The 65,421-nt window shown below is 45.3% G+C and overlaps 1 protein-coding gene across 1 annotated transcript; it reads left to right on the top strand.

Moving 5' to 3' along the window:
* Positions 1-15,164: 15,164 nt before the first annotated feature.
* On the top strand, positions 15,165-48,582 carry LOC149360175 (arylsulfatase B-like). Its single transcript, XM_089567793.1, has 11 exons — positions 15,165-15,221; positions 23,492-23,605; positions 30,732-30,891; positions 33,512-33,624; positions 34,401-34,514; positions 36,556-36,684; positions 38,831-38,957; positions 41,285-41,578; positions 43,362-43,621; positions 45,763-45,951; positions 48,293-48,582. The coding sequence occupies exons 1-11, from the start codon at positions 15,165-15,167 to the stop codon at positions 48,419-48,421; spliced, it is 1,686 nt and encodes a 561-aa protein (XP_089423919.1). The 3' UTR covers positions 48,422-48,582.
* The last annotated feature ends 16,839 nt before the right edge of the window (positions 48,583-65,421 follow it).

The following is a 65,421-nucleotide window of genomic DNA, read 5'->3' as shown; positions in this document are numbered from 1 at the left end:
GATGCAGTAGCTCTTAGCTTTCGGTTCGAGGCACAGTTTAAGAAGGAATTGCGATATTGCTGTGTTCTGGATCTATTATGCGCGGAAGAAAGTTGCGAAGGCGACGACATCCAAAGGACAAGAGGCTCGGAGCGAAACAAGCTGTATGTTCGGCGGCGGCGGTGACGTAGTTGTCGAGTGCTGAGGCCAGCGAAGCTGCTCCAGTACCGCCGCGGGATCGAAACCCAGTCGCGGCCAAGTGTTTTGCAATGAAGTGTTTGGCACAGTTGACCGCAAAGCCGGCTAGCAGGCTGCCCAAAAACCGTTAGGCAGGTTGCACCCTGCCAGACGCTTCAGACAAACAACGGCGAAATTTAAGATCGGTTGTTTTAGTGCTAGCGGACCACACTTGATTGTCGCAAAAGAATTTTCCAGGCATAATTGGGGCCCTCAGCCCAGAGCCGCAGTGCCCCGTGCCTTCTTGCAAGCCCTGTCGATCAATTTGAGCTGTTCATCCAGCCGCTAGAAGGAGAACGCAGCCTCTTACTGCGCCGGCAATGGTGCATTGTTTACTGGCGCTAGCTCTGTATGTGACAGGCCCATGTAACGTGGTGAAGCGTTAGGTGCTCCCAGTAGCGTGGATGTTTATGCTCATATGCCGTCAGAATCAGTTTGCTGAGTAGACCAATATTGGGGCATGCATTAGACTGCATATAACCGCACGGAATAGACTGCTCTCCATAAAGTCTTTGTAGAGAAGCGGGTAGGCCCTCCTTAGAAATATTTGGTGCTTGTTCTCAGTTGGCTCCATATCGTCTAGTGACTTTGCCCAGTTTCCCGTCGTAGTGTGCCTCCAAGTTAGCGCATGCCTGACCGTTGGTGTTGGCGCTTAGGTCCCTATTGACAGTCTCATGGCGTACTGTCCACGTCATGGAGCATCTCGAGAAGTTGATTTTTCTCGCCTTGAGTATGCTGGTGGCCGCAATGGAAATGCCTTCGCTGCTGTACCTGCCGCACGCTTCTCTCGAGTCTGTAATTACTTGGGTAGGGCCCCCTCGTCCTGGTGGGTGATGGCGAAGTCGACTGCCGCTTTCGCAGCCTCGATGATGTTGCATTTCAATAAGGTGCAGTTGGTTACCGAACAAAACCGAATAAAAAATCCGAACAACAAAAGCAACCGAACAAAAAATCTACTGGGGATACTTAAGCTCCGCCTTAGCAATATGACGCCGTCCCTCATAGCCTGAGTCGCTTAGAGATGTTAAAAAACCATAAATCAAAACATAAACTAATCATATTTGGTTCATTGTAAGAGTCGTTAGCAAAGTCCTTGCAGCTCAATGCATTCTTGGTCCTAGATGCGCGCAGAGAGCTCCGTCCGATACACCTCAGGTTTGGTGTTTTCAGCAATCTAACTATACGGCAATGTCAGATCTCGTGCACGAACATTCGGATCATACTCGCATAGCCGGACTCCGTTTCTTTTCTCGGTGATATATATGCTCCTTTTTACTTATCATCCAAAAGCAGTGTTCAGTGTTTCCTCCTAGTCAGGGCATTAATAGTTCCTTAGTAAAATTTAAATCGTAATTTTATATCTTATAGTAGCAATCTTCGCACAGAATGTATTTTATCCGAGTTATGGTTAGATTTCATTCTCTACCCACCATTACACACTCTGTGCCCAAGCTAATATAATTTTCCAGTGGTGTGCGAATATTAAAATTTGCGAACAATAATTCGAATACACTTCTTTTCGATTCGCTTGATCGAAACGCACCTAATTTGTTCTCGGGTTCTTCAATAGTTCCCGATTAATTGGCATAATATTGAGATAAGGCGTGGATTATTTATTATAGAAAACATTTTTTCAAAAAACAGGACCAACTCCGTCGCCCAAAGCACGCTGCCGTGATTGACCTTGGCGGGAAGGAGGGTTCGGCGCTGCGATTCTGTCTATTCTTGAAGAATCATTTCTGTTGCTCATACATACGTCCCTTATGAATGGGTGACGGGACCGGATTCGTCCAGGTTTAGCAAGCCCAGGTGCGGGAGGGGTGGGAGGCTGCACCGTCTAGAGCGGACGAAGGACGTCAACGTCAGCTTACCGAACTAACATGGATAGCAGCCTACGCCCACTGATTCCTAGACTGACATCGCCTACCTTTTCGCCCCCCTATAACTGTACCGCAATAAATATTTTCGTCATTATCAGCCTTCCTGCTCGATATCGTTGGCCATGGCTTAAAATCTTGCTGCTCTCGTCAAGTAAGACTCGGCGCTATTTTATCAGCTGCCGTCATCAGTAGCAAACGGTTTTTTTCTTGGACATAAGATAATACGGCGATTTAGTTAAAAAATTCACCTCGTGTTCTATGCCATCCATTAAAGACATGTGCTGCGTCTTTGGATGGCGTCATATTTCACTCCACATTTATAAGCGTAGCCGCTAGCGCTTGGCAGTTTCGCAAGAATACAATTTTCTAAATATATTCGCACGCGCAGCGACTAATTACACAAATATTCGATTATTCAAGAAAGATCTCTTGATCTGTTTGCACCTGGGTAAAATGTTATCAACAGTCATTCAAAATCTCAGTCTGTAGGGCACATGCTGTTTTTGAGTCACACACTTGATATGACTGGCGTGTCGCATTGCATTGATGATGACGGGTGGCTCATAAGTTGTGGCCTCGTAATTTTGGGCATGGAGTTGCGAATTCCTTGGCTGCATGCGCCTATAAAACAACGACATAGAAAAGTGATTTTCCTCTTATTGACAAAACCTCACGCCCACTAATCAGTAAGCATAACTGCTGGAAGATTTCAGTTGTGTTTGTAACAACAAAGGTCGAAGAGTGTACCACAGCTGTCATGACCACATTTGTGCGGTTCTCGCGGATTTAGTTTGTGAACGCGACTTTTTTTACATTTCCCGGCTAAAAAGCGACAGTATACATTGCATGCACTTGCGATGTTCTTCGAATGCCCGACGTCCCAGGATCTGCGTTTCTGCTGCCACATTACTAGCTTGTATGGCTATTGGGTGAGACCGATACTTTTCAGTAACCACTGCAGGGTGTCTGCTCAGATAGGAGGGTGCACTCTGCACCTTGTACCACCATCGTGGGAAATATGGAAGCTAAATAATTAACTCCTCTTTTTCAGTTGTGCGCATTTGTCGCGTGCACTACGAGACACCCTTAGAGCGTCTCGGGTAGCTGTCCCAGTGTCTAAGGAGATGTCTTCGACTAAGCGTGACAAGATCAGCCAGGAACAAGCTACCAGGTGACAAATGGGGGTGGTCGTTCGGTGCCCAGCTTTCGTCGGTCGTAAACCAGACACAGGGTTGGAGTCAGTGGTTCACAATGAAAAAAATCTTGATATAGCAATGAGGTGATATACAGGAATTTCTAATCGCTCTTAAGAACAAATACAAAGTGATTTACAAAAAACTGCAACACATGCCAAATAACAAGGGAGAGACCACAGTATAAGGAGATCTTCGAACTACACTGCACTGCACTGCACTAATAAAATGAGGCCTACAAACAGTAATGCCAGTTTACAAATGCCAAATACAAGCCTCTATACAATCAGGCAGCTATACCCGACTCATGACAGTTGCCAGAATGTACTTAAAAACACGCCGCAAGATGGCAACACAGTATCTGAACATTCCATACAGGGAGTACACAAAATACAAAGCACGCTTGCTACTATGCTTCATGATTCGGTCTACGCATTTGGCTAGGTACATACTTGCTCCGCTAGGGATTTCGGTAGTATTCATGGCTCGCTCTCTAACGCTACTCTCGTTTTTTTTTTTTTTTCCGGTCGCGAGTTCGACTCTTCTTCTACCTTCTCTTAGGCTTTTTCTCCGAAGGTGGTTCTCACTCCTTTTTCTGCCAGAGCACTGGCCTAGACTTTGCTTCCTTCTTCTCACATGGCTATTGTCTCTTGCAAACCGGACTAACACTACTGTACTTGTGAATTCTCCGATTATCTGGCCTTCTTTCCCCCCTCCCCGGTGAGCGCTGTTTTGTTTGCGTTTTCGCCTCCAGTCCTTCGGTATGCCCGAGATTATGGAAGCTGCTTGACTTGCAGGTGAGCTTACCTCAACTCCTGCAGCCGTATTTCCGAAAGTTGCAGTGATGTCGTAATGGCAATCCATTTCGGAACAAACATTCGCAGCATCCTCTGCTCGTTTTCTTGTTGCTTCTAGTTGGGTTTTATTTCTGGTTGGCTCAACTTCAGTTGCATTGGTAGGGCTAAATTTGCTTTTCTTTTTTTTTTCTACCTTCCCTATTCTTCTTCGGCGCAGTCCCGGTTCAATTTTTCTTGCATCATCTGAGTTGTGCTTTCGGAATCAGTGCAATAGTTCAGTCTCTTTTCCACTCTTCATGGGCTGAACTTCTTTCCGGTTCTTCCTTTCTGAACTTTACTCGTGCACAGTGCTCAGATCACGGCTCTAGAGTCATTCCAGACTCGTTTTCCTCACTTCATATGTCTGTTTTCTCTGCTCCCTTAGTTTTTTTTTTTAATTCGAGGAATTACCATATCGCATAATAATAGGCTGACGGTAAGCTAAAGTACCCCCTTCGACTCATTTACATTAATGCTGCTGTCAACAGTCTTCCTTTCCGAACGCTCTGGTTCTGGCACTGTGCTCTCGACCTAAGCGTCGGGAATTTTCTATTCTTGCGCGGAGGGACAGGCCTCCTCTCTGCCCGACGGTTCACTGGTGCCGGTTTCCTGTTTTTCACTTGCAGCCCTCACCTCGGGTACAGCTTCAGCTGTGCCTTCGCGATCTATGCTGCTTGACCGCTCTTTCTCGCGATCATCACTGCAACTGTCAGTAATCTCTAGAGTTTCGACTTGCACCTTCGTGTTCAGGCCATTTTTTGAAAGTAGTCTCCGACTGTACCATGACGTTGACATCCTCCCCAATGCCTAATATTACGGCACAAGCTACACTCTTACTTTACTGAGAAAGCGTAACTTAGGTCAGGTTTTCGCTCACTGTATATGCAGTTGCAGGAGAAGGTTCTTTCACAACTGAACTGAAGACCTGTAGAACTAGCTACAACCTCTTCTGTGGTTTCCAGTGATTCAGGCTCGTTACTCCTGCACATGCTCTCGCCTGAGACTAACAAATGAGACTGTGTGTAGGGCCACAGTGCCGATCTGTCACCCAAAACACCTTGTTCTGTACTGGGAGTGACAGCCTTCTCAGACCCATACTTCTGGGTCATTTCTCGATCTCGTGCCCTTAATGTTATCGAGTATGTGGTCGTACAGCCAGCGTTCCGTGCATAGCGCTGTCAGTTCTCGTGTGAAGTATGGAGTCTTCACATGTACTCTGGCCTCCTGCAACAGATGAATAGAACCATCTAGGAATCGCGCGGGGCTGATCTCTCCAGTAAGTTCTTCATCGCTAACCAATTCCCTTTTGATGAAAACATCTGTTTCTTGTGCTTCTCAGAAGAGGAGACGATTTTCCTCGAATGTCTCCTGTGAGAACGGGAATTCTATCAGGGACCATGGCTTAACGCACATGACTGCGCACAACACTGCAATTTTGTCCCGGCACATCCGCTCTTTGCGTTCGGCACCAACCTCTTCTGGCTGTTGTATGAACAGGCACAGCCATAGGAGACCTGCGGGACCGGCTATCCTAGACTAGGGCACGCCGTGCTTTGTGTCCCTTATCTCCGCACTGAAACGAACAACCTCTTTCTTGCTCACAAGGCTGCTACGGCGATTCGAGCCGCAGTGGCCTACCTTCTTGCAACCGTAGGATTTTTATGGGGGGGGGCCCTGACACCTTCCACTCTTGTGCCTTTTTTCTCTTGAGCTGCGAACTGACGCTCACTTTTCTAAATTCATCAAGTTTCATAAAAGAACTTCTTTCTCTCCTTTAAATTCTCTTTCTTGATTCATTTCAACCAGCACCGTTTCTCTTCGGCCGCTTATCTTCACCAAAGCACCATAACTGGCTCTCTTCCTTTCTGTCTTGGCTTCTTGATGAGCTTTCTTATTGCCTACTCAAGCTCTTTCTGCCTCCTCTATTTTTCAATGTCGGCGGCTTCTCTAGCCATGCCTCTTTGCCACTCGTTTTCTTTTCGATCTCAAGATCAATGTTTTTGGCGTCCCAATTTTTCATTTCTAAAGGATAGCTCGACTCGGGCAACCGTATCTAAGAGCCTCTGCGCGGCAACTGACGGTATCGGTCTCCTGATTAACACTAGTTTTCAAACACTTCGTCAACTTCTTGAGACTCTTTCTCAGCTCTCTGCGCTTACATGCACCAAACCTTTTGTCGCAGACGCCAGAACTGTCACCTGTCCACACTTGTTGCTGCACTCCCAGATACCTTTAGAGTGTGTGGGGGTAGGTGCTCCAGTCTCTAAGGAGATGCCTTTGACTCAGCATGACAAGCTCAGCCAGGAACCAGATACCAAGACACAATGGGGAATGATCGTTTGGTGCCCATCTCTTTCCAGTCGTGAGCCATAGAATTGGTCGGAGTAGACATACCAATCTAGGCGCTAGAGGGGCCACCTGAGTCACGTGAGATTAATGCGTCATCACAACCTGCCCTTCGGATAGTGAGCAAACTGCCCACCGCTGCAAGCCGCAGTTAAATTAATGATTGGTCGCTCGGAAGAGCAACCAGGGCGACACAGGACCCTTCGCTGGGAAGAGGTGCCATCGCAGAGCATTTGACCATCGCTTCACGTCTGCATTACCGCTTCAGGAGGGGCACATATAAATTCGAGAATGACTAATTAACGATATGTAGCCGTTAACCCACTGAACCTCTCGCGTCATACCCTTAAGAAGGCGCTGACGCGTCTCCTCTAATTTTTTACTAATGTTTGCGGCTCCTTGGGGGTAAGTGGGTCAGATTTTAGCCAGTTCAAAGGGTTTCCTCGACTTCAAAATAAGAAGCATGCACTCACTGCGGTGTAGTTACTTTAGTCAAGGTCAACTCAACCGTTTCCGCTCTATACAGGGTCTGACATCCCTTGGCCTGGATAAGTGGTTAGTTCGATGAAATGTTTTTGCCTTGATTAGCGCCCGCCTGCCTCCTCGAGAGTTTTCACTGTTGGTTATAACGAGGGCGTTATACCTCCCACTTTCGATACTGGTCACACGCTACTAATACCGAAAAGGAGAGGTGCAAATATTTTGAAAACTGTTTAAGGCTCTCGTCCGATGTCCTCATGCAACGAGGATTAAAATATCTTGAATAAACAGCGCGAACGAAGACGAGCACACAAGAAAAGAAAACGGACGACACAGCGCTGACTAACAAGTGAGGGTTTATTGCTGATCATACAAGTATAAATACATAGATGTCGGCAGAGAGGGAAAGGTATACAAAGTACAAAAAAAAAACAAAACAAAAAACAAAGCATAAATGTGACAACAGCAACAGAAGCGCGCTAGAAATCAGCGGAGATTATCAGCCCCCAGGAGTGACAGCTCTTTTTGCAGTAGTGTTAGTGAAGGAGTGGTTATACATGCATTTCCCTGCTTGAATATGTTGTAGGCCTCGATAATTTCCCTCGCAGTTTTTTCCCGATTTTTGGCAATGACCTTAGTTTCATGATATAGCGGTACGCACTGTTTTTTCTCTGTCTTTGCCCATGCACAATCCCGGCAATGAATGCCGAGGTGACCGGAAACTACTTTTGAGACTTTATAGCTGTGTTCGCTCAGCCTTTTATTGATACATCGTCCCGTCTGTCCTACGTACTGCCCTCCACAGGGCAAAGGGATGTTATAACGAACCCCCTTATCACAAGGGACGAAGCGTGACTGTTGCTTAGTTGTGGACTTAGCCACTTTTCTTTTGATCTCATTAACAGATCGGCGCAAACCAGCCAGACGATCAGGCGCTGAAAACACAGCATCGACACCTGCTTTTTTGCGCACTTTTTTCAGGGAGTGTGAAATTCCATGTAGATATGGAATCACAGCGACACGTTTGCGGTTGTTGTCCGATTCCTGGCCGTCTCGTGCAGCTGGTTCTGACTTGCTCTTCTTTAGGGCCGACTCAGCTACTGACGTGATAAGTTCAAGGGGGTACCCTGCCGAGAGCAGCCTTTTTACCTGGTGTGAAACGCTGGAGTGCAGTCTGTGGTAGCAGGATTTTGTTAAGAACCATAGGGAAGAAGGGGCTTGTTACCTCGAGGTTCGAAAGCCCAGCAAACGTGGCCTGGAGTGAAGTACAGACCAAGGTCTAGAAACTTGATGCGGTTGTGAACACGGGTTTCATAAGTTATCTCAAGAGGGGAGAGAGCGTCAGAAAAAAATGACAGACTTCAAGACACCTCGGCTTCAAACTCCTGTCCAGAGAACTTAACAAAAACAAGGTAGTCGTCGACAAATCTAAATGTTTTTACGACCTTAGTTTCCCAAGGCGTTCTTTGAGAGCACGGTCACATCTGGCGACATAAATGTCGCTGAGTATGGGGGCGATACAGGAGCCTATGCATATGCCGTTTTTTTGAATGAAGATGGACGAGTTCCACTCAGTGAAAGTTGATTGCAGGTACAAGGAAAGCAGGTGCAGAAATCTTGCTACAGAGATACCGGACGTGTTTTGAAAGGCAACCACGCCATGTCGGTCAATGCATTCACTGACACTGGTTAACAGTTCGTCATAGGGAATCGAATAGGATAAGTCTTTCACGTCAATAGAAAAAGCTAAAAGTTGATCAGCATTGTGCGTCGTCAGGAAGTCAGTTACTTGGTCCGAATTTTTTACCTGGAAAGGATCGTCAACAGAGATTACGGCGAGTTGCCTCTTAATGATTTCAGCGAGGCACTTCTGCCAAGTACCCCTCTCTGAGACAATCACACGGAGCGGGCAGTCAGGCTTGTGCGTTTTGGCAGAAAAGAACATATTAAGACTTAGTTTATTGCTATTCGCAATGTCCTGAACAAGCTTAGTGAGGTTGTAATCGTTGCAAAGTTTTTTTGCACGGCTCCTTGCCTTCTGTAAAGATGCTGTACTGCATTCCCTGAACACGGCACACACAGCTTCACCTGCTTTTGACAGGAAACATTCGTTGGGCAATACAACAAACCCCCCTTCCTTATCCGACTGTAACAGGGCTAGAGACTTCCCCTCAGAAAATCAACAGTCTCCCTTACGGGCAAGCGCCTAGGATCCTTCCTTGGTCTTGACAGGACGTCCACTCCATCCAGAGTGCATCTGTCGCGATCGGCTGGGCTGGCTCTTGAGGAAACCGCTCTGACCATGGAAAGCAGCTCAGGGATGTTCTTCCGTGGTTCTACGGCGAACTTGGGCAAAAGTGGGCAAAAAAGCAGGTGTCGATGTTGTGTTTTCAGCGCCTGATCATCTGGCTGGTTTGTGCCGATCTGTTAATGAGGTCAAAAGAAAAGTGGCTAAGTGCACAACTAAGCACCAGTCACGCTTCGTCCCTTGTGATAAGGGGGTTGTTTATAACATCGCTTTGCCCTGTGGAGGGCAGTACGTTGGACAGACGGGACGATGTATCAATAAAAGGCTGAGCGAACACAGCTATAAAGTCTCAAAAGTAGTTTCCGGTCACCTCGGCATTCATTTCCGGGATTGTCAATGGGCAAAGACAGAGAAAAAACAGTGCTTACCGCTATATCATGAAACTAAGGTCATTGCCAAAAATCGGGAAAAAACTGCGAGGGAAATTATCGAGGCCTACAACATATTCAAGCAGGGAAATGCATGTATAAGCACTCTTTCACTAACACTATACTGTAAAAAGAGCTGTCACTCCTGGGGGCTGATAATCTCCGCTGATTTCTAGCGCGCTTCTGTTGCTGTTGTCACATTTATGTTTTGTTTTTGGTTTTTTTTTTGCACTTTGTATACCTTTCCCTCTCTGCTGACATCTATGTGTTTATACTTGTATGATCAGCAATAAACCCTCACTTGTTAGTCAGCGCTGTGTCGTCCGTTTTCTGCTCGTCTTCGCGCTGTTTATTCAAGATGCTTGACCAACTAGCCCGCCAATACGTGTTAACGCAACTGATTAAAATATATTTGCGAATATTCTTCTCGTATGGCGACTTTGGGATTGCACTTTTTGGGCCCACATCAAGGACTTATAATCGAAATCCATGCCTATATCGCGTGGCCGGTGTTGGTGACAGTGTCAGATGAGGTCAGCCAGGTGGCTTTTACTCAGACTGATCTTGGAAAAGGGTTTTGATATGGTGCGTCCTGATTTTTGTTTGCAGCCATGGATATTGAAGATATTGGTAATCTCTTGTTAAAACTCATAGAGCTATGTTATAAAGCGTCCACTGCAAGACTGATCGTTGTTCGAAATCTTACCGAACCTATGGCCCTTATATCAACAGTACGATAGGGCAGCTCGCAATAGCTTTCTATATTTCTTTTATATATTGAGCCTTTTGACTTAGTACCATCAAAAACACCGCAATTCGAAGCCTGTACCTTCGCAATGTGAAACTAAATTTTTCTTATCCTCACGATATTGCTTTTCTCCTTCTATAAGAAAAGTATTCAAGAGTTCTGGTATATGGCTCCTAACCACGACAAAGCAAATAGACTTGGATAAGACGCGTGGGTATAAACTCAAGTCTTTTTGGAGGCACCAAGTGGCGCTTGTTCCCTTCTCTCCTGAGTTCCTGTTGCCAATGTCGAGGAAGCGGTTGTACAAAGACTTAATTTGTATGCTCTTTTTTCCGCTTATGCTCCGCTCTGTGTGGTTTGGCTTACTGAGACATGACGTACTGAATGCAGTGCGTAAAATACATCTCTGAATAAAACCCTTTAGAAAAAAAACCTTTAAACCATATAGGTAAAGCGCTCACTTCCCGTCACTGGAACCGAAGTTCAATCCCCAGTGCCGCAAAATTAAAAAAAAAATTCTTTTTCCATGCCATAGTTTTAATTTATTTCCTTGTGCCTCTCTTTGAACTCTTAGTGCGGCTTTAGAGCCCATAAACCACCATGTGACCTCCAACGTAAACGCCAATCATAAATCGTTACGGGATCGCTACGGGCGTTTTCACGTCAGTTTCTTTCGACCACTGAGGAATTATCGTCCCACATATACTGGGGTTCACGTAGAGCAGCAAGTCGAACTCACTTGGGAAGCTGAGCAGATGTGTTTGAAGCCGAGCGCGTAGCGAATGCAGTGCTCCAGATTTACTCCTTTAGTACACAGGTTGAAGTACGTGTCCCTGAATATTGCTTTGGGGATGTTTGCTGGCGAGTGCATCAACGTGTCTATTTTCGTGATTTCATGAAGATCGCACTAAAGCCTGAAATCATAGTCTCCCTTATTTGTAAACCGCCATTTGCGCCCTTTTATGTAGTAGAAGTGCGACACTTGTAGTTGCAGCTCAGAGTACGTTCAAACTTTTTCTATTTGCCCCCTTGTCCAGTCGCCTGTTCTCGCTGAGAACTGTCACCGCGCATGAAGTTGCTTTCGGTGTAGTGACAACAGTTCAGTGGATAATGAGCAGTCTGCCAAGTAGCCGCATTTAAACCCCTATGATGTAGCATTTAGTGATATGATATGACTGCACCCTGCTACCGTGACGCCACTTGCCTAACGAAGAGCTGTTCAGGGCCTTTCAAAGTAATGGTCCTTTTCAGGCTTAAATGTTCCGCTTTACTATGGGCCCATAAGGACTGCAAAAAATTCACCCATTTCTGGCACCAGTTTAAACCTAGACTATGGGCTGAAATTTCAGCAAGAGGGAAACGAGATTCAACTTATCAAAAATATTCTGCAATGCAAACCCAAATGTCCTCCAATCTTCGTCCTTCGTCGAGGCTGTAGCCACCTCGTCCCCGTGTTTCGCATCTGGCAGGTCTATTTTTAAAGCGACTGTGCTTCCACGTAGGAAAGTTCAATGCCATTTGCCGCCGCTATCCGTTCCCTATGAGGTATCCGTGTATGAGCACTGCAGCGCTCAGGGTTGTTTCTGCTTGTTAGGAAGCAAACGCAGACATGCCCTGGCGGGGTCGTGCGCGTGTTTGCCAATGAACCTGTCTGCGTGCGCAAGTATGGGTCTCTGAGTTGAATGCATCTAGTCACAACTCTATAAAAGTGTGACCCCTTTTTTGAACTTCTATACCTAATGCGTGACTAGGCACATGTGCGTTGCAGCTTTTTTGTAGGCAATAAAGCCTCCGTACAATCCTCATGAAGAGGACTGTGAACAGGTCGTCTGCCACTGCTGCCCAAGGTTAGGAAAACTTGACAGCGAAGAACAACAGCTGGTAAGTGGTCCACTAGATATCTGGTGTAATAATTCGCGTTACCAGCAGGTACTTTTCTCTAAGCCGCACTGTCGGCATTCTGTTGTTTCTACAGTCAGCACCTTTCGTTAAATCTCGAAAAACTGAAATATGACCCTCCAGAAGCGCAGGAAAGCTTTTGATGTACGGGTGACTAGGAACTTCTGGTGGCCGGCAGTAATCGGAAGCGTGGTATATTTGCAATCGGCTTCTATTTCGGTTGCAGTATGTATGTAGGCCGCCCGAAATTCTATAGGCTCGTGTATTGCGCGTTTTCAGCGCACGTTAACTAACCACAGGTGGTCGAAACTTTCGGATGCCTTACGATTTCCCTCATAGCCTGAGTCGCTTTCGGACGTTAAACCCCCCTAAACCATAAAACTGTACGCAAGGGAGACTTAAAAAAAAGAGACCCGTATAAATATTCAGCACGTGAACCACGAACATCATTAATTAACATATGGTAAACGCCGTTCCAGTTATATATAAAACATTCTGTTTAGAATGTTCAAATTACGTTTCTTTGAAAACATCTCTGCACTGTAGGTTTTCATTTGTAACCGCGTTCCAGGTTTAATGCTTGGATGGGCGCTGTCTTGGTAAATTACGTTTTGCTGCCTTGCGCGGTAAGTCTTCAGACATTACCACGTCCAAGAGTTTCGCGTCCTCATAATGCGTTTTTGCGTATTGAAGGGTAATCAGGCATTTTAGGGAACAGCTGAACTCGGCTACAGAAGGACCAAGTGTTGGACGGCGCCTTCAGACTTGGAACTATGGCATCGGCCTGGAAAAACTTCAGGATGAAATTTTCATAATTACTCTCAATTTAGTTACACACTATTTGCAATTACAATTACTTACAATTTACTGCAGTGCAGTTGTCGCAGTTGTCTCTGGAGTTATCTTATTAGAACCTGTTTTGCGGCTGTCGTCATTGAAACTGAGTAAATATTTAAATGCGAGTTACGTGGAGGACTTGTGTGCGCGTTTGTGCTCTTTTGAATGACATGGGGGTAAAATCTCGTGTCTGCTAGGGGCGGGGTAAGAGGACATCATGCCAGCAGTGGCGCCTCACAGGCATGTTTGCACGTCTGCCAGGCCCACCGGCGTCCGCTTTCGCTAAATTTCAACCAAGCTTTTATATAAGCTGCGCTGGTCTTTTTTAAATAGTCTAAGTTATCAACAGGCTTACTGAAGTCCACTCAAAGTAAATCTTTAATCAAGAAATATTTTATCAGTACTATGATAAAAATAGAGATAATAAATTGCCAATGTAACGCGTTTCGCAGGCTTTTCTTCGAAAGCTTAGTAAGCGCATATGTACACATGGTAGACTTATTCCAGTTGTATCTTCTGAATGGCCAGAAGTTCGATAAGCCGCAGTGGTACAAGTTTCGTATAGATAGCAGTAACTTTCAAGAATATCCAAGTAAGAAGTCCGCCACTCTTTGCAGGAACCCTTCCACACAGGCAGACTTCATTGTTTCATTGACAGGAGAAGCACCATCAGCTCTAGAACACTGAATGATCTAACACGAAAAATGCATAAAACAAAAATATCCCTACGTGGGTGAGTGGCGTGGGAAGGACAATATTTTTCGGTGAAATTCTCTTCAGTGGCGCGTGATGCTCATCTTTCGCACTGGCGACTAACAGCCTTCTCTGACTTCATGTTGATGCGAACAGCCAAAAAAATTATAGCTTCTCGCCTGCAAGTCAGGAAAAGAATGCGTATTTATCCTGAAATAATTGTTGGGGGTAGAATGACAAGGGTAAGTGGCAAGCATTATGAGAGCATAATGAGCATAATCAAGGTCCATACTTATGTTGCACACTATTTGGAACTCTTTAGTGAGGTCTCAAGGCAAGAGCACGAGGCATTAAAATTTCTTGGGGGTTACGAATTTTGGATCACAAAGTAAAGCTACAGGTATCGAGAACCTTGCACTCCTATGTTGTACACCTGGCGACGAGACAGGCACCATAAGCAATGCTCAAGATGTATAGGATACCGACGCGCTGAAGCGACGCTTGCGGTGCTCTTTTTTGTTTTCTTTCCAGATCTCTTGTGAAAGCCTGATCTATGTCTGTACCATGTCGCCGAGTCCTTTGCGCCACCGTGGTAAGTAAAATGCCAGCGCGGGCCACCCCTTGCACAGTTTCTTGGGGAATAACAGGGCGTTTTGTTTTCAATTCTCTCGTGGCATATTGAATGTTTTTGCAGCAAGTACCTTTACCTAGCACTGACAGCGGCTGACCAGCTAAGGAAACTATCAAAGAATGTTTGCTGCAATGAAAACTGTAGAAGGATGTCTCCTGCTGGTTCCAGCAGTCGCAGATGATCCTGAAAAACCTCTCACCCCAAAGCCCTGTGTTTCAATTTTTCTCCAAATTTTCCTTTAAAAGGCAGTGTTCTGTGAGTTTGTGAGTGCAGAGTTTTGCATCGCACAAAAGAAATCAGAGAAAACTTGTGGCTAAATCGCTGTACAGCACGCGCTCTAATTGAGCACAAAGTAGGTATTTAGTGACACATTGTTTTACACTTCGGTTGCATTGGGTATTGGCATGGATCGGTGGGAAATTTTCGAACGTCCCCATCGGACGCGGCGACACCGGACTGGAATAGACGGCTTCGCAACAAGTGTACGACCAGTGCCTGCACTTGTCCGAGGCAGAATGACAAAAGCAGACTACCGAAAACTAGGAAGCAGAGAGCGTTTACGAGGAAAACATCGAACTCTTCCGAGGCGAGAGGCGGTACTCTCAGCATTGGTGATGTGGAAGAGTCTTCTACGCGACAGCGTAAGGCCAAAGCCGACGTTTGCGTTTCTGTTTTTACCAAGAAATACGGATTCGTCGAAAAAGTGACTTTTACAAGAGGCTCCCATAGATGGTGCCAGACACACCAGCGACGCATCGGACCGTCAGCGATCGGAGCAACCACGAGGTACGCGCCAAGCGCAGAACCCGTCGGCCGCCATCTTCCTCCTTGCCCTCGTACAAACACACAGCATTCGACGACTTGCCTTAATACCGCCGCCTCTCAAGATGCTGTGCAGCAGGTCATAATGGTGTATCCCCTGGGCCTTGGCTTGCCTGTCAGACACGCTACCACTAGGCCACCCAGGCACGTTCGTACTTCTTGATTCAAGTACAGATTTTTACGCATGCCATGCAATCTTCTCCAGAATGACTGGGATTTTAAAAGAGAAAGCAGTGTCTGCATCTCCATGGTCAAGAGGAACCGCAGTCGCATCATATCTTTAAAGAAGGAGCTTAGGCGCCCACTCAATTTTTTGACTAGGCATTGCCGCATAGAAAATGCGGACTCGGTTAATTCTTACACATTCAAGTGCTCGAATTAAACCTAGGATAAAACAAAAATTACCACCTGTCTGCACAATTCCCACTTGAACAAGGAAGCGATTTAACCAGGATCACTTCTCTCCAAATTCTTCTGAGCGACGCAGCACTCAGTGGAAACACGTATTAATTAGTAGGTCATTTAACTCTTTCATGCTAGAAAGCATGGGTACAAACATCCGTCTAAAGGGATTTCATGCTGAGCATGTAAAAACGTTTATTCCTTAAAGCAGATGCCTCATACACACCCGTTAAATCTGGCTAGATTACCATCACCTGTTCCAAAAGAACATTGTTTTGAGTTTAGCAAACAATGCGGCGTCTTCAAGCAATGTTCATTTCGGCGGATACCGTACTTTGCATGCACAACAGCTAAGACATCAGAAGCATTGCGCATCATGCAAGTACAGCCCTTCATGCGGACGATTTCGCTCATGACTACCAAACGGCACCGAGTTCAGCTACTTATGCAAATAATTGCACTGAAATCAATTAGTTTGAACAGCAGTTCTCTCGCATCAAACACCAACTGCGCGGAATCTTTGCAACATCAGTCAACATCAGCAACGGTGTTGCGGGTCGATGCTCCAAGTGAAGAAATAGACCAAAATCAAAGCTACACTGTCTAACTGGGTTCTCATGGAAACCTCACTAGCGACCACTAGAATTTTACCACGACCGTGACGTCAGAGATTTGATTGGAAAAAGGGCGAGGAACAATGCTGTTATTAGAATTCTTCCTTTGTAGCATTTCAAAGCTCGCAGAAAACTTTTTAGCGTTCCAGTCAAACTTAGAGATGGTGGGTAGTCCTTGGACGTTAATTAGGACGGTTTGGTTTATAGACGAAGCCTCAGATAACTGTTATATTCAATTACATCAAGACTGTCACATTTACTGTTTTGGCTCTGATATTTAAAACTACAATTCAGGCCAAAAAAAAAGCCAACTGGAACACTTCACATCTCAACCCACCAGTTAGAGACCAGCTGTTGAGAAATCAAAACGCAGGAGCAGCAGTTCTCGTGGCAGTACGACTGGATATCATATGTCCCTTCCATACGCGAAGGCACGCTCAATGCCACGCACATGTAAAAGCGGCAGCATACGTACAAGTACGCAGAAGGCAGGAAGCATTCTACAGCTGCAGTGCTTAATATTTGCACACTGCACAAAACAACAAATCTGAAATAAAAAATAATCACAGAGTGTCTACAGATCGAGCGTCACAATACCGGCGCAAAGGGTGCTGTTAACGGTTCTTCTTTGATTACGAGGACATGCTTACACGATCAGCACGAACAAGCAGAGAATAAAGACGTTACTACAGACAACGCGTAGTACGTTCGAACAAGTACATGAGACATCGGAAAAGACAAAAACATTATGCTTCTCTTATTTGCACCCGCCGCTGTGGCATCTGTGGTTAAGGAGCCCGCCTCCTGAGCCGGAGTACTTGGGTTTCGAGCCCGGCAGGGGCAGCAGTCTTTCGATGGAGGTGAAACGTAAAAGGAGCCCGTGTGCTCTGCGATGTCAGTGCTCGTTAGAGATCCCTAGCCAGTCGAAGTTATTTCAAACCCCTCCACTAAGGCACCTCTTTCACTCTTCTTTGAATGCCCCCTTCCTACCTTTCTTCACGGCTTGGATCAGGTATCCGCCTATAAGCGAGGAAGTTACTGTCTCTTTCATTTCCACAAGCCAATTTGAGTTTTTTATTCCCTATTTTGTCGAGCTTTTTAAGGCGCGGTAAATCAGTGGCAACATTAAAGGGACAGCGAGCATGTGCATTAAATACGCTCCCGGCAAATCTTTAAATATGTACACGGCAACGGCATATTTAAATCGAGATGCGAAATAGTCTCCACCTGAATTAAGCTATAGACTTGGGACTTCTGAGGGCTGGAATAGATGCAGACAAAAGCACTCAACTGGAAAGGCTGCTCGAAGGATCCTCTTTGCTGCACAATTTTTGAAAGATGACTAGGAAACCGCGCTGTGTTTTCTGTAAATTTTATTAGTACTTATAATGCAGAACTAATGCGCTTTTGCTAACTAACCGTGAAAATACATGCGCGATTAAGTGTACCCAAAGAAGGACGAGGATATAGAAGCAATCACCCATTTGTGAGATCAAAGCCGTGAAGCGCGCTCCATAAAACGCGAAATTTCATCCGAAAAGCTTGCAGTGATTTTCGTGGTTCTATCTGAAGTGTCAGGCATTTGATCCACTGAAACTGATGCAATGTCGAAGCGCTTCACGCCAGTGATCAACACCACCCTTTCCCAAGGGGCATGTTGTCTTACTGGGACCCACAGGTCGTTAAAGATGTGACAGTAAGAGCCACCCGGAGTGTGCCCGACGGATCACATGGATGTACCACCGCTTGAAAGCCGTCCCGAACTCTTTCAGTGGCGGCTGCCGCAGGCGTTCGTATCCAGCGTGACTGCATTCACCATTGTACAGTGTTTGCAACTGAAATTAATTGAGGGTTTGGTGAAAAGCTACAAAGAAACAAAAAATTTTCGGCATGTACGCTTCGGTGTGATGCACTTAGCTCAGCTTAAAGTTTGAGGAGGTGCCAGAGCACAGGATCGAGGGAAGAAGAGAAGAATGACTGGGGGGAATTTTCGGTCAGGACATGGCAAGAGCTGTCTACAAACGGGCTTATGAAACGACTGAAGTTTTAAGCCCATCTTGATAATGATGATCCTACGGTACTGAGGTCGATGTTAAGACGCTGTGGTATTTGTCTCATTCCCACTCTGAGAGAACTGCGCCCGTAAATGGAGACCATGCATGAACAATAATGAAATACCGCAGAGTAAAGCTCCGAATCTCATCCTGGGTTTCCTATATGGAAAAATACTTCGGAATTATGTCAGAATGAGGAGGTAGGAGTAGATTCCTAGAATTCTGATGACACCATAGGCATTCCACTTCCCATATATCTGCTCCAAGAAAACTCTGCCGTAAGCACTTTGAGATTGTCCCAGTTCTCCCGGATGGTATCTACAATGTTGTATGGTTGCATATCTAAGTATATTAACACTGTCCGCATATTAATTTCCGCCGTAACCATCCCTATTTCACGATCTACGAAAATAGAAATGCTGAATACACTCCGCATCGAAACCCACGAATTCGCAGAAAACATATGAAGTAGCAGAGTAATAAGTAGATACTTTCACTTCCGCGTTCCTTGGCCGTTTGTGGGTGCGTGCGAACTTTAACAAAAACACACACGCTAGCTCGTGCGTTACAGAAAAGAGAGACAAAAAGATTCAACAAAAGTCACATATCTGAGTAGGCGTATTCGCGACAAGGTTCACCTCGCTGTAGTGGTTGCCAAACTGAAAGCCTAAGGGCTACATCATGAGCAGCTGTAGCGCTAGGCACAATGTGCCAGCTCGAGTAGCTAACTATGGCAGTGAGGTAGTACATTGTTGGGTAAAAGCTTGTGAGGAAACCAGCGCACAGCTTCTGAGCAATGTGACTTCGATTTGGCGGCACTAGGAATGCTTCATGCTGTAGAAGTTATGAAACGACCTCCTCAACAGCTTTGAGTGCGGCATAATGTAGCTATTTTTCCTAGTAACATGTGCAGACATAGCATCAAGAGATCGACTGGAGGGAAATGTTTGAGTCTGCCAAGCGCGACGTTGCTGAAAAGCACAAAATTGCTCAACGGGAGAACGGAACATGACCTATAGTTCATGCATACAGCACGAACTTCTTTTGCGTAAACTCCCCTATTACGGCATCCGAGGTGTAGCACTTGCTCTAATAAAGAGCTATTTAACTTCCAGATCGCAATTCACAATAATAAATAAAGTCGAATCGGAGATGGAAACTATTCAATATGGAGTATCCCAGGGGTCTATTATTGGACCTGTATTATTTCTACTATACATCAATGATATTGTTAATATTCAAGGGCACAAAAAAATGGTTCTGTACACAGATGACACAAACGTCTTTTTCTCAGGAAATAACATACATGAAATATGCGCGGAAGCTAATATTTGGTTTAGAAATTTAAATACATGGTTAAACTCAAATAGGATGCAACTGAATATGACAAAAACAAAATATTTATTGTTTAGGTCAAAAGGACCGACAAATTTTCCACCCTTACCAATAGAATTTCAGGGAGTATCCATTCAACGCACATCAACGATCCGATTCCTAGGAATCGTGTTCCATGAAAATCTGTCATGGTCACCTCATGTCGACGCCTTAAGAGCAGATATAGCTAGAGCAGTTGGCTTACTGAATAAAATAAGATCATTTCTCCCGTCTGGGGTTAAACGTGAAATATACTATGCACTTGTCCACTCGCGTCTCGTTTATTGTTCTCTGGTGTGGTCAACGACAATCGAGACAAATATGAAATACCTATTATCATTACAAAAACGAGCTATGCGGGCCATTGGAAATGTTCCCTACACGGAAAGCACTGCCCCATATTTTACCAGATATAGCATTCTTCATGTAAAACAACTGTTTAAACAAAAACTATCTCTGGAAGCGCTACGCCAATACCGTGCTGATATACCGAAATTTCAAGAAAACTATCAAGCTAAACAGCCCCCTATGAACTAAGACAGAGCGAAATAGTTAGGGCCAGATCACGTACAAACTATGGCTTACGGAGGTTATCGTCGCAAATGCCACAACCCTTCAACAAATACCCTGATATATTAAACTTAATAAGTTCTGATGTGTCTCCTGTTCAATTGAAAAAGCAAGTTAAAGCAATATTTTTATCGGAGCAGGAGGTGCATGGGATAAACTTCTGAGCCAACTCTTGGTGCTATTAATCTGTATTATGTTGTACTACCATCGTGGACTATAGATCATATTCTATTAATTATGTACACTGGATTGCATTTCACATTATCAATTTTTGTTTGGTGAAACATTTTTGTTTACTGATAAACTTGATGCCGTACGTAAGAAATTGTTTTTGTATTACTACAGTTCAACTAAGTTACTTTCATTTTCGTTCTACAGAGAGATTAGAGTGTAACCTAAGACGGTGTATATCTTTCTGTATTCTGTAATGATGTGTTGTACTTCGGTGTGCTTATGATGTATAATCATATGTACACTTGTGCTGCCTGTGCTGTCAGGGGGGCATAGCGTAGTCAGGCCCCATCCGGGCCTTTTGCTATTGCCTCCTGAGCCAATTTGTAGCAAATTGTCTCAAATAAAGAAAGAAAGAAAGAATTTGCTCCGCTCCCCTGTTATTTATTCTACAAGGCCTTCAAATGTTGACCAGTACGCGTGGCACTCACATCTTATTAGTAATTTAACAATCGTTTCAACCCTCTGACGGTTACGGCGATGCAGACATCGATAGTGAGCGGAAATACGGCCCTGGTTATGTAAAATTAATATAAACCTCGAAGAGTCAGACACCAAATCAGAGTCAAGAAGCACGTTATTAAACTAAGGACAAGGCATGTCCCGTGGGACTGGTGACAGATCATCAGTAATTAGTTTGTAAACAACCACCTTGGCTCACTGGTTATGGCGCTTAGCTCATGACCCGAAAGGTGCGGGTTCGATCCCGGCAGCGACGGTCGCATTTCGGTGGAGGCCAGGTACTAGACGCCCGTGCGGTGTGCGATGTCAGTGCATGTTATTCAGCCCCAGGAGGTCGAAATTATCTGGAGCTCTCCACTACGCCATCCCTGATAGCCGGAGTCGCTTCGGAACGTTAAACTCGAGAAAGCAAAAGCCAGAAACTTTGGTTTGTACGGGCATGAGCAAAAGTGAGACATCATAACTCCGACGGCAGGAGCGGCTGCGAGGGCGCAACGTGGTGCCGCTATCTCGCGCTGCGTGACGGTTAGCAAAAACCGATCGGAAGATTCCTGGCTAAAAAGCAGAGAGGTGACATGAGGTTGCCAGTGTAGGAATCAAAACGTATTTAACGAAAATGGCGAATTTTAAGAGTGATTTACAACTGAGTTCAACAGACATAAAGAAAAAAAAAAACGAGTAAAGTGGCAACTGCCACCACCCCGTTTAAAAGGGGACGCTCCTTCCTTCCTTCCTTCCTTCCTTCCTTCCTTCCTTCCTTCCTTCCTTCCTTCCTTCCTTCCTTCCTTCATTCCTTCCTTCCTTCCTTCCTTCCTTCCTTCCTTCCATCCATCCATCCATCCATCCATCCATCCATCCATCCATCCATCCATCCATCCATCCATCCATCCATCCATCCATCCATCCATCCATCCATCCATCCATCCATCCATCCATCCATCCATCCATCCATCCATCCATCCATCCATCCATCCATCCATCCATCCATCCATCCATCCATCCATCCATCCATCCATCCATCCATCCATCCATCCATCCATCCATCCATCCATCCATCCATCCATCCATCCATCCATCCATCCATCCATCCATCCATCCATCCATCCATCCATCCATCCATCCATCCATCCATCCATCCATCCATCCATCCATCCATCCATCCATCCATCCATCCATCCATCCATCCATCCATCCATCCATCCATCCATCCATCCATCCATCCATCCATCCATCCATCCATCCATCCATCCATCCATCCATCCATCCATCCATCCATCCATCCATCCATCCATCCATCCATCCATCCATCCATCCATCCATCCATCCATCCATCCATCCATCCATCCATCCATCCATCCATCCATCCATCCATCCATCCATCCATCCATCCATCCATCCATCCATCCATCCATCCATCCATCCATCCATCCATCCATCCATCCATCCATCCATCCATCCATCCATCCATCCATCCATCCATCCATCCATCCATCCATCCATCCATCCATCCATCCATCCATCCATCCATCCATCCATCCATCCATCCATCCATCCATCCATCCATCCATCCATCCATCCATCCATCCATCCATCCATCCATCCATCCATCCATCCATCCATCCATCCATCCATCCATCCATCCATCCATCCATCCATCCATCCATCCATCCATCCATCCATCCATCCATCCATCCATCCATCCATCCATCCATCCATCCATCCATCCATCCATCCATCCATCCATCCATCCATCCATCCATCCATCCATCCATCCATCCATCCATCCATCCATCCATCCATCCATCCATCCATCCATCCATCCATCCATCCATCCATCCATCCATCCATCCATCCATCCATCCATCCATCCATCCATCCATCCATCCATCCATCCATCCATCCATCCATCCATCCATCCATCCATCCATCCATCCATCCATCCATCCATCCATCCATCCATCCATCCATCCATCCATCCATCCATCCATCCATCCATCCATCCATCCATCCATCCATCCATCCATCCATCCATCCATCCATCCATCCATCCATCCATCCATCCATCCATCCATCCATCCATCCATCCATCCATCCATCGGAGCTAGCCCGCGGAGCCAGATATTAGCGCCGCGATGCGGCCCCGCCGATGCTCCTGCCGGCAGAGCCGTCGCGTCTCTCCACGTTTGCTCACGCCTGTACAGTCAGGCCAGAAGGAAACGCGAAGAGTGCGTGTCATCAAATGAAAATACCTTGTGTGCTTTCAGCTTTTGGGCACCACTCGTATGATTCATGTTTAAGTGGAAAATGTCTACCAAAGTATTTATTCGTAAACGACTTGTAGAGGAATATCTCGCTGCAAAGCGGAAAAGTACGGCATATACGTGTTCGCGTTTCATTCTGGCCTGACTGTAAATCTTCGTCTTATGTACAGCTTGTGTGCAGAAATTTGCGACGAGTGTGTTCGTCTGAAAAAATTTAGTATAGCGATGGAATGATCAAACAGAAACTGTGGACACTCTCTTTCCAGGTGGCCAGCGGCGCCTTGGTCACCATTATCGCGGCCGGCATTTTCCTCTTTGCGTTGAGCTCCGGTGAAAACCACAGACAGCCGCACATTGTCTTCATAATGGCCGATGACCTTGTGAGTGAAGCATTTGCGTCCCATTATTGGTCAGCACGCAATAGTAAGTCCTCAAAATAAAAAAACAATCTAACAAGTGTTCGCCTCTTGTGCGTCATGCCTCAAACGTACACTGTAGGCAGACCTTCTCCCTTTAAAAAATGCTTTGGCCTGAATGTTTGGACAGATATAAAGTATAAACCGGCCAAAAAAAAAATGCACGCACGCATTTTTGGTCTCATTTCTTCTGCAGCAACGTACGCATGACAGCGCAGAGGGTACATGCAGAATAGAAAATTGGAGGTGACTTAAGCTTCATCCTAAATATATGGCGATATAGCGTACATAGTAAATTCCCATATATGCAGAAGGTCATTCTATACATTACGTTCATAGATCACTAGGAGTCCTCATATGAATCCTGGCGCAGTGGTGCAGCGGTTAAGCGATGCGCCAGTGCCCGCCCTACGTTGTTAGGTGCTCCCAGTGGTGGGCCTTGTGTGGCACAGGTTGGCCTTATCGAGCAACCAATCAATAATTTAACTGCCAATTGCCACGGTGGGCAATTTGGTTACTATCCAGTGGGCAGTTTGTGATGACGCTGCGAGGTCACGTGGGCACTACCTGCTGGATTCATGCTCGTGATTTTTCACTCACAACGCTGACGCTGGATTTTGTGGACAACGAGGCCTTCAGCGCTATCACGTTAAAAGAATAGTAACTGTCTAGCAGCGCACGTAGCTGTAAATGATATCCTGTAGTACTGTTGTGACTGGGTCTAAAAAAACGTAACCTAAGAAAGCAGGCAGAATCTAACACCAGCTCGAACAAAAATTAGTCACAATAGGTTTAAAATGTTTTTGAACGTCAAAACAGTTTTTTTACTCAATCAGCGTTGCAAAAAGAACGGGAACAGCCATAGCGAAGCTGTGCGAACGGAAAAAAATTTAAAAAGAGTTATATTTCTCTGAGTAGACGTGCAAAAGCATGTCTTTAGCCTCGTTGGCTCATGGTTTTGTTTTTCTGGGTCGTTGGCACGTCTGGTGACCATACTAGTTCAATAGTATTATTAATTGAGGAAGACGACGACGTCCAGTGCACAGCGCAAGAGTGCGTTGAAGGTTAAAAGGAGGCGTAATCGGCTGCGGCGGTAGCATGTCCTTTCTGATTGAACTACACAGTCTCTGGAAAACGCGCATGATTGACCGACATTGTGAATCTGTTGTTTCCACAAAAGACCACTTTAGCAGAATGATTGTCGATCTAAATAAATTGTATCACGATACAGAATTCGAGCCAGAATGGCAATTGAATCATCACCTGTTTGAAACATAACCGATACTGCGAAATCATTATTTTTCCTGGTGCGTGCTTTTCCGCTTGACTCTATTCGTATATTAGGTGTTCCTGACATCGTACATGTAATAACAGTACATGATGACCCTTTGCCATTAAGCTTATCTGCCTTACCAGCACGCAGTGCAAGAGCTGCTACGAACAACTTCGGTAATCTACCGGTTGGCAGGAATGATTACGGTCGAAGGCTAATAAAGTTTCAGGGAGCTCTCATATGGATTTCTATACCCACAGATGTGAAAACATTACGCAATTTTTCAGAAGCCATGAAGCGCTTCTTATTCAGTAGCTGAGGAATATATATTCTGTAATTGTCATCTGTGACACTGTTACCCTTGTACAATCAGTACATGGATGTTCCGATGGCTACGCTTAGTTTTCGTTTACTTTTATTGCGAAAGCAATACTAGTTGCACTTTCAGCCCGTCGCGTAGCGAGGCCGGTAGCTACCAATGACCTTTAGCATGATCCCCTGCTCTGACGTTATGCCATCTGCCCCAAAAACCAGGGGCCCAACTCGCGCCGTCGCGTAGCGAGGCCGCAGCTACCAAGCGTGGCCTAACTCCCGCTCCTGCCGCGCACGGCGCGCTGTAGTGCCGGCGCCCACATTTCGCTGGCTGGCCTGTATGGAAGCCAGCGCTGCGCGCCCGCCGGCGCTCGAAGCAGGCCCAGACTCTCTCGGACAAGTCGCGACGTGCAGCGTGACTCATCTCGCCACGCCGGCGCCGACACGGACCCTTCCTCCTCCCCTCCTCTCCGTCGGTGCGAACTCCTCCGACGCTCACCGGCCGTCGCCTCTCGACCATTGGTCTAATTTGAACGGTGGCCAGTGCCGTGACCTGATTGGAGGATTTTGAACTGCTGGCTGCCGCAACCGACACCAGCGGCTTTAAAAGCGGAGCCGCGCTGAACCCGAGCAGCAGACGGGCAGCAGAAGAGCCATCACGACGGAGCTCCGCTCGCCGCCGGGGCCACCCTTCTTCTTTGTGCTAGCCCGTGGTGCTCTTGGCCCTTGTATTATGTAAAACCTTTGTACATACTGTACATAAAAGTCATCTGACTCACCGTTGCCTCGACCGTTTCCTGGCTCGGACTCCCAGTCCCAACAGCGCTTAGCGGTCTGACGTCATGCCATCTGCCGCAAAAGCGCGCCGCGCGCCGGTGGCCACACGTTTAAACCCTTGCGTTCAAAGGCACGGCATCGCGCTGAACGGGTGGTGGCTAGAGATGTGAAGGCCTGAAAAAAACACTGCAATTTTGGAAAAAAACTGTTTTTTTTTCGTTTTTTTCAGACGAGGAAAAATGGAAAGAAACATCGATTATTTCACAATGCAATTTGAAGGTTTCATGATTGCTTGCTTTTAGTTTAGGTTTTTGTTTTTGCTTTGAAAACCATTACAGCGTGCCTCGTTGAACGATTGGAGAGCAGTCGTCATCGCTATTGCAAGGTAGTGCTTTTAAATTGTTCGTGCTGCGAGTACGCGGGTTGAAGGCCTGGCCACATATAAGATCAGGCTTGACTGAAAAACATACTAATACTTGAACTCACGGCTAAAGTAGAATAAAATGGCTGCAAATTCTACAGCGCTACACACAAGACATAAATAACATAGGCTGCTGTGCATGTAAGCGGTTTTAGCCAAATCCAAGCCTAGCTTCTTTATTTCCAACGCAGCATAGTACAGGACATCTGCAGGAATTTGGTCCAGGATAGTGGTCTTCAGCGAAGCACGTGGCCCCATCTAGCTGGTGGCAAGACCTTTGCACCAACCAGCCGCTAACTTGCCCGGCTTGCCGACTGCTGCAGATATCACCATCATCCGCCAGCTGCGAACGAAACTGGTCCCGTTTCGGAAACGTCCATACAAGGATTCGCAACAGGCTTTCAGGGGAACGCGTTCAAGAGCTTGTGTATGTGCAGTCGAACCTAGCTGTGGACGCAGCTTCAATCAATGCTGCTGCGCGTAGTGCCGCATCCAGCTGAAGTGGCTCTGAGTCCGATATGGAGTGACTTATAGATCAGTTTTCATGTTCCCTTTCTTTTGTGCAATAGAACAAGAAGTTCATTCTACAAATATGATATTTATATCTCAATATTCGCCTGAAGTGGAAATCATTATTTATCTTCTCGGCGCAATAGAACAAGAAGTTCGTTTCACAATATGACATCTATAACTGCATATTCGACTGAACTTCAGAGAATTATTATTGATCGTTGTGCTGTTGCTAATAAATCTGTTCTTGTCAAGTTTTGCAAAATTTCCAATTTTTCATGAAAAAAACCCTGAAAAAAACGGTTTTTTTCATGCCATTCAAAATTTCTTGAAATTTTACATCTCTAGGTGGCGTTCCTCCCTTCCTGTCCGGTGTGGTTAGGGCGTCCACCGAGATGACAGAGAATTACTGCGTAATTTCCTTTCCTCAAAAAGCGTCGCGTTCAAAGGGCAAGGCAGCGCGCCGAACGGGTGGTGGCGTTCCGTGGACGGCCTGGCAGCGCTACAACACGCTGTCGCGTTCCACTCCTAAAGGCGAAGCTTAAGCGTCATTAACTATTTTTGATAACATAACCCTTACTAAGAGCACCACCAAGACACACCACCAGCCAACCTAGGCGCAGTCAAGGGAAATTGCTTTCGCAATTACTGGGCTTAACCAAGCTAAGCCTGAGCCAATTTTTTCACTCTATTACCGCATGCCACATTATTTTGGTACCCCTCTCAATTGGTCCAAGCCGTCGCGGCGGCTCAGTGGTTATGGTGCTCGGCTGCAGAGCCTGAAAGACGCGAGTTTGATCCTGGCCGCGGCGGTCATATTTCGATGGAGGCGATCTTATAGAGGCCCGTGTACTGTGCGATGTCGGCGCACGTTAAAGAACCCCAGTTGGGCGAAATTTCCGGAGCCCTTCCCTTCGGCGTCCCTCATAACCTGAGTCGCATTTAGACTCTGAACCCCCGTAAACTAAACGAATCACTTGATCCCACTAATAGCCAGTCCAGATATGGGACGAAACAAGTTGCGTCAAGTTGTATAACATGTGGGTAAAGTTGTAAAAAACCCCTCCTAGTGCTGTGCTTTCCATTTCCCTTTTTCTAGGGAATCGTTTCTTAGGTGTGTCCTATTTTCTTGTAGAATTGACATGACCTCTGTTGCGTCTTTTATCGTGTTTGTTTAGGTGGGCCTTATTATGCATTGTGTTGATTTCCGATTGTTTTATTGATGCTTTGAAAATAGTTCATGCACTTAAAATATTGCTTCACTGTAACAAATACCATGTTTCTAGAAAAAGGCGACAGCATAGTGCCCTCATGCACTGGCCATCAAAGCTGATCTGTTCACGGCGCCGTGGATTCGAAACCGAGTGGCAGCAATATTTATTTGATTAATTTTTTATTCAAGGTCAGCCTACCGCGACGGAACGGCTTTTGCAGCTTCGGCCGTTAAGTCGAGCACATTCGCTCTAACATTTACGCCAAATTCATTGCTCTCACACGACACATTCAGCGACAGCTTGTGCTCGACTACAATATAGTCAGGCCGGCAGTAGAAAACCGCTATTTAAGGTTAGACGGGCAAGCCGACGGTAAAGCCTTGAGGCGTTTGCAGAACCTGAGATAATCACACGCACAGACCTGCTTTAATGAGGCGGGTGGGGCCAGAATTCATTACCAAATGCCCTCGCGACTCCCTTGGCTTATCGCTTGCTGCCGGAACCATCTCGCTTTGGCTTGTGCGGCAAGAACTATTGGGGTTTGAGGGTTTATGCGCCTTGGTTTTCTTCGGCCCGCACTGTGGAGTCCTAATGCCGTCGCCATTTCTGCGCCGCAAGAAGTGCGGGTTATGAACGGCTTGACCACGGCGTTACTGTACGCGGCAAAAGGTTCTATTATCGCTGCTTTTTGTATCGCATATCAGAGAGAAAAAGCTACACAGCTGTTCAGCCGGCCTGTTAGCACACGCTGGCGGCAGAATGCACGTGCTTCGCAATGAAATGCGTATGTGCGCAAACTATTCATATGCACGCGCCCGGCGCTGCAGAGTCGTTTGGTTTTTAGAGATAAAGCTGTCATGCGAAGTTAAACCGGATGGCGCATCACGTTGCCCGTGGACACAACGAGAGGCACAGCAGTTGTTTGCCAGGGCAGCCACCTGCTGTACTTCTCGACATGCACAAGTTACGCAGCTGCGAACACTAAGACCAAATTCACAATGTAAAACCCGGAGCTTCTCTTATGCCAATAAAGCGTGGTCAACGGTGCAAACAGCGCTCTCATCGTTTTGTGAATAATGTGTATGCTGAATGATGCGGGAGCGGTTTAAGAGCAGCTTGAGATTAAAGTAATCAATGCAGCAAGAAAGTCCCCTTGAGGCCGGAGCCTTGTTTTCTAGCATATAGAATTTTTGTTATTCAATGCCAATCTCTTGAGGCACGCTTCTATCTTAGTAGTGATATCAAATAATAAACAAATGGCAGTCAAAAATCTACCTCACTGCGATATACATTCACATTTCTAAGCATACAAAAGATTCCTAAAAGTAAACTGAGTAGCAAGAGGTAAACAAGTGAGGTGCATTAGAGCATACATTCCACCTCTATGCTTCCCAATTCAAGTGATGGGCCTGACGAAACCTTGTTCATTCGGATGTGGGATTCATGTAAGAAAGAAACCTTGCGACAAACCCGAAGGTCGGTATTAAATGCACTTTGGCTGCAAGAAACAAGGCTTCGAAACAAGGCCTGAACAGGAAGTAATGAGAGCTTAAGCTCGGAAACTGAAACTTCTTAACATGTTTTGTCAGCGTCTTGTTTCTTCCTCACATGACTCACGCCAAGCGCTGCGATATGCTAGTGACCTCAGAAACGTAAGAAGAAAGTTCAAGAACGTCACAGCTGCTCCATGCTGCAAGCTTGTATTAGCTGCGTAGATTTTTGTGGTCGTGCTTTATGCTTCTTTATACTTCTGTTAACTTAGTAATTTCGGCTACGGTCTTTATTATTTTGCGAGGGGTAAGGATGCTTCCACATTCATTCCTTGAAAAAATCTTCCTGTGAGTCAAAAAGACAGCGCCTATGAGGAAACGGTTGAGAAAAAAACGGTGGCACCGATTAGCTTAGCGTTGCCCTGTGAATCGTAGTTCGTGACTGCTAGAGGCGAGTAAGTGCAAACCTCTCAAACATTCCCCTCATCCATGCCGCCGCTATGAAAATGCTGTTTCATCCGAACTGTACAACCCTTGGCGGACGTAAGTGAATTATTCCATTGCTTTCAGTGTGCAGCTGAAGTCGCATGTCAGCGTGATGTAGAAAATGAACCTCCTCATTATTTGTATTCCCACATAAATGGGTCTTAGCTATAAAAGAGCACTTGACTTAATGCGCATATTTCATTCGTAATGTGCACATTGTGCATTTTGTGCTTTGGAAGTTAAACAGAACGGCTACCCCGTCCTTGAAGTGTGTTCGATGGGTGCTCCGAGCATCAACACGCGCGTACTGGTTGTAGAAAAAGCTCAGTGGATGCACAGGGTCTTTGGATGTGTATTAATTAAGCACCTGGATGGTACCCACTGCATCTCTGTGACACATTACACTATAGCAATAGCAGCGCAGCATGCATGATATAGCAACGTAACGTTGCGTTGCGGCTAGGCGGCTGTGACCACTTCATCCCCATGATATTAGTACGAACTGATTGTTAAAAAGCTCCATTGTATTGCCACACAAAGCCTATAGATGGAGCCGTTCCGAAATCTCGGTGGATCCTGGCCATTCACACCTTTGCCCTAATTGCAGGGATGGGCTGATGTCAGCTTCCACGGGTCGAAGCAGATCCCGACGCCTAATCTGGACACGTTAGCAGCTGATGGTGTGGTGCTCAACAACTACTACGTGCACCCGATGTGCACGGCTTCGCGGGCTGCCCTCATGACTGGACTCTACTCTTTTAGATACGGTACGAGTAATTCGCACCCATCAACGTCAAAACGCCGCCTCTTTACGAGCTGCAGGTTAAAGAAACATGAACAGCCCTTTTAGCTGAAGACTCGGTGGCACGTACAACGGAAACAAGATGTTTAACCTAACCTAGGCGGGATAGGTACAAAGTAAGCACTATGACAGCGCGTGTTCAATGCTCTTCTCAGAGGCTGCTGAGAGCTGGAGCACCAGGATCAGCAAAAAAATCTGACGCGACACTTAAGACCCGCCTTAAGTGTGTCACAAGAAAAAGTTAATGAGTTAATCCCCTTGAAACAAGTGCTTTAGTGAATACATCAGGAATTTTCAAAAACAGGACTTTCGAGACAAAAATATGACTTTTGCGGCATGGTATTCCTAGAGTTTGTAGACACCAAAAAAAGTGGTGAATCATCAAAACTAGCAAGCCGGTTATTACCAATAACTAACTTTTTTTAACTGTTACAGTTAGGCGCCTGGTTGCAATCAGAGATCTCTAGCTGGTCGCTAGTAACCGCCATATTAGTTTTTAGAATTTCGAAAACACGATTACCCTCGGCGCTGTGGTCCAACGAATACCCAACACCCTGCGCTGGGAAATACCAAAAAGAATTGCATGTCCCTGCGGGAGTTTTTTGACCCGACGTATAGGTTGACTCAAGGAAGCTTTTCTACATTTGCGCAGTTCGGATACATGCAGGGGACGCTTTTTTAGTACGAAACCACTACATAACGTGGTACCAACAAAGAATCTTGACTTAAGCTCGAAGTAATTCGAATAAGCTCGGGTTACTTCAAATTACCGTCGTGCCTTGGATGAAGCTCGGAGTAACTCGAGTAAGCTCTGGTGAATTTGGAGGAGCGTCGTGCCAGCTGCAGCCAATGGAAGGAGGACATCGCGACACCTGCGCGAAATGGAGAGAGGGTGAAGATAAAGAGCGAGAAAGGTGGTTCCGTGAACATGCAGATGCCAGAAAGAAGATGCAGAGAATACACACATGCTTTCGCACATCTACTTGCCTTAAATAGGGTAAAATCCTACCAGTTATTCTGTATCTGCCCTACCTTGGCTCCTATGCCCGCGATGTCATCCGCAACAACGGCCTTCACTCTGAGTGCTTACCACGAAGCGTCAGCGGCAGCGCAATAATTTGCTGAAATACTCATCGTCTGGATGGTCTTATCCCTCAAGCAGCAAGTGCTTAATGGGTGCTATGATCTCGTCTCCTCCATTCGCAAATCCAGGGAGACTGTTCGATCGGCTATACCCACCCCATTTCGTTACTGCTTCAACTCTTGAATATGAATGCCGCCAGCCTTACTATATATAGCAAAGCGCTCCTCCGGCGCCGCATGCGGGCCCTAATCCTTCCTTGTGTGGTAACCCTCTCTCTACCAAATCCAACTCGCCAAGTTCATTTATTCATAATAACATCCCGTTGTTTCATTCCCATAACCATTTCAGTGCCGTTCCCTAGCACAATAATATTGCTATAAAAACTCTCAGGTGATTACTACAACGTAAAGCGAGATTCAGCGGCCACCGTGTATTTAATTTCAATTCACGAAGCTTTGACGTTCCGAATTCAACAGTGGTATGCCGATATATATAGTTATTGAGCCTTCGTTTTTACTTTCCCACGTACTTGTACTTAGTCGTGAGCTTGTGATACTGTGCAGTCCGTGGCTCCAGGCGCGCGGCGCCACCACCCACGAGCCTCTTCTCAGATGGCGCGATTTGTATGTAGCAGCTGACGCTCCCAGATCATACTATATTCCTTCACTCTCGCCATATTCTACCACCTTCCGCGGTAACCATTCTTAAAACAATTCCCATGCACCTCTAGTCATACCATCTCCCTTCCGCTCTGACAAACGTCGTGGTTACGTGGGCAGCCACCGTCCGGTTGCTCAACTCTCCTCCTTGTATGGTAATCACCCTCCCGTTACCATTCCTCCACTCTCCCCATGCATTTTTCTTCCACGGTAAACACCCTTCGAGTTGCTCCGGTGGCCGCCACCTTCTAATGATGCCAATGACTGCAACTACTACAACGACGCGAGACCTATAACACGAAACTTTAGCACCTGTCGGTGTACAAAAACAAAGTCACACCTACTCCAAAATGGGCATTCAAAATGGGAATTCTCATGCTAATGGGCGTTGTTGGGATACGGAGTCAAAGCGAAAGTTGCAGCCCCTATCTCCAATAAAGGAGAAAGATCTTAAAGTAATTTTTCTGGAGAAACTTAATCTTGTGAGTTCAAGTTCATCCTGTGCTAACTTTCTTACACGCATATATACACAAACGCAGACACACACACTTCCTCACACTAAAAAACTGATATTTGCATTCGTACGTGAGTGGTAACGATCTACATTCACCATTTTATTAACCTGCCAGGCATATGGCCAGATCTCGTCGTCGTCGCAATAAAGACAGTGTGTTCTCTTTTTTTGCACGGGCGTTCAGCGTCTTGCTGATATATTTATCACTCTTTTCAAACATTTAATCCTTTTCAATAAAGTAACTGCTCGCATTTGTCCATTTCTTTACTCCCTCGCACTAAAAGTGATTTTGTAAGGCACACTAATTATTCCTCTTCAAATGTCGCAGGTCTCCAACACCAGCCTATTCAGCCGGCTCAGCCGTACGGACTCAATCTTAACTACACACTCCTCCCGCAGCACCTGAAGAGACTCGGCTACGAGACGCATATCATCGGGAAGGTTCGTAGGCCTGACGAAAAGCCCAATTGTTGACTTCAGGACGGACATAGAACACTTTGAGAAAGAACAGGGCTTATTAAAAACCAGTGAAGCCTTTGGTGCCTCCTACCCTCCTAACAGAACCCTCGGCGTGAAGGAATGAAAACTCTATGTATGCTCCTTCCCGTCATGTTTGACAATGCGTACACAACTTTGCACTTTGTGACATATCGCTGAAGGGTCGAACCGTTCGCAAGGACCGTCGAACGATGAAACAATATTTCGCTGGATTCGCAGTAGCCCAGATGCCTTGTAGCGCTATTGTAACTACATTGGAGCATTCTGAAGGTTTAAAGTATCCATCGGCAGATCATGTGATAAAGCGCTGCGGAGAGAACGACAATGAGGTGCAAAGAGCTGGCGGAGGCTTCTTACCGTCGATGTACCACTCTCCATGTGTACCATCACCGGGCATTGTCATTACTTCCAGGACTTAACACTAGATATACGGGAAAATATTTGCTCGTCCTTATGTACGTATTCGACGCACAGGAAGCATTGCAGACTTCTTAACGCAACGAGAAGTAAGGAGCTTACTCCTCAGTTGCACATATCAGGGAGCCCACTGCAAACACGATTTGACAATGTGCACCGAACGGAAAGCCTTGGAGCAGATGGTGCTAAACTCATGCTGTCGTTGTAGTTTCATTAGCTTTGTAAATTTTCTTGTACTTACTCGGAGATTTTGCAATAGCTCGCAGTACCACAGTACAGTACGAACTACAACTTCTTCGCAGTGGCACTTGGGTGGTCACCGCTATGAGTACACTCCGACCTGGAGGGGCTTTGACACCTTCTACGGGCTGCACTATGGACACGGGGACTATTTCACTCACATGCTGGATTCCGTGGTACGTAAATCATTCCCCAACTCGTATAAATTGAGGTAATCCATTCATCGCTTCCTTCATTCATGTGATACTGATGCCCAGCTGAGTGGTTTCTTCAAATATCGAATAATATTAGGGAGTTTTTAGCTTAGTCGAGACGTACTAGTATTGACGTATACTTAATTGCTTAATGCCTATTGCGGCATGTAGAAGAACTAACCGGGACATGTAGAAGAACTAATTTATTGTTTACACCATTAATTCCACTTTTATCAGTGATTTTCCTTCCACTTTCTCTTGTTTATAATTTTCAATTTTTATTGTAATGACAAAACTTTTCTCATCTTTTGCAATCAATACTCTCTGTCTAGGCAGCTCACTGCCAGCTTATGGCCCTTTGTTTCCACCACTTTGTTATTACGTACCTTAGATACCTTCGGTGGTGTCTTCGTGATTGTCGCTCACGGGTCCTGCCCGAAGGAATGGAGTGGAATCGGTGCAGTGGCGGTCTCTGCGAAAAGGCGCATGTGTTAAGTGATGTCAGCACAGATGAAGAACACAGGGAGGTTCAAATTAATCTGGAGTCCTCCACTTCGGCGTCTTTCATTTGTCATGTGCAGGTTTTGAGTGTTAGATAACAGATACCATTCGTAACCACCTCATAGCATGCCTTATATGTGTTTTAACGGCATATCCCTTTGTGTTAACATGCACTAAATACGCGTGAACCCATGTCCACGTTTTCTTTTTGTCAAAACACCACCGGTTGTATTACTTTCCAAAGTGAGGGTTAGCAGTGGCATCGGATTTCGTCGTCTAGTCCTATTCTTTGCGTTCGCAAAACGCCATATTTCTGCAAGAAAAGAGTGATCACTTCTACATTCTTTATATGTTAACTCACCAGCAGGCCATGTAGTCACCCGAGCTGCAAGGATAACCTCTTCGCTCTATTTTTTCTTTGCTTCCATACAGCACCCCAATCAAAAAGAGTAAGGTCGACGACATAGTAAAGGGCAGTATTTAAATTGCTGAGCGTGCTGTAAAGGACAAAGGTAGCCTAAAAGCGGTCAGAAAGAAATTAGGCATAGTGAAATGTCAGCTGCACCCTAGAGGAGACAAAGAGGGCAATGTCATCCAATACGGATAATATAGCTAAGGTAGCTCATGAACTGTACACAGGTCTACACAGGAGATGAATTTACCATCACATGAATTGACGGGGTAAGTAGGTTCATATTCTTAATGGTGTCAAACAATGCAGAACTGGACGATATAGAAAACAAAGAGTATGACAACACAGGTAATATGGTGTCTTTAGCGCGTCAGGTGTCTTCCTCCTTCTTTTGTATCTTGTCTAGTTTTGCTTCCTTTTCAGCCATTATCAAGAATGAAAAACCTTACAAGCAATGCAAATGAGAAAAGATGCTTCTCAGTATGGCAGAACGGCGGATGTTGATGGGCTTTATCTGCCAGCGGTAGGAGCCAATGTGTCCCACTTGTATATCTGACAGTTACTGTATGATACTGTAAGAGACAGTTACTGTAAGATGCTGCGACGGTGGCTCAGTGGTCATGGCGCTCGGCGGCAGACCCGAAATATGGGAGTTCGATTCCGGCCATGGCGGTCGCATTTCGATGGAGGCGAAATGCTAAAGGCCTGTGTACTGCGCGATATCACTGCACGTTAAAAAACCCCAGGTGGAAGGAATTTCAGGAGCCCTTCACTACGGCGCACCTCACAGCCTCAGTCGCTTTGGGACGTTAAGCTCCCTACTATAATCTAAATTATAAACTCTAAGCACTTATCAAAAATGGTCGCAAGCGCTTCACCTTGCTATATTTTCAAGCTCGTATAAACTGTTGACAACATTACCCAGGTTACATTCTTTAGCTTCGGGTAATTACAACTAAAAGCATGGTACCCTATACTAAAGTTTCCCTCGAAGAGAATTCAGTTTGGCTCTCTTCGGCAAGTTTTTCCTTCTCTGAGATTCACAACATGTCAGAGGAAAGCCGTAATTTATTTGTTTCATGATTCCCCTGATGCTTCGTGGATATTTAGGACGGCAACGTCTCGGGCCTCGACTTCTGGAACGGCACGGAACCCGCACGAGCAGCTTGTGGTCATTACAGCACACAGATATTTGCTGAAAAGGCAGTGCATCTCATCAAAAGCCTCGACAGTTCCAAGGTCTGTTCAAATAATTTTATTGAGAAAAATGCTAAGCTGAAGAACAGATTTGTACATGTTCTGTGATGCCAACGTAAAAACTCCTTGCGGCCAGGTGGGTAGCTTAATTAGAGGCAGTTCACATGCATCGACAAAAGAAAACAGAATAACATCGATCATGAACTGGTTCTTTGTCTCGTGCTTGCTCATTCCTTAAACTAAAAGCTTCTATTTCTGGCAACAGAAAGCCTTCGTTCCTGTTATCTCATTTCTGGGGTTGCAATCCGATTCGTTTAGGTATTCAAGGAATGACGATTCATTTATTACGAACGTAACAGATATAACAGTGCTAACACACGCATCTACAGAACGAGAGATTTACGAGACGCAAGCTACCACAGTCAACTGACTGTCAATTGAGTTGACAGTGAGCGCTTGTGTCTCGTAAATCTTCTCTCGTTCTGTGGATTCATGTGTTACTGCAGTTATATTTCTTAGATTTCCGAACGTACGAACTAGCCTAGAAAGAAGTTTTAATGGCGCTCATCACGGGAGTGGGTACTTCTACCAAAATTTCTGAGGCTCTGCCGAATCAGAACAACTTAAATATGAAATATCAGTGCCTACAAATTACAATGCCATACAAACGTCGCATACCTCCTTACGGATTAAACCTTAATTCTTCATTGAGCCTGGTAATGTCACTTTTGTACACGTCCAAGTTTGCTACACACCACCAACTAGCGCCGTGTGCTGGCCGTCACTAGCGAACAGCGCGTAACTCGAAGGGAATATTTTAAACTTGTAGTGTCGAGAATCCTGGAGAGTCCCGAGGAATTCTGCGTGAACAGGCAGATTGACAAGACTAGCTATTATCCTTCGATGCAAAATCTAACCCATAGAGTATTTGCTGTGTTCATACAAGCAATTTCCGACGACCATTGAAAATTAATCGGATGTCCCGATGATTCCATGTTACCCGGCAGGTTTTCAAAGTTCAGCGCCACTTGGCAGGCGACGGCCGTCGTGCAAATCATCAACCTGTGTCCAGATCTGGAGGGCTTAGAAATTCGATGATATGGCATGACGAGCAGTCGGTGTAATTATATCGCTACGTAAACCTTCCGCATTAAAAATCGATGTGATATGGTGGTACGAAGTCACTATGTCCATAAAAATCTGCTATAATAAGCATGCTTTTTACGTTTTCTATAATATTTTCTTAATCTTTCGCATGGTTTTTTGACGTCCATGTGATGTGCGTGATACCATAAAGAATGCGCATGTGTTTTGACTTTACGGTATAAGCCGCCTGTATTGACAGTAGACCATAATTATCGGGTTCGTCGTAAGGACTTCTTATTTGACCTGGGTTGATGTAAGATATTTAGGTGGGGAGCAGTTGCCCGCAAGCGACCAATTTTCGCCCGTTCTGTGAACTTGAAACACAGGCAGGAGTCGTGGCCTTCATGACGGAACTATTGCCTGACGTTGCCTCGCTCTTTCGTTCGTTCGCTCACACGAACGTTGGCTCGTGCTTTTGTCGCCGCGACTTGCGTCCGTCACTGCTCATCCGGTCGAGTCATCACCAAGGCCGGTTGCTCGCACTCTTTCCCCGGAGGCTACGTAACGACCGTGATGGGTTTTGGATGGTGATCCGCGCGCAGCCCCTTGAGTCACCCATCAGGCCCATGACGTAGTAGTAACGTACCCTCCTGGAAAAGAGCATGATGCATCGGCCTTGTGAAGTTCCCAGTGGCGACAGCGGTGTGAAGCTATCAGCGGTGAAACAACACTTACCGTCGTGAAATGTATGACGTGGTTGCGCTGAACGGTTTCCGGCCGGAAAAATGCCAAGAAACAAATCTTGCGATAGCATCCGGTCTCTATAGAAACGAGACAGTTCGTATGTGTCTTTGTTTCTGCCGGCGAAGTTTTTTCCTCTCGGCTAGTAGATGCTGCTACAATCACTGGCCAGGTTTGCAGGCGTTTGTGTAGTGCTCTATCCGGCGAGAGCATTTCGCGTGTTGTGTACCCACCTATTCATCTTGCATCGCGCACCAAAGATACCTGCCGATGTGCAGAAACCCCCTTGCTACATTCACCGTAGTATATCCAGCTCATCCACACGCCTTGTCTTAGCTTGTCTTGTTTTTGCATGGTGCAGCCGCAGTTTCTCTACTTGAGCCACCAGGCCCCACACTCCGGGAACAACAAGAACCCTCTGCAAGCACCGAGAGAAAGCATCGAAGATTTTGGGTACATTGGAGAAGAGAACCGAACGATCTACGCTGGTGAGCGATCTTCGTTGAACGGTGTCGACGAAAAATGTCGGTATTTTTGCAGTGGCAACGAAACTATCTATTTATTTTAATGAAAGGTTATAAACGCATCTAGAACATGAAAGTTGAGCATAAGAACAAGATGGCGGCCCTCTACGCATTACGGTGCATGCTCTACAGCGATGTATCTTGGGCCTGTTCTGAAGTCCTGCATTTGAGATGGGCCTCATCGCACTTTCGGAGAGGGCGCATAAATGCTTCCCAGCAGGCTTTTAGAGTCGGTTTTTCATAGGTGTTCTGCCCGAAGTTCGCCCGCTTTCCTTTTGAGCATTGCAAAGACGATTGGCCCCATTCTCAGCACTGCGTGCGACCACATAACGCCGACGCTGGAAAGCAGCCGAGCACTCTTCTATACGCCATTTAACTGACGTCCACGCATCCTGTCTCTAAAGTCTTTCGTCCTTACAAGCCAGTTGTAGCACTACTGCCGGCGAGCACCTGGAAGCAGTTCGTGTGTACAACTACCGTTTGTATGCACCACAAAGAGCTTCTTACTGTTTCCTAGAGGAAAAACTGGCGCACCGTCTATGGGAGTTTGCATGGAGCTTCCTGAAGACCACTTCAGCCACCATGAGCTCTCTAAGCATTAGGGGCCTGTGCGCTAACGACTGCAGAACCACAACTTTTGGCCGAAAAATAATGCAAAAGTAAACTTTGTTCGATAATCAAAATGCCCTGACATTCAATATCCTGTGTATAAATTGCAACAGACAAGCAGAAAGGCTTCTATACGCAACGTTTGCCTAGAATAAGAGGTGACTTTCTCTCCTATTGGCCATGTATAGGACACTACAGAAAACAATATTGTGTGGTTGACAGGACCACTTTAAAAAGTGAATGTTTTCGCTTAAACACTTTAAGAGGTTTTTTAATGGCACATTTTATTGGCGTCGTGTGCTGTTTCGTTTTCGCTGCTATGGCTTTTGCGCACTGTATTCGCGCCAAAGTCGTCTGCGCGCGGTGCGTGCCATTTGACGGCTTCTCTCTGAAGCAGGCGTATGCGCGCACACACGGAGAACAGCGTTTTCGGAATGGGATATCTCAGTAACGCCACTCTGTGTTCCCGAAAAAATCTGACTGTCCCACACCAGGTAGCACACAGGTCTGTGGTGGCTTGAGTGTCCATGGCAGCCGAAGTGCAGCGCCGCCAGCTTTCTCTCTAGGTAGCAGTAGGGAACTCTATGATGCACTATTCTTCGCCTGGTACTGACCGCCCAGTGGCTTAAAGCTTCATACATGTAGCCTAGCGGTTCTATCCGGATGTATTCTAATCCCACTCGGACTGCAAATTTTAATTTCAGGAAGTCATTTACGGTTACATTTTCACCTTTGTCCACGCGTTTTCGTCCGTACGCCCAACCTTCCCTACGATGAGGTAACGGTACAAAATACAGCACAAGCAAAGTTTGCACAGACGCAAGCTTACGGCACCGCTGATTTCACCTCTTGTTGCGACTGAAGGAATATGAAAGAGGAAAGTGCGCGGGCCTGTCGACTGCCTACAGCTGGGCCACTAGTAGTGTAACCTGTAGACAGGATGAGATCACAGAAGCAAATGCCAAAGAAAAACGTTAAAATATAGACGTGCGTCGGAACACTCGTGGCCGCCGAAGTGACGACGGTTTGTTTCATAGCTCATGCGTCATTTCGGGAAGTTAAACCCCAACATTTACAGTATGTGATTTTTGAAGGTAGACGTTCCTGTCCTCGATTTAAGCTGTAGTGGAGAGATGTGGATTAATATAGACAGGTTAGTGTTCTTTGACGTGCACTAAAATCGCACAGCACATGAGCGTGTTACCTTTTGATCTTTGTAGGAGTGCAACCACTAAAGCCGGAATTTCGTGCTGTCTATTCAGGCTCAGCAGCTGAACAGCATAACCACTAAGTCACAACGGCGTTTATAAACGACACATTTTAGCAACTTATGGGAAAACTCATATTGGAAGAAATACAAGGACAAAAAGTGAAAGTGGAGTACGAAATAGGGGTCTTTTCCTTCCGGCATCTCTACGGGGCTCAGGCATTTCTTTTAGTCACCACGCTTTTGTGCAATTCACACCCAGTTCAGGCACTTGGTTAACCAATCCTAAAGCAATCTAGGACTACACCTTAGCGGTTGTGCTGAATAAATGCTAGCAAAATCAAGATTAATCTAACGGGATTTGCCTTTTTTATATCAATCATCGCAAACAAAAGCTACGCATATAAAACAAATTTTCTCATGCAAACTTCATGTAAAAGACCAATACAAGTATGTAATTCATCGTTGCTTGCAGCGATGGTGAGCTTGCTCGACGACGCCATCGGTCGTGTGGTTCATGCCCTCGGTGAAGCCGGCATACTGGAGAACAGTGTGATCGTTTTTAGCTCGGACAACGGGGGTGTTCCGTTCGGCCACCTGGCCAGCCGAGGCATTAACTGGCCGTTACGTGGAATAAAGGGCTCCGCGTGGGAGGGAGGATGCCGAGTGGCAGGTTTGGTCTGGTCGCCGTTGATCAGCAAAGCTCGCCGAGTGTCTCAACAGCTCATCCACATCACTGACTGGCTGCCAACGTTCTACGCGCTCGCAGGTACTTTGTAGTTTCTACAATCTACCTGTATGTTCAGTTTTAGTTTTGAGCAAGAGATTGATCACGTGTACGAAATTACATTCATGTTTTTCTTTCTTTTTTCATTTTTTCTTTGCGAAGAATAAGGGCACATTGCAGGCAGATACTTTTGCCCTCAGTTCTTGATTGCTCTCTTCTCGTGATGGTTTTAAAAGCATTTCAGTACTCATGCATTTCCGTTCATTATAGGGAAAGACAACCCACTGTAAGACGCCTCAAGGAAAGGTAACAGAATACAGTTTGAACGTTTCATTGATAATATTGGTTATAAAAGGACTCCGTATAATCGGAAAAACCTGTCATTTCTTTTCCCATATAACTGTAGAGCGTAATTTTATTTTATCTCGAAAAATAAGACACTTTATTTCGTCTTTCATTCACATCAGAATGAAAGCGTTCCGGAAGACCTGTGGTGAGTCTACATTAGTTACCTATTACACATGTGCTATTGCTGTTAACGAAGGATCTCTTCGTTGTCATATTTACATTTGTAGTCGTTGTTGTCTCAGGAATGAAGTATTATGATGATTTCCCCTCCCCAACCTACTAGCCTCCACTCTTGTGTGCGGTGTTAACTAAAGCAAGCTTCCTTTAAGTGTGCTCACAGCAGTTTTACGACCCGCATAGCAAGCCCCTCTGTGAAGCTGCATATGATGACTACTTTAATTTTCAACGCTCTCCCTCTGCTCCCTAAAAAAAAAAAACATATGGATCACATGAATTCTATTCGGGTCTTACCTGTATGGTATGCGGAGAAGTCAAAATTCCTGCAGTGTTTGTAAAGTCACACACTATTTAAAAGTTGCGTGGAAACGATGGCGAAAATGTGAAAACATGACTTAAAGGGGCAATGAAACCCCTTCTGTGGAGAGTATAAAGACTCGCTAAATCACTACATGTGTTGTTCATGAACCTGAGCCAAATAATTCCCTTTATCACACAGCAGAGAATTCACAGTCACGCGCGAAAGTTAGTGCCTCTTTCCCGACGACTTTTTAAAGCTCGCGCCCTCCTCCGTCTGAAGCTCCTGCGTATTTCTATTTAAAGATGGCTGTTCGTTAAATTTTTTTTAGACGTCACGCGGCTACTATGGCCGCGGCCAAGCAGTTGTGCCGTACCAGTGGTCCAGGAACCTCCGACCTCCACCCCTCCAGAATTCCCGCGCAAGTCGGTAGTGGGGCGGGCAGAGTATGCCGAGCTTTGACCATCCAAAAAGTACCGAGAGGAGAGGGAAATACGCGAAAACGCTTAAATTGAACTTTACTCATAACTCAGGTTCTGCAAGAACCATTACATTAAAATTCTTGCTGGAGGATTTTCTTGAAGCGGCGTCCCTTAAGATCCGAGGCATACCACACCTTTATTTAGAACCCCTTTCAAGCTTCCTTAAAAGATAGGCAAATAGTACGGATTTCCGTATATTTTCCACGGCACAACGAATGCGCACTCCCATTATGATACATGCGCGGCAAATATGGATTGTTTCAGCAGAGCCTGTGCTCTTCCTGGTAGACTCCAGAGTAAATTTATGATGAAAATCCTGAAAGTATGATAACGATGTTGCCTACTTTGAATTTGAATCTCCAGCTTTACGCTATGAGAAATCCGTGGTAGTTGGTGTAAACGCACACGGCCTCTAGTCGCATTTTGGTCCTTGTCCTGGTATGCTCTTTTATTACATTCCTGTGGCATTTCGAAACGTTATCACTATAATATTCATTCAGAACATCGTTCTATTCGGCAGGAGGCTCCATAAGTGACCTTGGCCCTCTGGATGGCCAGGACATGTGGGCCACTTTGTCGCAACAGCAACCATCACCCCGCCACGAAATAGTCTACAACATTGACCCCGTAAAGAATATCGCCGGCATGCGAAGAGATCGTTTCAAGATTGTCGTGGGTGCAATGCGGAGCTCCATGTACGACCAGCGCTACCCAATTCCCGGGGTCGAGAGGCCTTGGCAGGACATGGACGAGCTTATTGAACACAGTATGGCTGCAAAGGTAAGCTCGTCTGGTCCAATAGGGGAACATGAAACGACAGTATAGATTTTGGACAAAGGGCGGGGTTAATTAGAGCGATATGGAAGAGGCCTTTGTCCTGCGTTAGAATTAATTATGATGATGATTAATATTGTTGGACCTTCGAATTTTATGTCACTCTGGTAGCGTGCTATTCGGCGGCAGCCTTTGTATGTATAGAAAGAGCTCCGTCCAAACAGCTGAGTTATTAAAATTTTTCACTGAAAACTATCGTGCAATCGAAACGACGCTACTTTATTTTCAATCCCCCAGTTTTCCGACCTTTGCTGTTCTTTTTTTCTCAACATGGAATTTCTATTTATAACGCAAAGTGCGCTCTCACTTCCCATTCTCTGCATATCAAGGTGAACATCGTACGGAAATCACGGAGCCCCTAAACCTGAGCACGAGGGATAACCTGTTTATCCCTCGATAACGAGGGACAACATGAGGAACTTCTTAGATATACTGTGAAACTTTCCTTTCGAATAAAGCCGTACAGAAGACAAGTTCAACCCCGGATACACTCAGAAGAGCGATGGCGCAAGCGCAGTTTTATCTTTTCTCAATGCCTTTGACGACTCTACCATTGCCGCTTTATTTTGGTTTTCCACGGTACCGGCTGAAACGCGAGCCAAATTCAAGCATTGCCGGAGCCTCTCGGGTTGCATTTTATAACTAGTAGACTCTTGTACTGCGAGTTGTTGTTGTTGTTGCCTCAAAAACGATGGCACATACCCACGGTGGTTGGCCAGGGTTTAGTGCAAATCCAAACAGGAAAAAACTCATCGAAGTTTATTAATATAGCTGGCTTCGTCATCTTCCACGCGTTTGTTCTGGGCCCTAAATGTTCGAGAAGGCCGCTGAGGGGACGACACGAATGTGTGAATGGACGCTAGAAGCGGAGTACCGAAGAAAGCGACGGAACATGATGGAAATCAGAGTACTTTTATTAATCCTCGTGACCAACGCTGGCGACGTGCAGAAGAGAAGGTGGCGCCAGCCCTCGTTACAGGTCACCCGCCACCGTAGCTCAGCGGTTAGGGCACTCGGCTTCTAAGCTATTGTATCCGTCTATAACACGGCCTCGGTGGTCGCGTGTCAATGGAGATGGCACGCACTGGCGCCGGTGTGCTGTGCGACGTGAGTGCACGTCAAGGATCCCCGGGTGGCCAAAATTATTCCGAACTCCTTCTATCGCTCGCGCTTCCTCCCTTCCCTCACGGTGGCGTTCAGGTTTTTACCGAGAAATGATACTGTTACCGCGCCTTCAGTTGCTTCAGAAGTAATTTTCATATTTTGGTTTTCATTCACCGTCGACCTGTAAGTATCAAAACCACTACCACCCAGGCGAAAGTCCTAAGGTTCACTTCACCTTATGCTGATCCGCGCTACCCCTTTTTCTTCGCCACCAAGCCGGCGCTTGTTACTCAGTGCCTACACACCTAAAGCGGTGAAGGAAACCAATCAGGCTGTTTAGTTAAGTGGCAGGAGGTTCCCGATGGCTTCTGCGTCGATTCCACTATCTATGAGCCGTCCTGTAATATGCTACGAATCTTCTGCAATGCATTTCTTGCTTTTATCTGGCCATAACAACGAGGTAGACTGTGAATTAAAATGATTCTCTTCATGCAGGCTCTAATATGGATCTTTCTTAGCTGGGCTTCGAAACACATTTACGCTGCAAGCGATCCGCAGGGAGCATAAACATTGCTTATTTCAACCTCTCTACTTCGCGAATAGCTTTTGAGTGAGAAACAGCAGAAGACGTATGTTAACGCCTAGGAGCTTCATTAGTAATTCACGGGTGCTATTCTCAATTGTGTTGGTTATTTCTTTCCTTTTCGCTCATCGCGGAATTCGCGCATAGTGGCCCAAAATTATCTGTGTTAAGCCATTAGAGATGCCGCAGTTGAAAACTCTCGTCACCTAAACATTACAGGTGCGTGCCGAATAACACATGGCCATGTACACTTTAGTTACAAAAAGGGCTAAGCATAGTCTTGAATTTTATCACGCTGCAACTCAGCCGTTAATAGTAGTAAAAGTAATCATGTCGTTTTCATAATACCGAATGTAATTAATAGCGTTTTATCAACGACACCTTTGGTTTGGCTGCCCAGGCGCTCCGAGCCTTGCATGGCGAGCAGAATCTATCTTTCGCACGTGACTGGAATACATACAGCACCATGTCCTGTTCGCGAGTATCCTGCGGCAACGACTCATTCTTCCAGTCGCCCGACAACGTGTACCTCTTTGACCTCCACGAAGACCCCTGCGAATGCAACAATCTGGCTGCCACGCACAAGCAGGTGAGGGGTTCCTGTTGGTAACTCACAAATTCTTTAAGTAGCACACTCCTCTTGTAACTGTCGCCGTGGGTAGGTCTCTGCAGTCTACCTAAGATTCACACATAAAACTAGAATGCATTTTATGCCATGAAGATGAAGTTGTTCGAGGAGATTGAGCAGCATAAAAAGAGAGAAAATGGTCAGATTAGTGTGGTAGTTTAGAAGGTTTGCTCTAAGCGAGTATACTTGTCGATAATTCTCCTAAAAGTTTATTTTATATAGAACCATAAGAAACAATAAAACAGATCATATATAAATGCCGGTGCAAACACATTTATGTGCTGGGACAAAGTAATAAGTCCCCATTATAACTGCGCTCAAAAAGCCCCAATTGATGCACGTGAGTGCTGCGCTGAGTTCGCACGCTTGAATTTTCCCGGCTGCCTACGCAAACATGTCGTGTAGAGAGTGTTAGCAAATTTCTTTAAGTCAGGCAGGCTGAATAAAAGGAAATTGTTTTCAAACTAGACAGAACTTCTTGGTGTTCGTTTCTTTCAAGCTGCATTTCATTGTGTCCGCGGCACGAGAATAGCATCCAATGCAATCAAAAGTCTAGGTCACGCTTCGAAAACAGCTTCGTGTCACGCATCATTAGGCTCGGTAGCGATTGGACTGGCCTTATAGGAATTGCACGGCGATACTCTGCTCGATCTCAGTGAGCTCGGTCAGAACAGAAAGTGTTTTTAAGACTGCTGTGAATGAAAATACATGTATGGACCTGTAAGAATATTTTAGGTAGAACGCATAACATTTTACAGTTCGATGCGGTACCTTCGACTTTAACCCGATTTTGTGCAGTTAATGATGCGGATGTATTTTACACCAGGAAGTGTCTTGCACCGCTCATAAGCTCAGGGCAGTGTGTTTTATGTAAATACACTATATTTTTGTGGAAACGTATGCCTGATGAAAAACACGAGCATGGCATATATAACCATGACGACCACCGCTGACGTAAACTTTTATTTTTTCTCGGACTCGCCGTTATTTGCGTGGATCTTTTTTCTAGTGCGAAGCATCGCACTACACGGGGCCTCACCGAACGTGCCTCGAGTAAAATTCAGAAGAAGCGAAGGCTCATGATTTCTCATTCTTCCTGTCAGCTGCTGAGTCGTCCTCGACGAAGCACACAGCTTTTACGAAATATGCATCAGGTGGTAGCACTTGCACAGCTCTTGCAGGAATTGTTCCCCTAGAAGTGTTGCAGGGAAGTTTCCAATTAAGAGGAGTGACCGGTCTCTAATCTCTTACAAAACAAGATCAAGCTGAGCCATAGTGCATCAGGCATTTCTTTTTTAAAGCCTTTCAAAGTAATTTAAGTTTTTCATCACCGAAATAGCTACTGTATTTTAATAAATATCGATGCGAAGAATAGAAACGCTCTACTGATGAGCTCCGTTCTTATGTTTTTTTCTATGTCAGTTCGATCGACATTCGTTTTGGCAAGTTTTTGCGCAAAAGGTACAAAATTTCTTCTACCGTCGTGTTTCGCTGCATGAGCATTGCTTTTCATAGTGCTCACAAAATGTGCCGAGGTGAGCACATTTTTTCGAGTTCTCTAGCAGCCCCGTGCAAAGCGAACAACTCAGAAGTTCTAAGTAGATGCTCGGTTTCAGATACATGTTTGAAGTCATGCTAAGCCGCCGATATATACGAGCGATTAATGCCTGCCATGTCTCGGTGGAAATAGTGTCGCTAATATTGCGCTCCATTTCTTCCGCGTCACACTGTTCCAGCTCTCTAGACAAGCCTGCTGGTGTCTTCACAGTACTTTTTAATCAAATTATTTTTCAATTACTTGATAACTCTTTCGATATGAGAAGGAACACAATTTAGTTTTGTCCATGTTGAAACAACAGCCACTTTCGTCTACTGAAATTCGTTATCTCCAAGTTTAAATTGTCGAAGTTGAAAAGTGCTACTGATTTATAGATGCATCGGATTCCCGGAGCTCAGAGAGTGTAGGCCAGAGTCCTAGTCGAAGTTGGTTTATCGCAGATTTTATCAATGAGCGAGATCTCCCATGGAGTTGAAAATATCGCTTAACATTTACGATCGGTAGCAGAACTTACTAGCCCAAAGAGACATTAGTCAGAATACAGTGAATGAAGTTAGGCTCTGCAGTTTTGCACGACATCTCAAGGCTATAGACTAGAAACAGTTTGATTTTTGTATGGAAAACTACGTCTCGTACGTATGTTTCAACTATGCCGCTATAAAAAGAAGCACGACTACATTGAGCAGTGAGATTCCGACTCATGGACAACTGCAGCCCCAAGTACATATCCGCCTTTTTTTCCAGCTTCTTCAATCACTTAACAAGACCTTGGAGGAGTACAAAGCTGTAACCGTCACCGAAGAAGTTCCGCCCGTGGATCCGGCTGCGTATCCACAGCACCACAACGGAACATGGGCTCCTTGGCTTCAATAAGCAGTAACTAAAGAAAACGCCGTCCCAGCTTTAAAAATAATCCTCCGCAACTCCCCTTTGAAAAGGTTTATTGAAGTTCTTGTCCGGCGGTATCTTGAATCTGGCTCTCAAACATTTCGCAAGAGCTTTGTAATCGTCAAAATTCTACAACACAATGAGAAGAGTACTGTTCACAGCCCAAATCCATATGACAGTCGGTGTTTAAATTTTACGCAGGCGTTTCGAATGGAGGGCAGCGTGAATAGTGTTCCCCTGCATTGAGAGAATAGGCACAATGGTGCCAAGGCATGAAATTGATCAAAGCGACAAAGATATGCAAAATCACCGGAGTGTAGTGCAGGACGTCTTGAAAGCTTAATAACTCACCGAAGACGCAAGAAACCAAACCTCCCACCGGAAGAAACATTCCATGGGCCAAAGTAAATAGGCAACCAAATGCAAAAAGTAAGCGGAATGGACTCATTGTTTCAGAGGAGCCTCGCTTCATGAGTAATGAGATCGAAGATAGTGTAAGTCTCAAGATCGTCTTGTAGTATACTTCTGACTGAAACAAATCTCGTAATGAAGAAGAAGTCTGTGCCAACACAAAACTATCCCGCTGATGTGTAAAAGATGTAGCAATAGTGTGTCTGCCAAGACGCTGATAAGAGCAGTAGAATTAGGCGCAAAAACTGGCGCCGTGTTAAACCACGGAGGGACGCTGTACAGAAGTAGGAAAATCCCTGAATTTTTCATGAACATGATCGAATTTCAAGGTAAGTCTCGTCCCCAGACAAACCTTATTCGTAGGTGATACCTTTGAAATTAGATGTCAATACTATTCCGCTCTCCCTCGACAACTCTAGGGGAGTGGTGGTATATGCATACTTAAGACACACAGGTACGAGGCTAGCTACTCAGCATGACTGCAGATGTTTTTGGCTAACGCTTCGAATGGAACTCTGGGAGCGTTTTACAGATACCCGTAAAATATCTCCAGGAAAGAGATTTATAGCTTATATCTGTGAGAATACGGAGTTTGTGTTTAGAAGGTGGCACTCTATTGATTCAGGCGTATTTTAGCTTTTCCTCATTGACCATTTAGGACCGTTTAATAAACGTGGTAGTACGTCATACTTGGCTGGGTTTACTTTTCTGTTATCAAAGAAACTGCCATTTTTATTATCACGCTTAAAGCAGTTCTCATTCCGAAGCAGTTTTGTTATCAGCGATGTTTTTGATGACCTAACAAGACCAACTACATCAAACAAAAATTTTGTGAATAAAATAAAAAAAATGTGCCATTAAACATTTTCACGTTCTGGGAAAATGTCGACAAAAGAGAAATGTGCGTTCAGGAGGCATGTTTACAGAGAAAGACAAGGTTTCGATTCTACCTCGCTTTCTAATGTAGCTTCTAACTCGCCGCTCAGCCGTTTTTTTTTTTTACATTGTTCGCAAGTCTTGCCATGTAGCATAAAAACCTGCCCTGAAAGAAACCTGGGCAGGAATCCTGCTCAGGTTTTAGCGATGTATATTGGCGAAAACGAATGGTGTTCTTTCCTGATACCCGTAAGTCCAACTTCTATTAAGGACTACAGAACCAAATATTTGCTTGCGTGTTTTCTTCTTTCAAACGATGCGCTAGGCATTGGAGTATATGAAGCAGATCGTGGTATTCGCCTACGAAAGCTAAATAATAAATAATTGAATTTCTTCTTGACGCTCTTTAGGTTTCATCAACCGGACGATGTCTGTGACGTGTAGTTGATGTTTAGCTTAGGTGATTCACCAAAAACATCAATATAACTGCTGATACATTTTTTCTTGTAATTATGGGTATTGAAACAGGCTGGTTTAAGTGCTGTGGTGAATGAAAACTACGTATCAGCATTTATATTGCCGTTTTTTTATTGCTTCACGAGAGCTAAACATCAGCTGCACGTCACAGCCACCGTTCGGCTGATAAAACCGAAACAGCATCAAAGAAGAAATTCATATATTTATTCTCTAGCGGTTGCAGGCGCAAATTACGCAATAATAAAGTTATTCTAATGTCTAACGCATCATTTGAAAGAAGAAAACGCGCACAGAACTGAGTGTCTGTAGTCCCTTAATCGTCTTATTTTTGAGTCCTGCATTCATGGGTGCATCCAAAAAAGGTGTGGTCTTAAACTTGGTTTTTGCTCTCATTTTCCACACGTGTGGTTTATATGCAATAGAACAGCACACGATGAACTGCGCTTAAATGGTTAAGTTCGAAGAATGTACACATCCTTATACTCGGCTCACCTCTCTACCGGCAAAAATATACTCAGCAAGATTTGCTTTTGTCGTTAAATTTATAGTGCCTCCTTTTAGATATTTAGGCATATTATGTCAGCAAGATTTGCTTTTGTCTTTAAATTTATAGTGCCTCCTTTTAGATATTTAGGTATATTGTGTCCTACTTCCACTTGGCTTGTATATTATGGTTTTTATCCTGTGCATTATGGCTTGTAATTGTCAAAAGCAAGCAAACATTGCATAATGGACCTTTTCCACTAGTGAAGAATAAATTTAGCCGCATTAATTTCCCATGACAACGGAATTTCTGGAATATCTCATGTACACTGCTTTTTTTTTTTGCTCCATGTGTTCTTTTACTCGCTTGTAAATATCTACGCAAACGAGGTGTTGAATTCGGCCCAAGAAGCAGCTGCCCCGCCTAAATAGGGGCTGGATTTATGCCGTAACAATGTTGTATATCAGGTGTTAAGCTTCCGCTACAGGCATTCAATCACTGTAAATATAAAAATTGATTTTGTATTCCTGTCTATATTCCATAGAGCCCATTGTTGAAAGAGAAGACCGACGAAGAAAATAACTTGCTCATTACTAAGGATGATTGAGAGGCGTCGCTACTTTTCTGCAGCAGAGCGCAACCAGTATAAAAGAGGTTTCGGTTCACGTGAAATGTTAGGGCCGAGCACGCAACCTTCATCGGGGAAAGAGCGAGAAAAATAGAGGGAATACGGGGAGGTTTCGTTTCCTTACCGTTCACTAGGAGAAAGGGGAGAGGCGAGGTAAAAGGAAAGAAGAGCTGAAAGAATGCCATGTAATTCACTATACCATCCCTGTTCCTCTGTGCGGCTGATTGTAGCCGCAGCTGAATAGGAAATGCATTTGATACTTGCGTTATTGTGGCATCACATGCGTAGCACGTGCCACGTCCACTATAGTTTGCCCGAAGAGAACAGAAAATACTGGATATTTTAAATACTTTTGCAGAGAAAAGTGGATACAACTCAAGTACGCAGCGACAAGCGTGCCTCGGAGCAGGAGCCATAAAAAATGGCGCCGAACGATTGTTCTGACGTCGTGTTTTCTTATAACACGACGTCACGTATAAGGAGACTCCCCACGTGCAAATGGAACTGTCGTGAAGGGAAGATAACCATAGGCTGACGGGTCTCTTTTGGAGGGCATATGCCACTGTGTTCTTCAGTTTTACCCTTTATACTGACCGAAGCATGTGAAAGTCAGCACTACCGTAAAGCCATCCTGATGAAAATGGGCGGGGCACATATAAATCATGCCCATGACTAAAGAGCCCGTTTACAGAGGGCACATTTCCGTCATTGAAAACAATGTATTTCATCAATACATCATGGTGTTTAATAAATACATATCATTGTTGGATGCCATCATCATCATTATCAGACTGACCACGCCCACAGCAGGACTCAGGCCTCTCGCATATCTCTTCAAAGAACACCGTTTCTGTGCCAAGGTAAATAAGAAGAGAGTGGGGCAAAAACGGACGAGTAATTGAAAATCATGACCTTCGTTTTGGTACTCACAAGTCTCAAAAAGAATTATTAAAAAAGTCTTGTTACCTCCCTTTTATCACGCCCAGTATCTACCCAGGAGCCAGGCTAAGTTGAACAGGGCTGAGTTTTTATAATATTGCAAAAGGTGAAAATGTCGCGCTTTGCTCCTAAAGAAGAATGAGACAGTGCACGGGGCGAAATTAGGAGTCACCCTTCGAAAACTAATACGTCACTAAGACGTGCAATAACTTCCCAAGAAGTTGAATTAAGTGCATCTACACAATCTATGGGAGTCCGTCCGCATAAAAGACACTTTATCCAGAAAAACTCCAGCATTGTTTGCATCACGATTCCCCCTTTCATACTCCGCGACAGATATGGCAATTCAACAGCCAGACTTTGCTTCTAGCCAGTACGCGCGATTCATTTGAGTTTCAAGTTTTTTTTTTATTTCTATGCTGGTTTATTTCCTATGTTCCTCTTTCACGTCGTGCGGGTCCAGTGAATATTAGGTTAAATTCGACTTGCAGTGCGACAATAAGAGTTCGTTGTGATTGTAGCCGCGACAGAACAGAGCTTGCCCATTCGCATAAAGCCTTTTACAGGTAACCTGTCTTACGAGTGGGAAAGAGTACACTGCTTAGTTTACAATGCAACCATGCGGTTCCTTCACATCCATTGATTTCTTTTACTGTTTGGCGGTTGATGTCTTTGCGTTAGCAAACGCCTGGTGACACCGGAGATGATGGTTGCAGTCAAGAGGTTTCTTCACGTATTTTTCGAACCAGTCGGCAGTCAAATTTTCCTCCCGTATAATCCGAGCACCCTACAGTGCAATGAAACAAGACCTAAGATTTGGGGCAGGCAATAAAGATATTATCTTTAGTTTAAGCTCCGCAGAAAGCCACCACGTGGAGTTTTTGCAGTGCGTAAATTATTGCCGAAATAATTTCCTCCGCAAAACGCGACGTGAAAACATTCCTACACATTGTATACGATAAGACCAGGAAGTCTGAAAAAATCAGTACTTTAGTGAGTTTAATACGATTAGTCGGTGAAGCTGTACAAGACCGAAAATATGACGCTCTAAATTTTACGGCTTTTCGACCACTTTCTCAGTTACTTCGCCATTCTTTCCTTGCTCGAAGCAAAACGACGTTCTCAGCCTTAAGTAGAGCAGTAGTGAACATGGTACAGTGTACATGGTGCCTGAAAAATATCTGAATAATTTGATTTCCAGTTGAACAGTTAGGTGGCACCAAGTACTAAAATGTAGCGGTTAGCTCCACACGATCCTAACAAGGCTCTAGTGTACCCTGAAAACGCAGTAATCGCTTAATGTCATTATCCGATTTTTCCCGGAACATTGTACAGTGTTTTCAGTGTCGTGTGATGGGAATACCAACTCCGTTCAAGAAACCAAAATGGACGATGAGCGATCCTGGTCATATGCTCTTCGTGGGTACGCCAAGATATCTACATGTATATCGCAGGAGCTTTGCTTAACTAGAGTTCGTAACACTAACACGTTTTGCCAGGCTGGCTGGTTCTGTAGCATTATAAGCTTCCAACGTGAAGTTAAACACACTGCGAAGAACGTTCATGAAGTGGGGCACAGCACTAGCAAGTGATATTTTATTACGGTATGACACCATAAATATATATATATCTCGTACTTAAAGATGTAAAAGTTAAAAATTACCAGAAGACATCGATGAAGGGATAGCTGTCCCAGGCAGCGCCACAACTCCCATATAAAGGAAATGGCTAGAGCTGAGTACGAAATGAAAATGCTTTTGTGAGAACCCGACGCAGACAACGTTGACGCATCAATTTGCGACCTGCTCTGTCAGACATGGTTCAATAACTTTGTAAGTGGGCCTGTTGCTACTCATAGCAATCGCTTTATATAACAAAAGCAAACATTACGAAGCATGTGATGACGCTTGCAAAACTTCTAGTTTTTGATACTTTTTCTTTCACAGCCCCTGATATACTGTACGTAACGCCTACGGCTCTAAACCTCTAGAGAATAAGCAATTGTCTAATCTGGAGCGACATAGTGTTGTTGGTTCCTTTTAGTAAAACAAACTGGAGGCGACATTTAAGCTGCGCGTGAAGGGTATGGTGCGATAGCTTTAATGAGTTAGTGTCCACATGCACGAAATTGGTTATTCTCGATCGACTTTCCATGTGAGTACTCACAGCACTCCTGGTGCAGTGGTGCAGCGATTAAGCGCTGCGCCACTGCCCTGCGATGGCAGGCTCTGCGACCGGTGGGACTTGTGCGACTCATGCTGCAGCAACATCTTGCGACCAAGAATTAATTTGATTGCCACCTGCCACGGTGGTCAGTTTTATAACGATCCGATCGGTAGGTAGTGATGAATCCATATGGTCATGTGACCTAGGAGCCCATGTAGGTTGCATCTCCAGGTACTTCTCGCTCACAACGCTGACGACGCCGGATTTTTTGCAGAACGGCAGCCTTGTCGCTATCATGTGAAAACATGCGTGTTTTCTTCCCCAGTGTGCTCAGAAAATTTCAAGGTGTCAAAGCCGATAAGAGGTCGAAAACAGATCACCACCTGCTTTTATAGCGGAAATTTTAGGCTCACGTGCCTGGGTTCAGCGTTGGTGGGAATACAGGGATATTAACTTTGGAAAGCGAGGCGGAAGGCGTGACTAAAACTATGACATGTAGGCGCTCTAATCACTTGTGCGAGCTTCAGACAAGAGGCGAGTCTCGCCACCTAGAGAGGGCACCCCAATTGGTTCGCGATGCTGGCGTTATGAAGGACTCTTTCCTAGTTCAGCATTGGTCAATCTTTCTTGCTTTAAAGTTTTCGGCATTATCTCGCTACTGTTTTCTCTTGCGGCCGTATCGTGTGAACCGAAGGGTGTCTATTCTGAAGGGGGCAAAGTAATCTACACGAGCTAAGGAAGAAGTAGCCGACTTACGTCTGAATGCAGCAGGTGTGAAAGTGGAGCCATGAACGGCGTAGGCTTTGGAGGGAATTTAAAATTAATGCCATGGACGATGACGCTGGAGAAAAGCATAATGACAGACTCCTATTATCAGGTAAGCAGGAGCAAGCGATTTTCAGCTGCTTACGATGCTTCTAACTAAACAAGACTCAAAATGTTCCCAGTCACGGCGGCTGGAGTTTTGACCCTGAACGCTGCGCCTTTTTACGGTTTTGCTCTTGATAAATGGTTAAACATGCACTACAATACATTTGCCTAGATTTATAATCCTGTATGTAGACGGAAAGCGATAACACTGCAGAGGCCTTTCTCTGCGCACTGACTTCTATGAGCAATTAGCCTCGCTGAGTGCACTCAATTTGTTCTAAGCACTGAACGGGAAGCATGTAATGTCTGAGAATATAAGGCTGATATGATAACATTCTTTTAGCCCGAAACTATTCGATTGTTTCTATGCGCACGTCTATCTCACAAATTCTAGCTACTTCAAAAGTATAGGGTAATCGAAATGCAAAAAGAATAACAATAAAATAGTACTCGACTAAAATCATGATATCTGCGCACTAAACTCTTTTTGGATAAGAAAACACGATAACACCATGCACACATGAGATCATAAGACCGCAATTGTAGAGACAGCCCTGGAGAAAACTTCTCGTGCTATAAATCTGCCCATTAGCCGTGTATGCTCAGCGCTGGTTCTTAACAAACAGCGCCTCGTATTTAAGTAACACTTCTATTCCATGCAAATCGTCTATTTAGAAATACAGGAGTCGTGTCTGACAAGAACTGTGCTGTCATGGTCGTGCAAGCGCATCGCTACAGCGTAGGTATCATTTCTTTGCATGTTTTATTTGTCGTACTGGCACCAAATAACTCACGTAATCAGACTTTGCGACTGATACCGGTGCCCAAGTCAGTGTACTATCTGCAACACACCTCGACCGTACTTCGAGACCGCTCACCTACTGCTCGGCTTAAACGGTACGCGCATTCCGCTTTACAAGCAGCACTCTGCGACAACAAACTTCGGTCCCAGTCCAGTTTTTCAATTTATTTTCGGGCTTTCCGACGTCCGCACTTATATCATCGGAGTCGACTTCCTCACTCATCATGTTCTTCTTGTCGATGACATGTCTCGCCGTCTTCCGGAGTCGACCATTCACCTCTCCTCGAACCATGGTCTTGCAACGCAGGCAACTATTTATCCGGCTCCTTCCTCTTCTGCAGTTGCTGATCCTCAGTTGGAACTTTCATTCCGCGAGTATCCGACCCTTAATCCCCCCATATTAGACTCTGCTTGTTCGGCATGAGGTGTCGTCTAAACACCACTGCCAACAAGTCTTGTAACCCATCCATGAGCACATACTCTTCACTTCACATGATTTCCAAAAATACCGGGGAATGGAGCCCATGTGGCGACTACTGCTGTCTCAACGCCCACACCATCCCCGACCACCAAGCACTGCCCCATATTCAGGACTTAACTTCAGATCTTTATTGGCCATCTTCTCGAGTAATGAAGTCGTCCGTTCCTACCACAAAATTCCTTTGATGGAGGAAGATACTCCGAAAACAACCATCACAACACCATTTAGCCTCTTCGAATTTCTGCGGATGTCATTCGTACTCTGCGATCCTGCACAGACATTTAAACGTTTCATAGACAACATCCTTCGTGGTCTGCTCTTCGTTTTCGCTTAAGAGGACGAACTCCTTGTGGCCAGCCAGTCCATGGACGCGCACTTGCGCCATCTGCGATAGTTGTTTTATCAACTATATGCCTGCTTTATTTATTTATTTATTTTCAATACTGCTGGTCTTATTGAAAGACCATAGCAGGGGCAATTAGTACAGTGCAAAAAACAAATATAAACATATTATTCAAAGGCAGCAAACATGGCATAAAAGCAAAGGTAGGGAAAAGTGAATTGGCCATAGCAAAAGGATATACAGAACAGATCTTCGACAATGGTAGGCACAATTTCAAAATGCACTCAAAATCGCATACATGACAAGTTAGAAGGGGTTGTCTTCTTGCCTAGATTTGCAGTCACGGTTGCTGCATCGCCACTGTGCATTACGACAAATGCTCTATCTGCGACACGAATGATGATAAGGATTGAGTGCAGGTGATGTTACGATCCAAGCGATTCCATTCACTAATGGAGAGAGGGAAAAAGGAATGCTTAAACGTGTCATTATGGCACACATACTCGGTTAGTGTGTTCGTATGTTTGTGCCGTGAAGGTGGCGATTGTGAGTACGTCACGTATTTTTTCACATCTATCCTGTACTGCTCGTGTAATAATTGAAACAAAAATTTTAAGCGCGCTTGTTTTGCTCTTGCGGATAATGTTTGGAGACCGGATGAAGCTGCAAGCAATGTTGGGGAATCTGTGCGCTTGTATTTATTGTGAATTATTCGTAGGGCTTTGCGTTGTATAGCCTCAAGTTTTGTGACGTTAGTTATTGATTGGGGGAACCAGACTGTGTTCGCGTATTCTAAGACTGGCCTTACAAGGGTTTTGTAGGCCAGGAGTTTAGAAGATACTGGTGCGGACCGCAAGCGTCTCCTGATAAAGAGAAGTTTCCGTAAAGCAGTAGACGTGATGTTAGCAATGTGAGAGTCCCACCTCAGGTCAGAAGACAGCGTAATACCTAGATATTTATGGTGTTTAGTTTTCGCTAATGGAATGCCGTTTACAGAGTAAGAAAAGCAAAACGGGAATTTTTTTCTTGTTACTGTCATACAAACGGATTTTTTAGTGTTTATTGTCATTTGCCACGTGTTACACCATTCTGTTATTTTTTTTAGAGAACTGTTTAACGACAGATGGTCTTCGCGGTTGTTAATAGTTTTGTAAAGAATGCAGTCATCTGCGAAGAGCTTAATGTTACAATCAATGTCATTAGTTATGTCATTGATGAAGAGCAGAAATAACAATGGACCAAGGACTGATCCCTGAGGAACGCCCGACGTTACTGGAACTGTTTTGGATGAAACATACTCAAAAACCACAAACTGAGACCGATTTGACAAAAAATCTTCTAACCAAGATAGTAAGTCGCCTTCCCCGATAACAGTTTTTAGTTTTCCTAGCAACTTATTGTGTGATACAGAGTCGAATGCCTTTGAAAAATCGAGCAATATTATGTCTGTCTGGCTACAGTTATTAATATTAAGTGCTAGATCGTGTACAACCTCTGTTAGTTGAGTAACGGTTGATAACCCGCGTCGGAATCCATGCTGATGGGGTGTCAATATACTATTGCGCTCCAGGAATGAGGTTATGTGCTTCGAAATTATGTGTTCCAAAATTTTACATGATGTACTTGTAAGAGAGATTGGCCTATAGTTTGAGGGTGAGGTAGTGTCCCCTGATTTATGAATAGGTATGATCTTTGCCATTTTCCAGTCTCTGGGCAGCCTTGATGATGAAATAGACTTGCGAAAGATAATATCAAGGTACTTGCTACACCATTCGGCATATCTTTTTAAAAACTCATTTGGAATATCATCCGGACCTGTTGATTTTTTTGGATCTAGGTTCAGCAGAAGATTGAAAATCCCGTCATCGGTAATTCTGAGAGGTTCAATATTTAGCAGGGGCAAATTGCAGGAGTCGGGGATGATGCCGTTATCTTTAGTAAAGACTGAAAAGAAGAAATCGTTGTACATATTAGCAGTATTGGCCTTATCTTCTACAGAGAGACCGGACTGCACCGTTTTACGGCCACGAAAATGGCTCCAAAACCTGTGTGGATTATTTCTCGTCCTCAACAGCGCTATGAGTACATTCCGTGCCTGTTCGCTTGACTTCCGTGGTCATCACTTCGACAAAAGTGGCATACGACATCTCCCGTCCACGATGCAAGCAATTATGGATATTCCGCAGGGTACTTCTCTTCCCTACATCAGTTCTTCGGCATGGTGAACTACTACCGTCGTTTTTTTCGGAACTGTGCTAGTTTGGTCGAGCCCTGTGAAAGTCTGCTCACGGCGAAACATAAGTCGCATCCCGTACACTGGACCACGATGCCTGCACAGCTTTTCTCGCCGTCATTCAAACCCTGGCCGGCACAGCCCTACCCGCACACCCTACGCCAGACAATTCGCTTCTCTCATAACTGACGCTTCCAGTACTGCTGTTGACGTGGCCCTTCAACAGCACACTGCAGGGAGTGAGAGGCGTTCGTAATGGAAGGCTTTGGAGTATTTTCTACCACTAGGGTTCATTAACATGCATTGACACACGGGCGCCTTTTACGTTTCGCCACCACTTACACAGTGCACACTCGAGACATGAAACCAGCTCATTCCCAACCCCACAGTTTTCTCACTTGCCAGTGCAGAACTTGGACAAGATAGTTGCTGATCATTCCTAAAAGACCTTTAAGAAGACAAGGACGCAAGTAGAGATGGCCATATGGTTAGTGACTTGCAAGTGAAATTTTATTAGCATTGCGCCCATTTATATAAGCTGGCGATGCAACGAATAGGAAATTATACGATAATGACGCGTAGTATTTAAGATGTGAGGTATTCAAGTAAACTTATCATCATAAAGGTTCCACCACTTAGAGGCCCCACAAATCTTAGTCGGGCGCGCCCGGGCGGCGGCCACCGCCACTGAGGTCCCATACTAGGGACCTGCGCCTTGTGCTTGTAAGGATCGGTCCCTTACGGCCTGATCCAAACATACCTCCTGTCCCTTCTTAATAAATGTTTTCCCCACCACCACCGCCACCAATTGAACACAATTTCTTTGTTGGATAAAAGTACTGACTGTGTACTGAAATACGTGTCTCTATTAATGTGGTGAATTGGGTGTGTTGCTGCATATCTGAAGCGACGGCAGGGCAAAAAAAGAACAGTGACGGAGACAATATGCGCTGTCATTTTTTTCGCGTCTCCACCCCTGTCCTTTTTTTTTTTTTTGCACTGCGCCGCTGCTTCGAACGCGTGTCCTTACTTGATATTATATGGTAAGCCTCAGTCACTTTTCTTGCAGGCTGATCTGCGTTGCCATTATTACGTTGCGACATTTTTTGCAGTGGTTTGATGAGTCCTTTCACTCCATTCATCACATCATTTTTGTATTCGAGCGAGCAGTCATTTAGGCATATGCCCTTTTGCCCAATGTACCTTCGAGCACAGTTCAAGGACACTGAATATATCACCTTTTTCTCACACAGAAAAAATTGTTTTATATTATTATTTTTAGAATTATGGCTTTCTTGGCGCAAGGGTTGAGGTGTTTGCAAATTTTGCGTACTTTTCCTAGAGCGGTAAAAAGGCACATTGACTTTTGGAATTGAGTTGACTTGAGGTTGCTGCAAGATACAGATGGGATTAACCGTGCGGATTCTGCCGGCAATTGCTCCACCATAGCGACACTTAAATGTTAAATAAGGTCAACAAATCAATCACGTATCTTAGAGGTGGCTGATCTACATCACTATACACACAATAAACAATAATCGTCAATAGCCAACTTCTGCTGTCACCATGTCGAGTCCAGATCCGACTCCTGGAGGAACTTTAAAAGAAGACGTGGAGCTTTAATTCTCCTGAGAAGAACTGTGGGAGGCTCGTGTCTTCTTGAGGGAAGCGAACAACAGACACCTTTTCTGCGTTCATCACTGGAGAGCATATAAGATAATGTTATACTATATCCCCGCATACACCACATGTGTGTGCGGGGACCCGTCTTATAGATACACGCAGAGGTTGGAGCTTATTTGAGAGTGAGGCAATATGGAACGATTGCCACTTTTTACATGTTTCTTAGCTGCTGACCCTGGAAATATCGGTTCACTTCAAAGACCTTTTTTCTTTTGTAGCTTTTGTGCCACTGAATATTCTAGATATGAACTCTAGCCTGCTTCTGATAATCGACTGCACTGTATTTCGCAGCCAGATTTCATATTGCGTGGACAGGACTTTTGAGGGCGTAGCAAAACCAAAAGCTGACTATGGCACCTACTTCAAAATGTGCTGAATGGCACAGAAGAACTGGTTTCTTATTGTGGACTTCATATGCCAACAGGCGTGTTCAGCCTGCAATTGCAGCTTGATGTGAAGGAACCAAAATGATATTTGGGCAACTCATGTGTCAGAACCAAGAGGATATGGCTGAGCTAAAATCCTTTAGAACCACTTGGATACCTAATTGAAAGGACTCTCTGCAGTTATTTATGAAAATAAATACTCATCAGCATATCAAAACGTTTTCAGCTCAAAGAGCTGGAAATATTGGGAGGTAATTTTCTGTTTACAAAATCAAGAAAAATATCACTTAACATCAGTAGGATATATCGTGCTATAGGTTATGCTGATTTCAAGTGATAAATACCTTCTTCGCAAGCGCAAAACCCACTTCAGCCTTCTGGGCGGTCGGCCTTCCGGCCACACGAACAGGTGCGTACCAGGCTGGAGGGTAAGGCCAGATGGTTCTTGGACTCGGAGCCCTTCCGAGAATGTCAAATATTTTATTAAATAAAATTTACCCTCTCTACTTCCATCAAATAGCTGAGGGAAAGCGAAAGAAAATTGGTGGTAAGGCGAGACCGGTAGAGAAAGTGTCGCTTATGGCTGGGAGCGGCTTCCTCTACAGAAACCTATTCCCTGTCACTGCCCGCATTGCAAAAGGCAGCGAAGTGCCGAATACGACGAAGTTTTAGGCATAAAAATGCACAAGCTTGAGCCACGCTGGGACCTCCTTGTGCCCCCATCAATTAGTACAAGTTCGGGCATGAGCACACCGAACAAATTAATAAAGCATGACGCCCAACGTGAGTGCTAACTTTGATGCGTGGCAGTTATTTCTCGTTCAAGACACGACTTTCAATCCATAAAACGAGCAGTGGGAAGCAAATTGGTCCACTCTTCAAAAGCGCGTCGGCAATAATAAAGAGAGGCCCGGCAGCGTGAACATCAGAAATCCGGGTGCCGTCTGATTTCTTTGGCCACTTTCATGGCCCTTTCTGCATTCGCATCCATGTCTTCATGTACACAGAATCGAAAGAAGATATTAATTCGAAAGGAGTGAGTGAAAAAGAATTAGCTATGAGGCTAAAAGGTAAGAAAAAGTTGTGAAGGAAGAAAGCAACCATTCTAGGATCTCGCATCGACGACACTACGTTTCACGTTGCGCAAAAAAAAAAAAATTGTTCTTAAAATATAGTTGTCCGTCTCTTCATTACGCTATAAAACTGCGACATCTCTTCTCTGGATTGCCGGCGGTCTGTCTGTCTGAAAGACTCTATTGCTCGTAGATAACAGGGAGGAAGTTTGAGGTCTCCCGAAAGGAGCCACTTCTCACAATCCACAGCAAAGCTGGCAACAACCGTTGTTTAATTGAAATGAAAAGGAAATTAGAAGGTTTGAACGGATAAAGATTATTTTTACCAGAAGCACTTTTATTTCACAACCTAAAGGTCGCACTTTATTGATTCTGTGTTAATTAAAACAACGGTTACGTATTATTGTAAGCTGGTACCATGAGTGTTTTCCTCCCGTTCTAATACAAAATAAGCCTTTGAAAGCCTGTGGACGATTCTGCACGTTATTGAGGACCTGCACTCTAATGCAACCCTTTAGCCAAGCTTCAATTGCAGGCGTCCTAGTGTTTCTGAAATAGCCCAGCCCTCATACAAGAGTTCCGTAGAGCACCCTACTCGCCGCGCGTGCTTGCATGCCGCGTCCCTGTTTATACCATGTTCAATGTTCTTTCCACAAGCTATTTACAGCCAATGCACATAAGGCTGAGAGAAGCCAGAATGCCAAGTCAGAAGTCGATGGAAACTCGGGAAGGCAGACCCATAGTAAATATGAGATTACGCCACTCCTTTTGGTCCCCAAATAATACCAACAAAAAGGGCTCACAGCAATGCATTTGCTGTCCAGTCTAAGATTTCCTATTCCACGTACTCGAAATCTAATAAAACATAACCGAACCCTTAAAACCAGATTACATCGTGACAAGAACCGTCCTGCTTCCCAAAAGGGCACGCCTACACTGGGCAGCTTCTGAATAATGTAGACTCCGGCGAACGTGGTTGAAGAAAAACATGAGGCAAACAATATTGAGGAGGCCCGGCGTCGTCGTGACGCAAATTGCTTGGATACTAGGCCGCGTAAGCAGATTATTAAGCGTCGTCCCACGCGTTAACCGAGTTCCGACTCCTCGGTTCTTTCGACAGGGGGCTCCAAAAGTAGTCCAGGCCTTTGGAGCACAGCGCTAGGAACAGCCCGCGTGCCGCCAAAAAAAGCAACGTTGGCGTCAGCGTCAGCTGCTCTGCCCGGGGAATACCAGGCAGCTAAGGGAGTGCTGCAGTCCCCGGAGCTCAGCAGGGAGCAAAATAATGCTGTTAGCTGCAAGCGAGACCGGTGTACCGTTCCACCAGAAGCCTCAAAGGGTCCCGATGCATGTTGCAGACCATAGCTTGAACGCAGGGCGTAAGACAGGTTCAGGGTCGAAATGTCTATGGGAGAGGCAGTACCACACTCGCAATTAAATGAGTGACAGAGATTTTTAGCGTCCAGTAAGGAGATATCTGGCCACATAGACTCTTAACCTCGTCCACTACGGTGACACTTCTCTCTTTTTATCAGTCAAAAGGAGCGCGCTATAGGCACCATTGCTGTTATCGTGTGACGTTGCAATCGGAATAGGAGACGAAAGTGAGCTGCGCTGCTCCCGCCTACTTTGCTCGTCTTCTCTATATTTAGGTGTTCCCGACATGTTCGCCTTGCGTGGCCTACTGAATTTTTTAGGGTTGCATTTTGCGGGTCAGTGCCGTAACGTGAAGCAAGCATTTAAAGACAGCTGATACACCCCAAAATCTGAAGCTGAAGTATCAGTTTTGGCTTGCTCTAGAACACGAATATGTTTTTTGCATCGTTTAGTGCAGGAAACACACTTTAAACTCTTTTACACGTTTAATGTGCTGAAGCGATGCGTGGCCATAAAGAAACGCCATATTGGAGGGCTTTGGATTGATATAGACAACGTGAGACTCGTTAACATGTGCTGGCATTACAAAGCACATCGTTGTTTTCCATGTAACTTCAATCAAAATTAATCATCTACGGCCGCTATTGTATTTGCCAACTTCGGAACAGCTAGTAGCCGAATGCCAACACCACTGAGCCGCCACTGCATATCTGCACATAGCGCCCGGATACTAAACCGGTTACGGGGAAAGCAGTTCAGCCGGTAGCTTCAGAAAATCATGAGCGAATGCTGTTAGAAAAACAGAACCGAACCGAAACCTCCAGCACTGAATACAGGTTTGAATCATATGCAAACATTCATATGCAAACAGTAGTAGTAGTACAATACATTTATTCGGCCATAATTTACAGGCCGAGCATGACGACCGCCTGGGCGACCAGAAGTCGCTGTTCTTCCTCCCCTTCAGCGCCAAGCCAGTCGAGCCAGGTGGTGATGGATAAAGAAGGTGGGGGGTAGGAACCCGACTGCTGAGCAGCCGGGCAATAGAAGAGGCAATGGGCAAGGTCCGCATAGATACAGGGGCAGTTGGGGCAGGAAGGGTCTGATCGATAGCGATAGAGAAATATGCGAGACGGGGTGATAACTGCATTCATTTGGATGTGCCGAAGAAGGCGAGCCTCGGGCACCGTGAGCGCTGGATGAGGGGGAGGGTGAAGGCGTTTGTCTAGGCGGAGCTCGAGGTAGACCTCTTTTATGGTGCGGCGAAGGATGAGTCTCCCACCGTCGTCCGAAGGCTTGGGCCAGGGGATCAACGGTGCCCGGAAAAGTGTGCCGCGGGCGAGCTGATGGGCCAGCTCATTGCCGTCCATCCCTGAATGCCCAGGGACCCAGCTGAGGAAAACGATGGAAGGCTGCAATGCGGAGACCACTCGTTCGACCTCGTGTTGGAGAGAAGGGGTTAGGGTGCGTTTCTGTATGTGGTGTATAGCGGCTTGTGAGTCTGAATAGACTGTGTGCTCTTGAAGAGAGGGAAGGAGAGCAAATGACTGAAGGGCATGTGCAATGGCGAGGACCTCGAGGGACAGTGCATCCGGAGGGTGTAGATACGGCCAGCTGGTGTGGATTTCAGGAGCGGGGAGGTGGGGATGGTATAGGGCGTAGTCTCAACAAGGTGTCTCAACAAAGTAGTAGGTGTCTCAACAGAGCTGTATAATAGCAGATCTAACACCCCAACAAAGAGCTCGTTTAACCCTAACGT

This window comes from Amblyomma mixtum, chromosome 2 (genome assembly GCF_055824585.1).
Source record: "Amblyomma mixtum isolate Tamu chromosome 2, ASM5582458v1, whole genome shotgun sequence".
NCBI classification, from domain to species: domain Eukaryota; kingdom Metazoa; phylum Arthropoda; class Arachnida; order Ixodida; family Ixodidae; genus Amblyomma; species Amblyomma mixtum.
This window is presented reverse-complemented; position numbering and strand designations above follow the sequence as displayed.

Excerpts from the sequence above, each read along its gene's own strand:
- LOC149360175 (XM_089567793.1), top strand. The coding sequence starts at position 15,165 with ATGGTGCCAGACACACCAGCGACGCATCGGACCGTCAGCGATCGGAGC. Across the intron at positions 36,685-38,830 it reads AAAGCCTCGACAGTTCCAAG|CCGCAGTTTCTCTACTTGAG; the intron begins GTCTGTTCAAAT and ends TGCATGGTGCAG. Across the intron at positions 43,622-45,762 it reads AACACAGTATGGCTGCAAAG|GCGCTCCGAGCCTTGCATGG; the intron begins GTAAGCTCGTCT and ends TTGGCTGCCCAG.